At 40.9% G+C, this 53,043-nt stretch overlaps 3 protein-coding genes across 4 annotated transcripts; 2 read left to right on the top strand and 1 right to left on the bottom strand.

Moving 5' to 3' along the window:
- Nucleotides 1-3,641: 3,641 nt before the first annotated feature.
- Nucleotides 3,642-6,366, bottom strand: fbp1b (fructose-1,6-bisphosphatase 1b). The gene is made up of 8 exons (XM_034123297.1): nt 6,118-6,366; nt 5,440-5,602; nt 5,237-5,329; nt 4,752-4,892; nt 4,483-4,620; nt 4,236-4,355; nt 3,913-4,102; nt 3,642-3,812 (listed from the first exon to the last, which is right to left on the bottom strand). Exons 1-7 carry the CDS (start codon nt 6,285-6,287, stop codon nt 3,914-3,916), a joined length of 1,014 nt encoding a protein of 337 aa, XP_033979188.1. The 5' UTR covers nt 6,288-6,366; the 3' UTR covers nt 3,642-3,812; nt 3,913.
- A 17,291-nt stretch (nt 6,367-23,657) lies between these two features.
- On the top strand, nt 23,658-39,129 carry LOC117476711 (KN motif and ankyrin repeat domain-containing protein 1-like). The gene is made up of 12 exons (XM_034123420.1): nt 23,658-23,695; nt 28,659-28,762; nt 29,539-32,121; nt 32,461-32,613; nt 33,074-33,179; nt 33,261-33,437; nt 33,570-33,657; nt 34,084-34,303; nt 35,315-35,457; nt 35,909-36,109; nt 38,483-38,581; nt 38,667-39,129. The coding sequence occupies exons 2-12, from the start codon at nt 28,726-28,728 to the stop codon at nt 38,727-38,729; spliced, it is 3,870 nt and encodes a 1,289-aa protein (XP_033979311.1). The 5' UTR covers nt 23,658-23,695; nt 28,659-28,725; the 3' UTR covers nt 38,730-39,129.
- A 5,246-nt stretch (nt 39,130-44,375) lies between these two features.
- On the top strand, nt 44,376-49,519 carry LOC117476692 (probable global transcription activator SNF2L2). Of its 2 annotated transcripts, none has more exons than XM_034123394.1 (6): nt 44,376-44,597; nt 46,635-46,864; nt 47,327-47,432; nt 48,014-48,115; nt 48,259-48,403; nt 48,570-49,519. In XM_034123394.1, exons 2-6 carry the CDS (start codon nt 46,668-46,670, stop codon nt 48,755-48,757), a joined length of 738 nt encoding a protein of 245 aa, XP_033979285.1. In that variant the 5' UTR covers nt 44,376-44,597; nt 46,635-46,667; the 3' UTR covers nt 48,758-49,519. The 2 variants fall into 2 exon arrangements, with proteins under 2 accessions (XP_033979285.1, XP_033979283.1); XM_034123392.1 differs by having other exon boundaries at nt 44,376-44,793.
- The last annotated feature ends 3,524 nt before the right edge of the window (nt 49,520-53,043 follow it).

Here is a 53,043-nt window from a genome sequence, read left to right as displayed (position 1 = left end):
AGTAACCACATGCTCTGAATCCAAACACACCCACACAACCCTTAAGGTACAGCACCAGCGGTGGTCCGGTTTTATTGTACCAATCACAGTATATATCAAGACAAGAAGGATAGATTGACTTTTCCCCAAGTCTTTTAAATATCATGGTTACTACTGTTCTCGATACATCATAAATAAAACAAGAAATATCTTCTTAGAATATCATTTTGCTCTGTCCATTGCCAGCTATTTTGCTCCGATTCTCTTTTAAGCAGATGCTACAGACATGAGAAAATGGACATTTAATAACATCTGATATCAAAGGTAAACATGAGAGGATTTACTGGTGCAATGCAAGCATTAATGTTGCCTAGTAACATAACTTTGTACAAAACACTTCACTTGCACTACAGTACTGCAGTAATGGTTTCTCCTATCCAACTTGGCTTTATTAGACAGTTTTGGTTACAGTCTTAGACAAGAGTTTTCTCCAAACCGACATTGGAACTATGGGTAACCAGAGACTCTCTCAGATGTCAGTTTGAATTTTATACTTTGGATGTACAAAAATATAATGTTTTCTACGAAGGGAAATTGGACTGTTAACTCCAAAATAACATAATTTCACAGGGTTGACAAGATAGGGAATGCATGAAGTAACAGGTACTAATATGGGTTCTTTCTGGCATTATTTGGATTAGCAGTTAGCTTCAGTCAGGGTGGTCTTGGATACAGAGTTTATGTTTAATTTAAACATGGGCTTTGTGAGTCTGCATACTGTCAGTGTGCTGAGAAAACCCATGCTGATGAGTTAAACAAAAGGTGGGATGCTAAGTCAAATGTGTGGTCTGATGACTGAGGTTATAAAACCTTTTTATGGTAATCAAACTGGCAGACAGAATCTTAAATAGTTGAAGTCTCCGGCTGGATAGATATATAGTTACAGTTAGGAATATTTGTTGCATGTCATGCTCATCTCCATCTCCTCTCACGGCTTTTCAACTCTGTAATATCTGTAGAAAATATTAAAACTAAAATAGAGCCTATACAGCCATAGCTGTTTGGGATAGGCATTTTTCTGCTTTGAGTTAAATGCTAACATCTGCATGCTAACACATCACAAGGACAGTGGTAACAAGCTGATTTTCAACATCTTACATTAGCATTTTAGTATGCTAACTTTAGCTTTTTAGCAATACATTCAAAGTACCACATTTTGAGGTATTTCCCTAAATCCACAGATGCCAACCTTATAGCTTAGCTACAGGAAAAGTCAGAGGATCGAAGTCAGTAAGATTAATCCTCTGGAGACCATGAATGCCTGAACATCCAATAGTTGTTGAAATATTTCAGTTGTGACCAAAGTGATGGATCGACTGACCGCTATAGCTTCAAAGATAATCAACTACTTTATTTTTCCAATATTCTGCATAACCACTAATTGGAGGATATTGTCTTTGTGATCTTTCTTACAATCCAGCTAAATGGAGATGGGCTGCAGAGATGGGGAGGCTGTTGAGTAAGCTGTCAGCTGCACAGACACACCACAGATGCACCACTATAACACTCTTCATCAGAGTGTAAAGTAAACAGAGCCTGTCTGGACATGGACTGGATATCAGACAGACAAGGAAGGGCTACAAAAGAAAACAACAGGTACTGACCTGTCATGGAGCAGAAAGGGAGGACAAAACAGTGGTGCTAAGATCATATTGTATTATATCATGCATTATTCATTTATACTAAGAATAGATCAGTTATCCAATATTATATTATATAATAGGTATGCTTCTACCACTAAAACCATGTTATTTTAATAAGACATTGTTCTGCTTTTGTCTAGGAAAGACTAATTGTCTTGACTGATGCAGCTAGATGTAACAAGTTGCTCTTTGGGGGGGGGGGGGGGCTTAGAATACACTGCAGTAGTAATTTGAAATACTTAAAGGTAGGGTAGGTAAGAATGGAGAAACCAGCTCGAGTGCGCTAGAATTTGAAAGTACGCAGCTGAAAAAAATCTGCCCCTTCCTTCAGACTTCCGAACGCGCACATGACCAATGGGGGCACGAGATAAGTTTGTGCACGAGATGGAAGGCTGACAGGCAGGTAGGCCATCCAGTTATTTTAGCTGGGCCGGCTCAGATGATTGGTCGTGCTTTTTACAGAGCCACGGCTTCCACAGATTACATTTTTTTTATGTATTTATTGTCAAAGCATTTAATATATTCATTGCTATCGGAATGTTAAGAGCATTCCATGGAATATAACAAAAAGTGTTTCTGAAGTGAATGACCTACCCCACCTTTAAATAGTATGATTATTATTCAAACCAAGATATCTCATCTCTTCTAGTTCTCTATATATATGAGCACACACACTAACATACACACTCACATACACAAACCACACACACAGTAGCAAGGGGAAAATAAACAGGCTGGGTTTTGCTTTTCCTGCTAAATCTAAATATTGACTCAGTAACATATAATCATACACGGTCTGAACAAAATCAAAAATAAACAAGTGTGCCTGTAATGTGTAAGTGTTTGTGTGTTTCATGGGCACTGAGGCCCTTGAAAGCTGACACTGACAAACGCACATAAAAAAGTGGACGTGGTTCAGTTTTAACTGGATACCAGACGCTAGGGCTTCTATCCAGCTACATAATGTATTTTTTAATTCTCTTACACAGAAAAAGGTTCTATCGAAAGCACAGAGTTATCCATTTCTGATCTAACATCTGCTATCAATCCTCATGACTCACATGCAATATTCAAGAGGCTTCAGATTGCCAAGACATAAGTACATTTCCATTGTGCTTTCAGAGGAGTTTTTCCCTTCAATGCCAAGTTTCCAAGATAAGCAGCCAGAAATCCACAAAACAGTGTTATTGTGTTGTAATGTGATTAAAAGCTCATAATGTATGTTTTTCCCCCTTTGCTGGAAGCTACAGTACAACATCAGCAGTAATACAGTGAAAACTGACTTCAAATGCATTGTGCTAGAGCCCAAAAAGCCTGTTTTCTTGAATAAGCATGATTGATTGAATGTGGCGTTTGTGTTAGCATACTGTTCAATCTTTTGTTTTCTCAGTGATTCTTTATGGCTCATTAGTGATGTGGTAAAGCTGAAACATTTCTGGCTCTTTTAAAGCCTGGTGCCAGAAATCATGAGAGGCTGACCAAGAAACACAGAGGCAGAGAGAAATAAAAGTTGTTATTGGACTCAGACAAAAAGGACCTTTTCTAACTTGTGTTCTCTCTGGTTAAATAAATACATTTATTTGCTGTCTTGCCAAATTAGAAAACCCATATCCATTCTTATCTGTCCATTTAAAGATAATAAAATGTGCCTGCAGCGGCTCTGTGCTCAATAGATCAGACTGTGTCTTTGGCAGCTTCCAGGTGTGAATGCGTGTAAACATCCTGTTATACCTCAGACCAAAAGTGTTCTATTAGGCCTGTTGCTTCCAAAAGCAATTTGAACAGATGGTCAATTGAATTACACAATCTTTTTTTGGCCTTCAACAGAGGCTGAAAGTGTATGTGGGGGATGTGTGGTGGTGACAAAAAGTCTGATTTGGATGGGAACACAAACTATACACAAGCTTCTAGCGCATTCAAATAAAATAATAAAAATAGTACATAATGATGAACATGAGCATCTTTTCAATCACCTTTATTTAAGAAAATACAGGGTATGGCTAGATAACACTACAGAAGGAGCACAGTGTGAGGCAGGCTCAGTAGGCCCAGTGAGGTGCATTTGTGGAAATGAGTAGAAAGCACCTTACAATGAATATCCTGATGGAGCCGCTTGATTGTGATTGTAGTCTGTCAAAGAAACACAGAGAAAATGATAAATGATACCATACTGTTTGCTTGATAATGCCTGATGTAAAGAATCCTGTGTACATTTGCGTCAGTTGTATACCTCATTTGTTATGCTTCTTACAGATGGAAAGATACTCCTGCACATCATCAGGGGATCCCAGAACCACAGGGACTCGCTCATGGATGCTGGTGGGCTGGATGTCCAGAACATTCATGGACCCTGTGGTGGCCATGCCTCCTGCCTGCTCCATGATGTAGGCCATGGGGTTGCATTCATACAACAGCCTCAGCTGCAAAGAGAGAAGCAAAACATATGAAGGACTTGATATAAAGATTTGTAACAAGTTTGGATTTTTACTTCAACTTCACATGATCTGAAGTTATTCTTTAAAAAACTCCATTACTATCAGCTCCAGTGCTTACCTTGCCCTTTGGATTCTTGGTATTAGCAGGATATAAAAAGATCCCTCCATACACTAAAGTACGATGAACATCAGCTACCATCGAACCAACATATCGACTGCCATATGGAGAAGAACCATCCTAGAAACCAAAGATGTAAAAATGAAAGTCAGCATGTTATCTCATATACAAAATATATTGTTGCAAATTCCACGTTTTATGCCTTTGCAATAATATAGTGTTTCAATGCAACAGTGACTGTCTTTACCTCTGGGAATTTCTTCTTTTGTAGGTACTCTGACACATCCGGATAAAAATACTGAGCATATCCCTCATTCAAACTGTAGATTTTCCCCTTTTTCTTAATCTTCACATCTCGATCCACCAGGATGAACTCACCAATAGACTGTAAAAAAAAAATACAAGAAAATGATTTTGATTTAGAAAATGTCAGAATAAGGACACAGCAAACTGAAATAATGAACATAGAGGAATGATTTGAACACTTTTGATGCCATCTATGACAGTAAAACTTACAGGGTCCAGCATGAAGCAGTTGACTCCCTGCCCGGTGGAGAGGACCATCATGGTGGCGCTGCCGTACAGAGCATAACCAGCTGCCACCAGGTTTCTTCCAGGCTGCAGGGCATCCTTCTCACACGGCTCACCATCAGTGGTCTACCAAGAGGAATTTTGTAAACCAAAAGAGGTGGTTGATATTTTCACAAAATTGAATATCATAACAGTTGCATTGATATCTTACAAAAACGAGTCACTTCAACTGTCTGATAAATGGAGTGGAGTTAAATGTACAATCATCTGCTATTAAGTGTTGTCAAATGGAAACACTCAAGAAAAGTACAGGCATTGAGTAAATTAAATGAGTTGCAACACTAGACACTACTCTCTCTTTTTTTGCAAAACTCTGGGAAAATCCAAATATAATATAACTGAATGCCATATAAAACAATTGGCTGATTATATAACTGTGTTCATCAGCATGCAGTATCGTAGTAAAATACCTTTTTGTAGATGCCGAAAATTGTTCCAATTGAGACAAGACAGTCAATGTTTGAGGAACCATCCAGTGGGTCGAAGCACACAATGTATTTTCCCTGTCAACAAATAATGTCATAAATGTCACAATAATAGGAGGAGAAATTATTTGAATACATAAGGAAACAAGACACATATTTGCAAAGATGAGCATGTCTGGATTGAATACCTGCTTGTCTGGTTCTACAATGATGGCCTTCTCATCTTCCTCTGACACCAGGACACAGGAGGTGAAGGAGGACTTGATCATATTGATGACCATGTCATTGGACAGGATGTCAAGTTTCTTCACCTGGTCCCCTGTCACGTTGGTAGTTCCAGCAATGCCATATCTTCCAAGAGAAGAAAGAGGAAAAGACTGAAGTGATCAAAGCCTAAATACATTTAGATGCCATTTCAAAGCACACAGAACATCTATAGAATCCCGAGTGTCTCTTTAACTTTTTTTTCTCAATACGAGAAAAGTCTGAAAATCACATTATGTGCTTGGCCTCTGCACTTAGGGAATGTAGACAACATGTGTACAGTTCACCTTTGGCTAGGGTTGAAGTTTAAACAGCTTACACATTAAATCATACTGCATTTGACCAAAAACCAACACTAAAGTCAAATATCCACGCAAATCAAATTCAAACTAGAAAAACAAGGCTAATGCAATGGAATGAAAGTCATCACATTCTAATTACCTATATTGAATTACAAATGATAAATAGGGTGCATACTGTACCCCTTCTAGATAATCTGTCCAATGGGAATGGGACAGCCTCATATCTACATTCACATTAGCATGCATGCATTTTCTCTGTGCATTCTTCCCAACATGAAAACAGTAACTTATGCTACTCACAGGTTGGCGATCCCAGCCTTCCTGACAGCAGTTGAAATGGCTTTGACGGCTGTGCAGATGGAGTTCAGCAGGTTGGTCAGCTCACCTGTCCCCTGGGCCTTCTTGCCCTCCTCCAGGACAAACCTGGTGAGGGTCAGCACATTGGTATCGAACGCTCCTTTGTCAGTCATTATGCTGTCAGGTGTGGGACCAAATGCCTCAAGTTAAATAGGTGAGCGTAGACACAAAGTTAAAAAAGTGGACTCTAGAACTGAGATAGGGGAAGGGACGGGGGTGTGCGACTCTTCCAACCAATCACAAGTGTCCTCTCTCACAGTGAGTGGTTGGTTGATCACTTCTGTAACTGTGGGTTTAAAGAGCAAAGTTCAAAGATAGTGATTTGTTTTCAAGTAGCAATGGCCTGAGCCTTATTCAATCACATAGTGTGATTTTAGATAGGTGGATATCAGTCTGCATTGTTCCGTTTGAAGATAATGAGACTAAATATAAATTGTCAGCAACATTTGAATGAACAAAATCACTTTATTTAACCAAAACTGAGGGAATTTACACTTTAAATTATCCCAAGCCTCAACACACTAGGATGATATTATTGGAAAAGCTTTTAACAGAAACACTGTTTATATAATTAATCACCTAGACTATCAACAAAAGCTCCATGCTTTTCATATAATTCCTTGAATGCTATTTTTACAGGTGCCAAGCCAATAACATGATTTATTTAGCTAATTTAACAGACTTTAGCTCAAAATAAAGACACTAACACAACAAAGGTTCCTTGCAAAAACACCTTTTTAGAAAAAGTGGTGCACAGCTTGTACTGGACATGACTAACTCAGCACTCTGAATACACTACCATAGCTTCTCAAAACATTCCTTCCCTGCGTGATTCTGAAGAAGGGTAAAGTTCAAAATCATGGGACTCACTGTCCTTGTCTACCCTACCTGGTTTTATACAACCCCTTTAATACATCATGTGCTGATGAAAATATAGTTAATATAGACAGCCACATTCAGAGGTGGTGGTGGTGCATGTTGTCTCTGTTGCGTCAGTGTGCATGAATATGAGGTGTGATTTGTGCCAAAGAACAGACAACTAAGCTGACTGAGCGGAGAACTAACGTGTCAACGTGCGCCAACGCCTCCATCAATTTTGAATGGGTTGGGTAGAAGACAGGCGACGTCACAACGATGTCAGACGTCAGACGTCACGGCGACGTATCATAGGTGCGCTCAAAGTACGCGCTCAAAGTACGCGCTCACGTGGTGGCGGCGTAGCTTAGAAAGCGCTATCTTAAGGCCCGGACACACCAGTCCGATTTTGGGAGTCAGAGGCCGTCAGAGGCAGTCGGGCATTCACGGCGCCCTACTCAGGTTTGTGTGTCCCGCACCGTTGTCTCTTTACGGCACCTTTTCACACCTCCGGACGCCTCCCGCGGCCGATTCAACGGGAAAGTCATGTACATTTTGCAAGAAGTGGCCATTATTCAGATAGTGTTTCTGTCTGCCCCTCTATTCTTTCTCCCATTATCCTCCACAATCTGCCTAGAAGTATTTTAACGTTGTAGCTGTTCAAGATGGTCATTTTAAAATGTGTTAAAAATATACTGTTAGTAGTTAAACCAATAATAATGTGCGGCTGCTACTGGCAGTTATATAGGCACATTTTTTATTTTTTATTATCGCTGTGTGATTAAAAGAATAAACACAAATAGCAGGATAGGCAATACAAAACTTTATTTCGTACCTTGATACTACAGCCATTGATAACAAAGCATTAGACTACTTGGCAAACTCTTTTTTTTTTTTATTGTATTACACACTATTTTTATCGTATTGTAGTCGATTGTTGACATTGTACAGTTCTTTAGACATATTTGCTATATCTTATCCCACTGAAAAGGCACTGCACCGACACCGTTAAAATATTGGCATAGTTCATCCCTGTGCTGCTTGGCTCGAGCTGGATTATTGGTGGTGTGTGGCCTGCCGTAGTTCAGGGTCTTGTCTCCATCTTCCTGGGACAGTGCCATGTCCCGCCATGTATGCGCTACAGTTCTCTGTGCGCAGGAAGTTGTGCAGACCACAGCAAGCCAAAACAATGGCCTCCACTTTGGCAGTGTCTTGAATGTTTATGGTGGTGAGAAAGACCCGAAAACGGTTGGCTATGCCAAAGGCATTTTCTACCACCCTCCGAGCTCGCGACAGCCTGTAGTTGAAGATGCGTTGCTCTACAGCTAGCCTGCGGTTCGGATAGGGCTTCATCAGGTGCTCCTCAGTTGGACAGAACTGGCAGGTACAGAGGAAACTGTTTCAATAGGCTTTCTATGAAAACACTGAACAAAACCAAAGGAAATGTAATGACAACAGTATAAGCAAGCTATGTTCATGTTCTCTCAATAAGTTACTATAGTTATTGATCACAGTTTAATCCATTTGAGGTCCACCCCCAAATAAAACATATTCACATGGAAAGGTTCCCAAATACATATGCACACTTTTTTTTATAACAATATCCTATGTCCATATGTTTCTATTTAAGTAGTAGATTCAAACTGTAGGGCTATCACTAAGGGCAGCAACGTTGTAAATATTGACGATACATCCAGCAAAACACCCCCAAAAAAACTGGTAGTGGCCTGGCTGGGTGTATAATTCCCGGCCTGACCTATGGTCCCAGTCCGGCCTTGCTGACACATCACACACCCATACAGTACACTACACACATTACTGATTAACTGATATCACAATTGAGTTACTCTCTTTAAATAAATATACTGTAATTGGAAAATAATCATGTGTGGTGTCCTTGTTTTGTCCGTCCTTGAGCCAGGGCTCCCTATTGTTGTATGTAGGTTATTCTTGGTTTTAGAATGAATTCAGTAATGGTGTGTGTAACACAAACATAATAAATCATTGGATAGTGTTATATAATAGAAATAAAGTAATGTATTAAGACTCAGTGCGAGTTATTACTTTCTTCCTTTACTTGGCATTCTTCAAAAATACACAGACATTGCAGCACATCGTTTCACGTCTTCGTACAGCCTTTCTCAGCATTACAGTGCAATGTGTTGGCGAACCTTTGTTTCCTCCTGACAGCTCACTTAAATTCAATTCAATAGCTTTATTAGCATGACCTCAGTTACATATAGTATTGCCAAAGCTCTGTATAGTTGCAACATCTATAAAAGAAATAGAGAGAGAGAGGAGAGAGAGAGAGAGAGAGACTGAGAGAGAGGAGAGAGAGACAGAGACAGAGGACAGAGAGACAGAGAGAGAGAGAGCGAGACAGAGAGACAGAGAGACAGAGAAGAGAGAGAGCGAGACAGGAGAGAGAGAGAGAGAAGAGAGCGAGCGAGACAGAGAGAGAGCGAGAGATGAGAGAGAGAGAGAGAGAGAGAGAGAGAGAGAGACTAGAGAGAGAGAAGAGAGAGAGAGAGAGATAGAGAGAGAGAGAGAGAGGAACGAGAGAGACAAGAGAGAGAGAAGAGAGAGACAAGAGAGAGACAAGAGAGAGAGAGAGACAGGAGAGAGAGAAGAGAGGATGAGAAAAGAGAGCAGAGAGAGACAGAGAGACAGATAGAGGAGACAGATAGAGGACAGAGAGACAGACAGAGATAGAACATGAGACATATATAGATATAGATAGAGATAGAAGAGATAGATAGATATATATAGATAGATAAGATAGATAGATATTATATAGAAGATATATATAATAGAACATATATACATATATATATATATATATATATATATATATATACTCCCCCTTGTGGCCAAAGGGGGACACAACTCTTGTCTTCAGATGTATGCTTGAGTGCAGCAAAATGTAGCACAGTGACTATTTTGTCAACTAAACATCATAAAACAATACATATTTTAGTAAACGGGACATTATAATCTCCGCACATTAACTCTATATTTGTCTCTGCCATGGTGCCAAAATGAAACGAAATAAAATAAACAATATATAGGGGTTGCTTCTTCTCTGAACTTCTATGTATACTGCATTCCCTCCATATAAAATTAACCATAAACAAATACATAAAGTCGTGTTCACTGCAGCGATCTATTTCACACACAAAACTATATGAAAACTTGGTGATATACAGTGGCGTTTTCTCCTGGAGACCAAGGGAAGACAGGCTTCTCCTGTTTTTTCAGCCTTTGTTATCATTTTGATAATTAAAAATATATATTCTTGTCTGTGGTTGTTTTTGCATTCAGGGCATACAAGAGGTGTAACATTATTTTAATACCAAAACTATATTGAAATAGAGTCTAGCTTGAACAGCAACTAAGTAGCTGTAACATTACTGGGTTATTTGGTGATAACTACCAAAGTAAAGTAACTTCAGACGCAGACGTCACGTAGCTTCTCAGACGAGAGGGGTGGCGACGAGAGTGTCATGTTACTTCTCTCGCGGCATAGTTCACGGCATGGTAGGCGACGATCGACACGATTGGCTGCTCAGTTAGTTCTGTCTTTGGCACAAATCACACATGTACAGATGTAGCACTTCATTTCAGACGCCTACCCGTGCGGGTCCGTGATCTGCACGGGGCGGGCCCCTGCTGAAAAGGAAAACCCCCCGCAGGACTTGATACGCCTCCTTGATAAATAAATGTAATTATAGAAAGGCGAAGTCCCGCCCATCTACTTCCGACCCATGGGACCTTATTTCGGAAAAAATATGTATTGAAGTCAATGGAGAGAGAAAGATTATCTTTTTTTGAAAAAAATCCATTTGAATTGTGCCACGAATTACACATGATGTTTGTCAATCTTAACAAATAATTTCCATGTCAAAAAAGTCACAGTTTGTCGTAAAACTGTTGAAATATAAGACTATGAAAAATACGCAACTAGAAAGACTACAAATCCCAGAATCCCGGTCCTGCATGCTGGCTCTTACAGAACTCCCCTTGTGTGTATGTACAGCTCTCAACATGCCCAGACTTGTAGTGATTTTCACCTCTTTTAATACTTTCCGCCTCATTCTGAAAGAAAGAGGTGAAATGTGCCAACGTGACGGCCGTCTTGGTGTGTGGTGCGAGACGGGAGATGTAGTTCATTGAGCGGTTTCACACAAAAAATCAAAAAAGTGTTACTTCACAGTTTTACGACACATTTTTATTTTTTTGACTTGCAAAATTATCTTTTAAATTGACAAACATCATACGTGTAATTCGTGGCACAATTCAAACGGGATCGAAAGATAATCTTTCTCTCCCCATTGACTTCAATACATACTTTTTCCGAAATACGGGCCGTTTCTCAATCGCGAGGATATTGGCTTCCAAGCCAATATTTCAAGGATGCTACGTCATCAAGTGGCGCAGCAGGACCGTTCCAATGTCCAGCATACTTGGAATTCCACCGAGGCCGCGTGCTTGGTTTGGGGGAAATTTCGAGGCTGCACATGGGTAGACTTCGCGTCCTTAAAATCCCCACAATGCTTTGCGCACGGACCAATTTCCCCAAATCTGTGGCGGAAAATGTAAGGCAGGGCCTCTCATATGACGCACACCTGCACACTTGTTAGCCTGTTCCATTCTTCTTCGTTTTCCGAAGCCGTGGTTTGGAAGCATACTTGCTTCGTTTCTGAAGGAAGTGACTTGGAAGTACGCGACTACCAAGCCAGCATCCTCGAGATTGAGAAACGGCCAAGGTCCCATGGAGCTCCCCCGGAAAGGGAGGGACTTCGCCTCTCTATAATAGGCGCGTTCACACCAAGTACTTTGCAGTAATTAGTGCCGGCACTCAGTGCCCCGGCACTTTTTACCCCAGGGCACTAAGTACCAATCGCGTTCACACCGGAGTACTTTTCCCTGAGGGAAGATTACGCAAATGAGCCGCTGACGTCACCTCTTCTTCTTCTGCTTTGGGTTTACTGGCAGGCCACAAACCACTTCACGGCGAGTACAGTAGGTGGCGGTATGCACCTTAAAGTTGTTTGCAATCCGCTACAAAAACAAGAGAAGAAGAAGAAGAAAAACTTCCCGCGTATACTGCGACGCCCACCCACTCGCTGTACATTAGGCGTCTGTTGTTTACCTTCCGACCTCAGACAGCCTACACCCTGCAAAGACGGCTGATGAAACCTTTCCAAGGAAGGCTCACACCCGAGCAACTTGCGTACAATAACTAAACAAGCAGAGCACGAGTGGTGGTGGAGAACGCTTTTGGCAGACTGAAGGGCAGGTGGCGGTGCTTGATGAAAAGAAACGACTGCAAGATGGACAAGATCAAAATCCAAAAGTGATGATGAGTACAGGGACGAATGGACTGCCTTACCGACGACCCAGCTTGATGGGCCAGCGCCAGCCATTGCCGAGGCTGGGGGGCAAGACACGCGCACAGCCCTTATGAGGCATCTGAACAGCGTGTAAATTGTACATTGTAAACATTTTGACAATAAAGCTGATCTTTTGTACAGTGCTTTTGTTTCTCTTTTATTTTCCAGTCAAGACAGGCAACATTACAATAGTGTACAGTGTGGCAATATAATAACAATAAACTGCCAGGTGTGTTGTATGCACAGTAAATAGGCTCAGCAGCAAACCCACCTTTATTATATATATATATATATATATCTTCCTGAGACCCACTGCATCCGTCTGCCATAAACACTATGGAAACCTACATGTTAGTTTTGGCCCATAGTGGACTCCATTTTGTGTTGTGTAAAATAGGGGGGGGAATTAAAAGTTTGCAAATCCCCATGTCCTCCTCAGAGGACAATCATAACAACATTTAGTTTTAGGTCAAATAATATTTAAAATGATATAAATTATCATATTTGTGTATGTGCCCCTGCCATTCCCCCACAAGGTTGCAACATTGATGATAAATAAAGCTTCGCCAGTTTATAACCGGTGAAACATGATGGTATCAGAATAATCACTTACATGTGATGTATAGGATGCTACACAGGTCACTAAAGATAAAGTGTCAGGAGAAATAAGCAAGATACAGGATCTGTTTAATCGCCATGTAGGTTCTCTTTATTGCACTCTCAAGACATAAGAGTAAATAGAACGTTTTTAATGTAAATAAAATAGAAGTTGTACATGTAAGTTAACATTATCAATATAAAATAAAGTGTCAGTTGTATCAAGACTATATAATAACAGTAATAAAATAAACTGTCCCAGGTGTAGGGATAGGCTCAGCAGCATACACACCTTAGTGCAAAGTTGTGTGTCAGTATTAATAAAAACAATACAAAATGAACTGTCCCAGGTGTAGGGATAGGCTCAGCAGCAGACATTGTTACAGTGGCAACTATAGGGAGGAAGACCTGTTGGCTTTCACTAGCTGGGAAAGCACTTCCAGAAACCCATTCTGAAAAGTGGTTTGTCGCTCATCCTGGCGCTCCTGGCGCCGCTCGCGCTGCGCCGACACTTCATCCTGGCGCTCCTGGCGCTGCGCCGACACTTCATCCTGGCGCTCCTGGCGCTGCACCGACACTTTATCCTGGTGCTCCTGGCGCTCCATTTGCCGCTTCAACACTTCAGCCTGGCGCTCCATCATCGTGAGCATCTTGTCCTCCGTTTCCTGGGCCTTGGTTAACAGCACCATCTGATCCCCGTGCATCGACTCTTTCACCACGGCACGCCGGTCCTCCAACGCCTCGACGGTGTCAAAGAAATTCACATCCCGTGCCCGCTTTCCTAAAGGCCCTGACACACCAGGCCGTATTCGGCCGTCTTCGGTTGTCTGGCGACAACGCGTTCCTTGTCGCCCAAAGTCAATTTGGTGTGTCCCGAACCCTCGGCCGTGACACGCCTTATTTGGCCTTTCACGGTCGACACATGGCCGATTCAACATTTTGAATCGGCCAAAATACGGACACAAGCTATCGGGCCAAGAAACCACTCTGATCAGCTGTTCAGCTAGCAAATGAGAAGCGAAACGGAAGTGAGGGACGTAAACAAACGATTTAAAAAGGCACAGGACAACAGCTAAACCCCAGCAGGTGATACTTAAAGACATCAAACATAGCCCTTAAATGTCCTCTCTTACCTCCCACACATAGCAGGGACATCTCTGATATCGGCGGGAGCGTCCCCGGCTGTCCTCTGCTGAGAGCTCCGTGATTTGTTTGGTCAAGTCCGGTTTTTCATCTCATCGGTTTATTTGTCAGTATAAAGTTGCAGGATTAGTCTCAAAGCATCACAGCAAGAAGTGGCCATTATTACATTACTACATTGCTGACTCAATAAACTACACACCCGCCAGAACACTGCGATCATCAGATGCAGGTCTATTAACTGTGATTTTATAGTATGTCTGCACTTTATGTGCTCATTTCATCATTCATGTATTTTTATATTCTAAAACATGGGGTGTTTCTCAATCGCGAGTAAAGCTGCTTCAGAGCCACTATTTCAAGCATACTACGTCATCGAGTGCCGCCGAAGTACTGTTCCAATCTCCAGTATACTTGGAAATCTACCGAGCCCGGCGTACTCCGTTTGGAGAAATATCGAGTCTGCACATGAGTAGACTTCGCGGTCTTAAAATCCCCACAATGCTTTGCGCACGGACCAATTTCCCCAAATCTGTGGCGGAAGATGTAAGGCGGGGCCTCTCATATGACGCACACCTGCACACTTGCTAGCGTGTTCCACACTTCGTTTTCCGAATGCCAGGAAGTATTCTTGACTGAAGCAAGATGCTCGGCAGACATGTGCTACCAAGCAAGCGTACTCGCGATTGAGAAACACCCACGGTTTCGATGGACGAGAGTGAAAATGGAACGCACACGCTATTTGTTTGTTTATATCAGTCTGTTCTTCTTCTCTGTCTTCTGGTTGTTGCCTATTTTGAATGACGAATACACACTACCGCCGCCTGCTGGTAAGGAGAGTTATTGCCACTCACGCATGCGCAGTTCGTACGTGCTCGGCTGAAGTCTTTGCGGTGTGTTCCAGTGCGACACATGGCCAAGACGCAGGAGAACTCGTCGATGGAACTGTCGGTGTCGGCGAGTTCTCTGGTGACTGCCTGGTGTGTCAGGGCCTTAAGAGGGAAAATAAGCAAGATACAAGATCTGTTTAGTCGCCATGTAGTTTTACAACATACTAGGAATGTGTTTACTAGTCAACATTGGACAGGGTGCAGGCCGGGACAAGACAGTGTACACAATGCAGGTGTATAGTAGAAGATAATATAGGATCAAATAGCATAAAATATATATATATATATATATATATATATATACACACACACACTCAGTGCGTGTGTGTGTGTGTGTGTGTGTGTGTGTGTGTGTGTGTGTGTGTGTGTGTGTAGCTGCTGCTCAAAGTGCCCTTATTTATTGTTTTGTATTTTTTAAGAGTGCTTCATGTATGCTTGAACTTTGTTTAATGTTGTTGAGGCAAGTTTTCTTACCGGAAGTCATGTGACCTCTAGCCCGGATGTTTACAATGTTTGTGAGAGAGTAAAAACGGCGCGAAAATTTGTAAACGTCGGTCGGTCTAGGCGAATACGTTTTCACGCTGTTTCATAATTGTAGCAAGAAGGAAATAAACGTGATTGTGAACATCAGTTCGATGCGTAACGTTCTTTCAAGACCAAGTTATAGTGTGTGTACCTTTGCGTTTGGTAGCCGGTAAGGGGGGCGAGCAAGCGCTGTGATCTGGAAGGGAAAGCTCGCTTGTTTCCAATCCTGAGAGTTGTCCAGCCTCGCCTGAAACACACGATTAGTGCCATGAGTTAGTGAAGCAAATTACAGAAACACTGCACAGTTATTCACAAGTCAAAACGTTTTCATAGCGGCCGAGAATATCTAGCTAGCTAGAGGTTATTAGCCAGCTCGGGGCCGGTGTTAGCCAGTTCAGCCTAGCATGGCTAGCTCGATCTACTGAGCAAATAAAAGTACATCTGAGACCATTATTGTGCAGATTAAAACCCCAGTGCATGTAGTTGATTTTACCTTCGTCGTGGTCGTTGGCCACTGAATCCGCCGTTTGAGCGGCCTCCCACACCATCGTGCCCGAATCGAAGGTCGATGCTGCGCCGACACCTCCTCATCACTCCACCGCTTCGATGATTTATTGATGCTTGCCATAACTGCTTTCAAAACAAACTACTCTCCGTTGGTGCGCTGGCCCAGATAGCAAAAGACATTAATTCAACATTGGATTTTGGTTAAATTGGTTATTTTTGGTTGAGGTTGAAAAATCAATGTTGATTCGATGTGTTATTAGATACCATTTCAACGTTTGAAAAAATGTTGTTGAATCAATGAAATATAGATGCCGGTTTTTCAACGTTGAAATTCCCTACATTGAATTTACATTGTTCCAACGTGAGACCAACTCTCCCCTCCCCCTCCCCTATACTTGTATTTAAAACACAGCATAACAAGGATTTTTGAGTTAACCGTTAATACCGTTGCAGTCACAACGGCTGCACGCATGCGCATTGCTTTCGTCTACGGGGTTTCCGCAGGGTCTGAGCAGGGTCCCGTCACTGTCTCTGAGCGGGCGAGTGGCGCTGAGTGAATTTGTCAGACATTTTGCGGACAGAAACATCGACGATGTGGCCGAATTTGGATGTGAAGTTGGGGATTCTTGGGACATTTGTCTACCTCGTTTGCCTAATCAGGTAAGTGTGTGTTTTACCTAACAAGGAATGTTAACAGTAAAGTGCACTGTACTATTTAAACCAAAAGATAGATACAATGAGTTCAACTACCCACCACAGTTAGGTTTGCTAGCTTAGCTACAGATGGCTTTGAATTTATGTTCAAGCACCTGAAGGCGTTTATAATGCATTTAGATGGTGAGACGACCGGTGTTATAGTAAACCGAGCCAGACATATAACGCTATAACTTTACACACAGCATTGATTGGGATATGACAACGTTGCCGCTGTGTTGAAACTTAGCCTTGACTTGTATCTTTACAGGCCAGCCTTGTCCGATGTTGGGTTGAATACATTTTCCCCGTCGAAACATGGCGGCGACGTACAAGCGCATGTAGACCATGGCGGAAATGTATGTGTTATACATTTTCGCTGTGAGCCGTGTTCATACGTTTTATACAGAACTTGTGTGTATGTGTGACGATACACGGAATGGGGGGGGGGGGGGGGGGGGGGGAGGGGGGGCGGCATTGTTGTTCCGCCGTTACAGCGGTTAGTAACGTCTGTTTATTGGGGTAGCCGGCCGCCGGTGACTCTGACATTGTTGTGTTACAGGTCTTGTTGTTTGGTTGAGGGTAAAAAACATCTCAAACTTCGTGACTTTTCCTAAAACGGGTATATTAATCATCGAGTGAATTTTGGGGCTTGGGGAATTAAGAGAGAGAGAAAAAATATATACTTTGCCGCCACACCCCGTTGCCAAGCAACACTTATTGTTTAGGTCACGCAGCTCCGTGCTCACCTGAAGCTCAGCCGCTGTAACGGACCGGTGAGCGGAGCAAAACACACGTTTCAAGTTAGACCAAACACACTTAGCTATTTTATCTACCTCTGGAACTAGCTAAACTAGTTATACATATGTTTATTCTTCACTGTCGGGGTAACTCATTACTAGAGTATCGAGCTGCATGAGATACTGACGGGCTGTCAGGAGAGGGAGAGAGAGGAAAAGAGAGCGCTCCGTTTATTATACCGGTGTTATTATCTAAAGTGAATGTTAATTTTGAATGAAGTAGTTAATATACTATTAGTGGTTTGTTTAAATGTATTAATTGTTTTGTTTTTTGTTTGTAGAAGAATACCATTTATTGATTTATTGTAAAATGAATCCGAACGTTTTGATCTGTTACGATGATAAACTGAAGCAATTTAAAAATTAACCCCATTAACTGAGTTTTAAATCGTTTTTTTTGTTAAGTCCTACTAAGTATATAAGGAAAGGATGAAAACTAACGAATTAAAAGTTTAAAAAATGATATCTTCTGAACTGAATGTCCTATGTTTCTCTTGTGTTTCAGGGGTGGATCACATGCAGTGCAGGCTCCAATCAAGAGACTCTTCTAAAACATTGTCGCCTTTGTCACGGAAAAGATGCGAACTGGCCCTGTATTCACACTAACTGTGTATGTCAGTTAATTGGCAAACTATACTATACCCTGCCCTACCACTCTACTACAGGCCCCTCCAACACACTACGCCCCACTTTCCAATCAGTCCCCAAAATTGTAATACCAGTTTTTTTTTTCAATTCAAAACATCCAAACTATCCCCTTAAGATGGTGCAGACTTTGAACAAGACGGCTACCCAGGAATTTGCTGCACAGAAAAAAACATGACATTGTGGTTACAATCAAATTACATTGTTTTGTAATTTCTGTTTTTCAGATATCTGAAGAATTTCATCGGATCAGCAAAGACCTCCTGGGGACGTTCGGTGCAGCCTTTGACAAACATGTGCCTTGCCTGCTGAAACTGTACCGGGCTAGGAAGGGAGCTTTTGGACAGAAGATGGAAGACTTCTTGGAAAAATTTGATGAACAAGTGAGTGAAGTGTCTCAATCTAAGAGCATGCAAAAGTTGACGGGAAAATGGCCGGAGCCGGGTCCACCAAAGCCCTTTCCCCCCGTTTGAAAATATGAAATGCTCCTTCGCCTAACATTTGTAGGAGCAAAAACGCTTTGATGGAAAGGCTTCAGTAAAAATGGATTGTTAAAAGTCATTGCTTGGTGTTTTTAGTTGGTGGAATTTGAGAACTGTAACAGTATTTTTAATTTGTAGAATTGTCCGCAGGATTGCAGTTTTTGTTTTGTTTTATTTTGACAGTCTTTTACTGAAGCATGTTACTGGGATCTGACCTGTTCTTTATCCTCCTCAGAACGTCGGATGTTGTATAAATTCACTACGGCACTAAACTAATTGATATGTTTGTGTGTTTCCACTGGGTACTCCTTAGACATCCGACATTGTGTCTCACCGAAAGACAGCAGCACTGAGAGGCCTGCCCATTTTTGTCCGAGATGACACAACCAAGTTTCTTCTGGAGTGTTTGGTAAGTAATACTAACTGTAGGAAATAAACTTACAAAATACAATTAATATTGCTTAATGTAGCTTAAACATGTTATGACCTCATAGCTTATGCTAATCATTTTATGCACAATACACTTTGTGTAAGATTTAATTTTGTGCCCAGAGATGCCGTGCTGTTGAGTTGCAATTATAACTTCCACAAGCTGAATGGTAAGACTCAGTAGCTTGGTGCTAAAGTTAGAATCAGTGGATATGTATTTTGTCGTTTAGTTTTCCATAGCACTCATTCATGCATATTTTACTTTTCCTCAGGACACTGACCATGAAGAACACTTGCTCAGAGGTGTGTCTGAGGCCATCCTCACCGTCATTGAAGATGATGATGACGCCATATCGCCAAATGTGCGAGACGTGGCTGTTGTGTTGGAAGGGACCATTGTACTGCATGACCTACCAGACCTCTCTACTGCCTTTGCATACCTCTTTGGCCTACTTTATGCAATGAACATGGATTTTCCAAAGGAGATGAGGTATACCTTTGAAGCCATTCAGACTATCTTTTAAGAGCTTGGCTCTCGACGCTCGCAGCGCATAAGGTCTCGGAAAACAAAGCTTTTGCTGTGAATGTTAATGGGGAAGCCAGACATGACTTTAACCTATGTTTCACCTGTTCTAGTGCATTGTGGTTAGTGCTCATGTAAAACCTCACAGCATTCATTTCATTTTAAGCATATAAGTTATCTTCTGAAATAGAGAATCAAAGAATGTGTGGATGTGTAAGTTGCCATTTCAAAAGAGGGGCATATCCAGTATTTCTACTGTTCAAGTTCATTGTTAGTGATCAGGTAAAACTTCAATGTATGTACTTGCACATGCAGTCGTTTTAAACATGAAGTCCCATTTGCCTGTGAAATTGAAATGTGTGGAATTGTGAGTTGCCAGTTGACAAGAGGCACTGGATTGTAATTGTTATATTTGTTTATTCTTAAATTCTTTGATTGTGATGTGCTGAAGAGGCTGAGGCCTGATATATCACAATGATGCCAGGTGTGTGAATCCTATTTTGACCTGATGGATAAAAGCAGAAGCAGAAACGATCCTCAGAATCTGTGTTCAAAGGCCATCATCATTTTCTGTTTAAAGCAGCTTTGCTAGATGTTTATTATGTCAAGAAATGTCCTTAACTTGTGTTATGTTGCAAAACGTGCATTTTTTCAAATCCATATATTCAGCATGTGAAGAATGCATGTTATCAACGTCTAGCAAAGCTGCTTTAAACAGAACATGATGATAGCATGGGGTCTGCGAGACAGCGAGACACAGAGGAACTCAGCCTGAGCACACACACACAGCCAGGCTGGGCTGGGCGAGTCGGCTGACAGCTTCCATACAGCGCTGCATTGCCTGGCAGCATAGACAGATCTTTTCTGTGTTAGAGTTTTACTCGCTACAGGGTGTACTTTGAGGGTTTGTGACTCTGCAGACCGTTTACAAGCAGAAAAAGCTGCATAACACACAAGGGGATGGGTAATAACCAGAAAAGCATATGATAAGACCTTTAAAAGAGAGAATGTTTTGTGAATGTTTTGTGTGCTAAAGTGGACAAAAAATTTACAAAATGTTCATATAATTGAATTAAATCGTAATAATCAACTGAATAAATAATGGCTCTTTTTTTGTTAGTTCATTTTCAATGTCTGACATCAATGTTGATTGAAATCTTCAGCGTGACAATATCTCAATGTTGATTCAAAGACTTTTTGCTATCTGATAATAACATTGTTTCAATGTATAATGCAACGCATAATATAGTTGAATCAATGTTGTTGCAATTCTACATTCTTTCAATGTTGATCATATCGTAATTGAATCAAGGTTGATTCATTGTTGGGATTGATTGAAAATTCAATGTTCTTTCAATGCTGATCATAGCGAGCACTTTCAATGTTAATTTCAATGTCTGACATCAATGTTGATCACAATCTTCAGCGTGACAATATCTCAATGTTGATTCAATGACTTTTTGCTATCTGGGGGGTTTATGTAGCGAGCAAATACAATGGCGGCTCTACAAAACATTTCAGAGTTTTACGGGGTGTGGTTTGCAATACGCCCAGCCAATCAGAACTGGGGCACTTTTTTCCCCCAGGAAAGTACGATCTCTCAGCAGGCACTAAAAATGGGGGTAAAAGTTCCCGAGATTAAGTGTTCTTTTTGGTGTGAACGCGACATAACTAACGGAACTAAACGCGAAAAGTACGGTGAAAAGTACTGAACGCGGCTAATGAAACCAGCTGCAATGGATCATGGATCCACCAGGGGGTGGCAGTGATTAAAAAGCTGCCACAGTGGAACTCTTGTGAAATAAAAAAGAAACAGCTGATAGATCTACAGTAGAGGTACTGCACGTTGTTTCTGACTGTCTCTGTCTGTATTGTATTCAAATCAAATCAAATCAAATCAGGCTTTATTTATAAAGCACATTTAAAAGCGATTTTTGGTCGAGCCAAAGTGCTGTACATGTAATAAAAACACATTACTACAAAACACAATAAACGACAATAAATTACAACAGATATATCTTAAAAAAACAAAATAAGAATAAAACACACGGAAAAGTCAGGAGTCGTGCTCCGCTCTAACTAGAAAGCCAGAGAGAAGAAATGTGTTTTTAGTTTTGATTTAAAAACCCCTAGGGTCTGGGTCGACCTCACATGGAGGGGCAGAGTGTTCCAGAGCCTAGGGCCAGCTGCTGCAAAGGCTCGGTGCCCTCGGGTTTTGAGCCTGGTCTTGGGCACTACCAGCAGCAGCTGGTCAGCAGACCTTAAAGCTCTGGCTGGGGTGTAGCGCTGGAGCAGTTCAGTTATATAGGCCGGAGCCAGCCCATTTAGGGCTTTAAAAACAAATAAAAGGATTTTAAAATCAATTCTGAACCGAACTGGAAGCCAGTGTAGTGAGGCCAGAATAGGGGTGATGTGGTCGCGCTTTTTGTGACCAGTCAGCAAACGTGCAGCAGCGTTTTGGACTAGCTGTAAGCGTTTGATTGAGGCCTGGTCCATACCCACATACAGAGCGTTACAATAGTCCAGTCTCGAGGTTACAAAGGCGTTAATAACCCTTTCTAAGTCTTTAAAAGATAAATACGACTTGGTTTTGGCCAATAGTCTTATTTTAAAAAAGCAGGATTTTACTACGGTGCTGACCTGCTTGTCGAATTTAAAAGTGCTGGTGAAGGTCACTCCAAGGTTCATGACCGAGGGGAGGATGTTTTTTTTGATAGAGCCCAGAATATCAACCGGAGAGGCTGGAGGTTGCGGTCCAAAAAAGATGACCTCGGTCTTGCTCTCGTTGAGGTTGAGGAAGTTTTTGCTCAGCCATTCACATGTTCCATGCAGTTACTTTACATAAAACATAGGCTTAGATTAAATATACCAGAGAGCTGTTGCAGAACAGAAAGCTACAGTTGAACATTGAACTTAACTTAATACCAGGCATGGTCCTCGCCACAACTATGAGGTCATGAATGACGGAGAATCTCACACCAATCACAGCTCTTTCAGGTAATGATAACCAGTATGTGAGAGCTACAACAATCACACAACAGAAGCTGGTGTAATGAGTCCCACATCCAAAACAGTTCAATAAGAAAGCTATAGTTTGTTGTTTATAACGAAACAGAAGTCACACTACAATGTACTATTTTACTAGTTAAACCCAACACACTTTACAATAAATAATGTGGTAGACTATGAATGGTCTAATGAATGTATTTCTTTACTGTGTCCACATGATGTCGCTGTGCAGCTTACAAGCTGTTGAAGATAAATAAAGACTGGCCAAAGATCCAATTTTAGGGATCAGGCAATTTCCAATCAGTTTTGTAATCCTCTGCAAATAAAGACAGTCACTTTCCACTTCCCCTTAAACTTTTAGCAAAATAGAAGATCTAGGTTTACTACTACTACAGGATGTGAGATTGATCAACTTGATTTCCATTTGTAGTCATACAGTAAGAGGAATGAATCCATGGATAGCTTCAAGAAGGAAAGGTGAACATTATTGGCAAATTATAACATATATCTAAGTAATGATGTTTGATTACGGTAAATGGACAGTAAGAGTGTAAGCATTAGGGTGAGTTTGTGTAAGAACATAATGCATATTCTAAAAAAAATAGAATTATTGATTTAGACTACATTTAGCCAAAACAGAAGCAGCCCTTCTCCTGGAGGGAAGCCTGCAGAACGTTTTAAAAAATATGCCTCAGCGACAATGGAGACAAAATGATAGTGTGTAGCTGTGTAATCGATTCAAAAGAAGGAAAGCCATCATTAATAATTCACTGAGGAGTTTTCATCACCTGACTCCCAGGAGCCTGCTGTGCATGGTGACAGCTCTCCGCACATGCGCAGTAGCTGTCCCACTGCTGCAAACTTATTTAGTTTCACAGCCAAAGCAGAAATAAAGAAGAAAAGAGAAGAACAAATATCCTCGCTTTCGCATTTATGTCTTAAAAATGCTACCCGACTTTTGCAACTGATACTTTGTCACATTATGTTTATCTTCTCTCATCACCCTAACCTGTTGTTACCTTCCCCTGCAAAGGTAAGTGGCATCCCATCACGTTGTTAGCTAGCTAACGTGGGCTAACAGGTGAATGCGTGCTAACTTCCAAAATTAAACAGAAAAACAATAAGAGTATTCCGTTCACCGCAAAGAAAGCATTTAGTAAAATCATGATATAATTGTTAAAGTGTATCTTATCTCACCGTGACCACAAGGCGTCAGGCTTAAGCAATTTTAAGCAATTCAGTGTGGGTAAATGTTGGGTCATTAAGTCATTTTCGACTTAATCAGTGTACTTTATATTTTTTAGGAATAGGCGTACATACCTGTTTCAGCAGGTTCTCTGAGTGTCAAACATTGAGTAAAGCTTTGGTGGATTGAAATTCCCAAGCGAAATGATAATGAAGACATCTTGACCACCTGCAGTGGGGGAGGGGGGGTGATTATTTTTGGAGAGGCGAAGTCCCTCCCCTTCCGGGGACCTCCATGGGACCTTATTTCGGAAAAAGTATGTATTAATAGTCAATGGGGAGAGAAAACTTATCTTTCGATCCCGTTTGAATTGTGCCATGAATTACACATATGATGTTTGTCAATCTTAAAAAAAAGATTTCATGTAAAAAAAGTCACAGGTTGTCGTAAAACTGTTGAAATATAAGACTATGAAAAATACGCAACTAGAAAGACTATAAATCCCAGAATCCCGGTCCCGCATGCTGGCTCTTACGGAACCGACTAACTCCCCTTTTGTGTATGTACAGCTCTCAACATGCCCAGACTTGTAGTGATTTTCACCTCTTTTAATACTTTTCGCCTCATTCTGAAAGAAAGTGAAATGTGCCAACGTGACGGCCGTCTTGGTGTGTGGTGCGAGACGGGAGATGTAGTTCATTGAGCGGTTTCACACAAAAAAAGTGTTACTTCACAGTTTTACGACACATTTTTATTTTTTTGACTTCCAAAATTATCTTTTAAATTGACAAACATCATATGTGTAATTCGTGGCACAATTCAAACGGGATCGAAAGATAATCTTTCTCTCGCCATTGCCTTCAATACATACCTTTTCCGAAATAAGGCCCATGGAGCTCCCCCGGAAAGGGAGGGACTTCGCCTCTCTATTCCGCAAGACCGGAAACGGTCTGTCATGGACTCAACCAATTCTGACGGAGGGAGAGACACTATGGATGCGCTCGTGAACTGTCAACGGGGGGGGGGGGGGGGGTACAGGGGGGGTACACTGTGGACCTCTGTGGGCCTCTGTCGACTGTCAGCGCAATTTGTGGGACGCGGGACAAATGATAAAAATGCTGTGTGTGCAGTCCCGCACAAAGCGGGACACCAGAGGCCTGTACTACGAAGCCGGATTTTTGCTTAGCGAGCTAACTTCAGGGAAAACTCTGGGTTTCCGGTCCTACGATGCTGGTTCACTTCTTAGCGGGCTAGATCTCCATGGTAACTTATGCTGAACGGCTAGCCTGGTCCGGAGCAGGTTAGGTTCCAGGATAAGAGATCAACTCAGTGAAAGCACCGCCTGTTGACCAATCAGAGCTCAGTGTGCGGAGTTTAAAGCGATAAAGTCATATTACAGGAGAAAGGAAATACAGTTTAGACTGCCGTTGCAGGAAAAACGGCCGGCAAAAATCACCGACTGTGTGAACGTGAAAATGAATAGAATATCACCTCCCATCTTCAGAGCAATCTGACTATTATAACATTAGCGTTAAGAAAGCTTACTTAAATATCTGCCACAACATAAGTAACCGGATCAAAGTAACATTACGTACAGTCCGCGGCACTGTGAGTGCAGACGTCGATGTGTCCCATTATAATAATTCCTTACATTTATTATAGCGCCAGATGCTCAAAGCGCTTTACAAATACACATTACACACATATCATATATGTAACGGTCATGTACTGTGGACATTATCATTCATATCACATCATATCACATCATAATGTATCATATATTTCCTTATCTGAGTCAGCTTCTTGAGCCGTATCTGGCCGTGCAACACTTACAGTGTCACATACTGTATGCAGAAGTATTATTTTAAGCAACACATTAAGTTGACGAAACACTCGAGTCAAATGTAATTAAAGTCAGATCCACTCGTGTCTTAGATGGGTCAGTGATATCATAAACCTGTTAATGTACGCATTCAAACACTTTTTCTTTTACCAGCTGTATTCACCCATCTTCATATTTGTCTAATTATAGTTTACTTTTCATTCAGGAAGTATGATGCGCTGCGCTGTCAGTACGCTTGTCCATGTTTGTGATTGGTCGAATGTTCCAAATACCACCCCTTTCATGTGAACACGCACCTAACTAGATAGGGCAAAGCTGGCTTGAGTTAACGAGTTGATAACCAGCGTCGTAGGACAGTTTAGCGAGAGCGCGTTTGTTTTGGATTAGGTAAGCCGGGTAACTAAACATATCCAGGTTAGGTTGAACCAGGTTCGTAGTACAGGCCTCTGGTCACCGACCCTACACACACACACACGGTGATGCCCCTCACACACACACGCTTCAAATGAAGTTGCATAAATGCTTGAGCTACGTTTTTATTATAATTACTGTGAAATTGAAATGTATTATGTTTTCGTCATTATTACAACAAATACACACTTGCAACTGATAACAATGATTTTATATTTATTAGACTTAAAAAAAAATCATCCTTCAAAACATGTGACATTAAAGGTCCCATGTCGTGGCCATTTCTACTGAGCATAATTCCATTGTTGAGGTCTACTAGAATAGATTTATATTGTGCAATTTTCCAAACTCACATTGGTTTCTCATACAGCATCTCTGTATAGTATGTGTATTCACTCTCTGTCCTACACGGCTTGTTGGAGCTCCTGTCCCCCCCCTCCCTGTGAGCCCACTGTGCTCTGATTGGTCAGCTCGCCCACTCTGTTCTGATGAGTCCACCACCGTTACAGCGGAACATCAGTGATTATGTGTTACAATGGCGTTAGCAACCAGAAAATGACACCAGTAATGACAAACAGATGAGAATGCTGCGTGGCGTCTGGGTGCCGTGTTGGCGAGACGTTGCGTGGCTCGCTGCTGCGAGGAGCGGACAGTGTGAGCTGGGTTCATTTCCTGCTTGCCGCGTGGGTTCTGCGAGACAGCGAGACATCGCGAATGGACGCGGGAAGGGGGTGGGGTGCTGAGGGGGCTGCAGCACCCCCATCTGCGAGGCTCCACTAGCACCCGCACCCCCCCACCCGAACCCCCAAACGCGGCGCACCTACAGTGTAAGCGCGCCACAGTTTCGCTGCTGTAACGGCCCGTCCACACAGCAGCGTGCATTGAAGCTTGCCGGCGGGGGGGGGCTGAAACTCGACCAATCACATGAATCTCCCGCCCCGGACACACGGTGTGATTGGCTAGAGCTTGTAGTGGCATATGATTCTGTTGGCTGACGCTTCCGCCGAAGCTTCAAAAGTTGAACATTGCTCAACTTTTGCAGCGAGCAACGCTTTTGAAGCTACGCTTCGCTCCCACAATGCAGTTTGGCGAAACGTGACGTCACCCCATTCAAAGTGAATGGGCAGAAGCGTTGAAGCTTCAACGCATGCCGCTGTGTGGACGGGCCGTGAGGCTCCACTAGCACCCGGAAAAAGCATGACATGGGACCTTTAAGGTTTTTGCAGTCAAACTTCGTGAGGTCTTTGTTATTTCTGCTTGTTTTGGCCGGGACACACTTATTTTTGTTTCTAGTTATTCACAAGACAAAGAAAAGATTGGTTTGAAAAGAATACAGTACCTATTTGCTAAACCCTATTTCGCACTACACTATTTGATTTTAAGTTACTGCATACCAGTGAATGTAACCCAGGTGTGTTTTTATCTTAATTTAAGTTAAGTACTTAATGAGATTTTAGGTTAGTAAATTAATGATGTAATGAGAATTTGGACTCCGAAAGCCTTAAAATATACTTAATGTATTTATTTTTGTGTCTTTCTTTATCTTTCTCATCCACTCATACCTCATCCGTTTGTTCCATGTTCTGTTTTTCCAAGCATTTCTTCTGTCTCTTTAGCTGCAAACTTCAATCTGCTTCCCTACAATGAGTTTTCCCAAGTCACTCTATAACATGAGAGCAGCAGAAATAGTACTTTCGGTCACTGTGGCTGCATCCAAAGAGAGCTTGTTAAACATATTGGATGTATTGCCTGAGGCTTGATGTCATGTGTTCATTCAGGCTTCAGATTAAAATGCCAGTGTGGAGACAGCCTGATTTCCATGTGAAGTGGGAATTTATTTACTGACACATAATATGCATATTCTTAACGTTATATGTCAGTGTTCATGTTTAATTGAAGAAGACTGGTACTGATAACCGGATGAAAAAGCAGGAAGTGAAACCATAGTGATGTTGACAGCAGTGTATTCTAAGATAATTGTATACATTCTTTATATACAGTGACATTCTAGCTCTATTTTTTTTATATTTTATGTTGAATCGTAATGCTTTTGCTGCTGGAACAACCTAATTTATATTTGCCTATCTCATGGTATCTTATTTTCAAAACTACTGTACCTTACTATTCATATTTTGACCGGCATATGTAACTGACTTACTATAAAGGTAATACAAATGTGTACCTTACAAGACACTGACAGGCCTACAGACTATGTGCATTAGTAGCTCTCTTTAAAACCTCAATGTGCTGAGAACTGAAGGTACTGCTTACTGATGAGAAAATGATATGGCATTGTAATGCGGTGAGTCACTGTTGTGCACCAAGGCTTAGCCCTTGTCTCACTGTACTTTTTGCAGAATTAACTATAATGTGTCATGGCCTGGTATTGTATTTCCTATATGTAAGCATTGTAATGGAAGCTGTTATTGACTGCTGGACTCAGGCTGGGAGAGACAGACAGATTGAATGAGGGAAGCAGTAGGACAATACATGTACAGGAAAAGCTAATTATCAAGAAATGAAGCATGCTTAACCTGCTTATTTTGTTTTATACAGATTTATTCAAATTCCAAGCTGGATATAAAAGGATCCCTTCATTTCTGATACTTTGTGAATCACACAAATGGCTCAAGGCAGTTACATTTGGAGAAATGTGTCAGGTAACTATTATTATTAATTTCAAAATAGAATGATTTCTAATGGTCTATGTGAATTTCCTAAGTTTTATGTTATTCGTAATGCACACAACAAATTATTCCTATTATTGAATGAGTTGTATTGGAATTTAAAAATCAAAAAGACACTTTAACACATAGTCCTCTCAACTAGAAAGAAAAAAGATTGTATTGTATATGCATCTTTACCTGTTTCAAGTGCAAAGGATTTCTGTTCATTTTTGTATGTTTACTTGCTGAAATATTTGGAAGATGTCTGTGGTTGAGAAAACCTGCCAAGAGTCTGGTCAGGCTTTTTGAGGGAGAGTTGAATTGTAATTATAGAGCGGGTTCAGTCTATGTAGAGAGACATACCATTTAGAGAGAAATGACTACTGAAAACAGAGCGTCTACAAAATTAGAAGTTCCTCCTCTGTCCCTCCTCTTCTTGTGGGACAGGCTCAGAGAGTTTATATTCAAAAACATCTCGAGGTGATAGAAGGAAGGCTTTAGACTCGCTCGATGGTTGCTTTTGAAAATATAATACTGAGGTAAGTAAAGAAAAAGAAACTAAGGGGAGAAGTATATAGCATTAAGCTTTTTAAATAGTAAGTGTATTTTTAATAAAACGTTGTGTTTCCCAGTATTGGGAGTTAAAACAATTACCAACTTTATTATAAGTAGTTTTCCAGTTGTAAATGCATTGTCTATTTTAAAACTTACTTTAAAAGAAACTAAAGACACAAAGCAGGAAATGTTTTTAACTTATTTTTAAATCACAGGTCAAAGCACTGAAGAGTGTGCTCCTAACTGCCTGGGCATTGACTACAGTTATCATCCAGACTTGGACTACATCAAGTGTGTGGACCATTTCCAAAACAACGCCAACATTAAGCGGCTAAGCCTTAAAAGGAGGCCAAAAGTGGCCATCAACAATGCAGAAAAATCATCCAGCGCTTCATCCAGCCAGTGGTATTCTGCAGAAGCATTGTCATCATCTAGCAGTGATGATACAAGACTACTGGGCATGTCATCTACAACCAGCCGTCGACCTCCTCTTCCTCCACCACATGGTTCCTCATTGGATAACAAACCCTCACGGGGTCAAGGACCCACTACCTCTCAGGTAGAGTCAAAGCCTCAGCCGGCTGCAAGATCTTTTCCTTCACAAAAACAAAGCCCTGTGGTGGGAGATACCATTATGGAAACCTTAAACCACTTGGAACAGGAGGTTAAGACACAGCTTCCACCTCAGCCCCAACCCCGTCGACGACTGGCCAGCTTTGGAGGGGTAAGCTCCCATGGGTCTCTCTCCCCCTTCACTGGCCTGGGTGCATATAACCTGAACATCAATGGGAACAAGCCTACTAGCACAGGAGATGATATGCATGTCCACCTTAGCTCGTCCTTAGGCAGTAGAGGCAGCACAGGATGCCTAAGACAGAGTCCACAGAGCTCTGGCAGAACCACACCAGCGACAGGTCTCGGCCCCATGCACCTGCAGCATGTTCGTGACCAGATGGTGGTAGCTCTGCAGAGGCTGAAGGAGCTGGAGGAGCAGGTGACAATCATCCCTATCCTCCAGGTAAACATCTCAGTCCTCCAGGAGGAGAAGAGGCAACTGGTCTCTCAGCTCAAGAACCAAGGTGACAACGAGGACGTCAATTGTGTGATATGGAAGAGAGCCGATAGCATGGAAAGGTCTGACATTAAGACCACGATTAATACAGAGGAAGAACTTGAGGAATTATTGAGAAATGACCACACCAATTTTAAGGAGTTCAGGCAATTGAATGAAGAGATGCAGGCATTGGAAAGAACCATCAAGGGCAAACATTTGCAAACAATGCATGGAAAAGGCCAAAGCTCTCTACATGACAATGCTATCAAGTCAGTCGCAGCTGTAACTGATAATGATATAGATATCACCCTGTCTAAACCAACTAAAGAAAACAAATATGTGAACACTGATCAGGTACAGACGAGGTCAATTGCAACAGAAGTGACCGAAGAGAATCTTGGACTATACACAGAACGGGAAGCAGAGATTGATGCCCAACAATTTTTAATTGGTGCCTTGAAGGAGAGAATTTGTTACTTGGAAGCAGAGTTGAAGGAATCAGCTCTCGAGACAGAGATGAGTCGTCTGAAACTGGAGCTTCATGCTGCAGGAGCAAGGAACCGAGCTGATAAAGCCTGCTCTGCAAGACCATGCACTGAGAGCAAAAGCATTGAGGCAAGGCCCCACACCACAAGCCAGGGTGTGGGAAATCACACAGAGCTCCAAGATGCCAGCACAGGGAAGGAAACAGAGGTGAAGACTGTGGGAGTATCTTGTTACGGGCCTGAGCTTAAGAGTGTTTGTACAGGACCAGATGAACCCATGAGCCACTGGGAGGTCAGGGAGCGGGTGGAGACCATGGAAAAGGGTGTGGGGATCCACATTTCTACAAACACACAGGGAGTTGGAAATGCGATAAAGTTATGTGATGCAGAAACCAACACTGAGATACTAGTGGAGAATCTGGGTTCTAAGAAAAAACAGATTAAGTATCGTTCAGTGGGTTGTGGGGACTGTTCTGTTGATGTGATAGTCAGTGAGGCAAAGGAAGTTGTGTCTCAAGGTATTTCCACAGATCAAGTCAGAGGAGTAGATCTGGGAGTCATGGCATCACCTCGGACAGCTTGTCAGCGTACCAACACAGAATCCAGTTCAGTGTCTCGCTTTACCAACACCAGCCATGCCTTTAACACGGACTCCAGCACTAATACTGTCTTAAGTACCCAAGACAAGCACACCAACACCACTCAGACTTTTACTAGGACAGTGTCAGTAGGCAACGGGGTCAAAGACATCAAATGTACCCCAGAGACCCGCACTATTGGTGTAGGAACTGAAAATATACAAGGAAGTGCCTTAAACCAAACAACAGGGACTGCCGCCAAGTTAACCCGAGACGCTGGTGTTGGATTTACAAACATTAATGATCATTTCCTGATTGGGCTGAAAACCCGGAATATGGCCTCTGGACCCTCTCATCTACCTGACCCCATTAAGACAAGGAGCATTGGTGTAGGGGAGGGGAGGATACAGGATCTGTCCGTCTCATGCAATGCACCTGGCCAGATGATCCAGAGATCTTCACAGTCTCAGTGGGGCCCCGAGCTGAACCATTACATAGAGAAGATGCAATGGCTTCTCAGGGAGAATGGGGACCTGCTGACTGATGGCCAACCTCAGAGGAGAGAAGGATTTGTCCCACAACCCAGTAGCCAAGGAAGTGCCAACTCCAAGCTGTCCTGCAATAACGAAACTGCAGCACAAGGAGAAACAGAAGTCCATCCATTAGGTCCTCAGCCATCAGGTAACATTGCAGATTTTTTTGCTAATGTATCTGACCAAAAAGCATTGTGCGTATCCTCCTCATTTAATCACATCGTACTGCCAACAGGTCAGTGAAATAGCATTAAACCAAGGCACATCATATAGCTTTCCAAACCTTTGAATTATTGTAATCCTGATCACGAAAGTCTATCACATCCTGTGTACCACCTGATTACAACAGTGTGGCACTACTGGCCAAAAACACCTTTAGTTACTTTGTTTCACTATTTTATAATAACATAAACATTTGTAATGTTTGTATCATTGTGCTGGAACTATTAAAATCAACCATCAACATTACACTTTTTCTCTGTTGCAGTCAGCGGAGAGTTTCAATGTCCATCTCCACTCTTAGATGACTCTTCCAAGTGGGACCAAGCAAACCCAGGATTCTGCCAACAGAGTGGCACTAATTCAGAGGTGAAAAGAATGATACAGATGTTGGAACAACAGGCATCCTCTAATCTGCAAGGTAAACATGCACATGTCTGTGTCTATGTGTTATAAAGGTAATCTACACATGAAGACAGTAAACATTGGTTGGGTAAGCATATGTCTGTGTGAAAGAAGCTCCCAAGGCCCACTCTAAACTTAATTTAGGTTTAGAGGAAGTGGCTGCCTTAGGCGCTGCGTGTTTACTTTTTGAGGTATACTCTTGTAATGTTTGGAATGATGTCTGGTTTTGGAGGGCGTCTCGTACCACATACCAGTCTGTGGCAGTGGGTCTAAAATTGAGTGACATCGTAGGAGCATCTGTTTATAGAGGAAACTTTCCCTTTTTAAAATGAGGCCTTCAGATTGGTAAGAAACTATTAAGCATGATGAATATATCCTAGGCCGGGGATATCTGCGTCTTTGGAGTACTTGATCAAATACAGTGCATATGACACAATACTAATTGTGGTGTATGTAAAGATTTCGATTGTTTCTAGACAGGTCATCTTATCCCGATGTGCGGTCTGTAATGAAGAAACAAAATGGCGACCAGGGTTGTAGCAGCACCAGGAAGAGCATGAAATTCATGAGGGTGACCACAGGGTAATCATCTAATGTCAAAACTGTTGAAGACATAAGTATAACAGCATATTTTATGTATTGACTCCCATGTTTTGCCCTTAGATTGGATCCCATGTCCTCTTACGAATGTTGTGCCAGTGAGCATGCAAACTCTGAGGAAGTGGAAAAGAGGGGAAACAAAAATTCAAGGGAAACCTCTCAAGATGGAACGCAAGGAAGGAAGGGCAAAGGTGGTTCCAACAAGGGGTCAAAAGGGACTCCAACACCACATTCACAGAGGTAATGATTTAAAGCCCAAAAATCTCAGTACAACAATATTGTTCAATATTGTGCACATGTCAGTCAAACCTTTAAGGGTTCTGCTCAGGTCTGAACTCACACTGTGTAACCTTTAGCCTTTATTCCTTTCAGGTGTAAGTTAAGTGAAAATATGTTTTCTGCTTGTCAAGCCTTGAAGATGCACCTGAGTGATGACCCACCATTATCCAGCAGAGAATTGGTATGTTTTGTTCAATATATTCAGCTTGTTGAAGGTCACTCTATGTGCATGTGTGTATGAATGTGTGTGCATGTTGAATTGAATGTCACTGCATGGCTGCGGAGATATGCTAAGGCAGGGTGTGTTCAAGCATACTATTTAAAAAAGAAATGGCTTTTGCATTGGATAGAAAAGGCACAGGTATGTGTCGGCTCTGTCATTTTCCATTTGTCTCGCGCTTGAAAGGAATGACATTTTTGAAAGGAGTAAAAGAGGCTCCTTGCTGCCAGGATAATTTGGTAAACAAATAGAGAGAATGAAGTTCAAAGTTATTTCTCTTACATTCTTGTAAGAAGAAGATTCTCCTTTATCGTCAAAGTACTTTAAATGATGGTGACTTTTATAGTAGCAAATAACACATTCATGTATTTGTTTGTCCTTTTGCAGCATGACTGTCTACAAACAATCGAGCAAGAGTGGTTTTCTGTATCCAGCCAAAAGTCAGCCACTCCTGACTCAATGGATGATTACTTGTCTGCATTTCGGGTCATTTCACCTTCAGTATTGCAACATATAGCTAACATGGCTGACGGCAATGGAAACACAGCTCTGCACTACAGTGTGTCCCACTCCCACTTTGCAATTGTCAAGAAATTGCTTGATGCAGGTACAGCAATGTAGAGGGTGTTATGTGTTCTTACAACATTGTGCATTAGTGCTCTGGTTCTGTGTATCTACAGTATGCTCCCTAATTAGGTTACATTGAGTGAATCAGTGAGTGCATCATATGGGGTTTTTTATACAACAAATGAGTCAAATAAGCTCTAATGTTCACAATAATGACTTAAAATAAGGAAATTGTTTGTATATCTTAATGCTATTGCCTATCCCAGGTGCACTCTTTTCAAACTCCAAAGGGTAATAAGGATAATAGATTTTTGCAAAAACAGGATGAAGGAAATACATTTGGCAGGCTGCTGCATAACCAGCGACAAAATATGTTCGGTTTTACCATTAAATCTGTTTTGAAAATAACAATATTTACGACAGATACGAAGATGTACTTTAGAAATCCACTTCTAATGGAGGGGATATAGCATTTTTACTTATTTTTTATCAACAAGCTTTTCTACATTTTTCAAAAGAGATTGATCCTTCCTCTGTATGGTTGAATGGGAGCATAACAATCAGCAAACTCAAACTAAACACTAACCCACTGTTACAAAATATACAATGTTATTTTTTAACCTTTCAAAAGCATGATTAGAGATTGTTATTATGTTGCATAAAATGAATACTCAAATGACCATGTACTTTGTATGATGGTAACAAAATAACTTGAATTGAACCTCTTCTGAAATTGTTAGTGAAGGTAGTTCTGTGCTTTACAGGATGCACTTCATGTGGCTCGTGTAGGCAAGTTCAAATGTAAACTATGTAGAGAGTGGGCACTTTGAGCAAGGCTAAAATATATGTGTAATGTTGTGGCTGTGCACTTGATGAGTGTGCATTCGATGTCAGAAGATACAATCTAAGTGTTTCAATTTTAAACTTTTTAGTCAATATAAAGGAAAGATTTTGCGAGTAAAGCAATAAATAAATAAAGTTTTCATCCTTACTTATTTTTGCTTTACTCCATGTTTTTTCTACTCTCGCCAATTGACCACCATGGCTGCAGAGGTGTGTAACGTTGATCACCAGAACAAAGCCGGGTACACGCCCATCATGCTGGCTGCACTCGCGGCTGTGGAGAGTCCAGAGGAACTGAGAGTTGTGGAGCAGCTCTTCACAAAAGGAGACGTCAATGCCAAGGCCAGCCAGGTCAGTGTGCTCTCAGGTAGTGGTAGGGGCTGTGGGGCCCTGCTGATTCACTCAATGGACCCTAATGCTGTTCTGGGTACTTCTGAAATAAAGAAACAGCATGTCGTTGACCCGTTAATAATATAAAATTGGATGTGTTTTACTTTTTTAGGTTGTTAGGGTTACTGCAAGTTTCAAAAAGTTAAGTTCAAGAGCAATCTTAGACATAATTAGTACCATGTTACAAAATCAAGGAAATTATATAAGATCAATTTTAGGAAATTGCAGAACCATGCAATAAAGCATTACAATATTTTTGGATGTGTGTATATCTTCAATTAGTGAAGAATGGAGAAAGTGTGAGCTCTATGGTTCCACCACCAAGCTGTGATTCCATATTTGAAATGTCTGACATGTGCCAACTCTGCATCATTAACACTGTTTCCTGTCTGACCCCATGATCTGTGTGCAGGCCGGTCAGACGGCTCTGATGCTGGCTGTGAGTCACGGCAGGACGGACATGGTGCGGGCTCTGCTGGACCGAGGGGCCGACGTCAACCTGCAGGATGACGAGGGCTCCACGGCGCTCATGTGCTCCAGCGAGCACGGACACGCCCACATCGTCAGACTTCTGCTGGCACAAGACCACTGTGATGCCACCCTGAATGACAGTGTATGTGAGTCAGTACCTCGCCTCCGGGCAGCCTCTAAAAATGTGGTGGCTTCAAGCTTTGAAACTAAGGGATTCCCACTTTGTGTTCAATTTCACATCCATGTAGTATTATAAAAGCAGAGTTAACATTCAATATATCAAGGAGACAAAGGCAAATCAATTGTATTTAATGGAATATGTACGAGGCTCAGGGGGAAGAATAGTTGTCTAACAACAGAATGGTTGGTGGTTCCATCACCATCCTCTGCAGGAGGAAGTGTTGAAGTGTTTTTCGGTAAGATACTGAAGCCCAAAAATGTGTCCTGTAAGCATGGCGTAGATCCAATCCAATCCAATCCAACTTCATTTATAAAGCACTTTAAAACCTCCAAACCAAAGTGCTGTACAGAGAGATACATAAAATATAAAATCACACAGCTCGGCTCACAAAACATAAAAATAAGTATAAAATCACATAAAAGATACGAAACACACAAACCAGAATAAACGTAACAATTACAAAATAAAAATAAAAACAAAAACATATAAACAACCATATAGTACAAACAATAGACCACTGAAAGCAAATAAAAGCAACAATCTACTTGGTTCCGAATGCTAAGGAGAAGAGGTGGGTTTTAAGACCGGATTTAAAAACAGACAAGGTTCAAGGTTCTTTATTGTCAATCTGACATAGCTACAGAGTAATTATGCAGTTGAAAATCTTATGTCACAGGCTTCTCCAACAATGCAACATAATAACATAACATAATAACAATAAGAGCATGAGCAATACAAAAATAATAATAGTTATAAAAATGAAATAAAGTTATGATGTGGAATAGTGCAGTATGAGTCTATATACAAGTTATTGGAATGATATATATATATTAGGTATTAGATACATACTACTGAGTAGCAGATGAATGTTTGATGTTGTTTCAACAGTTCAATTTTTTAACAGTCTCACTGCCCGCGGGAAGAAACTGTCTCCGAATCTTCTTGTCCTTGCCAGGATGCTGCGGTAACGTCTGCCAGACGGCAACAGAAAGAACAGTTTGTGGCTGGGGTGATGGGGGTCTTTGATAATCCGTAGTGATTTCTTCCTGAGCCGCTGGGAGTAAAGGTCCTCCATGGATGGCAGCTCCGTCCTGGTGATGTGCTGTGCAGTTTTCACCACCCTCTGTAAAGCCTTACGATCGAGGTCGGTGCAGCTGCCGTACCAGGCAGTCATGCTGCCAGTGAGGATACTCTCTATCGTGCACCTGTAGAAGTTGCAGAGTATCCTGGAATCCATTTTGAACCTCCTCAACCTGCGGAGGAAGAAGAGCCGCTGTCGAGCTTTCTTGGTGATGGTGGTGGTGTGAAGAGACCATGTCAGGTCCTCAGTGATGTGGACCCCAAGGAACCTGAAGCTTTTGACTCTCTCCACCGTAGTCCCATTGATGGCGATGGGGGCGTGTCCCTCTCCCTGCTGCTTCCTGTAATCCACAATCAGCTCCTTTGTTTTGCTGATGTTGAGATGGAGGTTGTTATCCTGGCACCAAGATGTCAGGTTTTCGACCTCCTCTCTGTACGCCGTCTCGTCATCGTCTGTGATCTGGCCGATGACGGTCGTGTCATCAACAAACTTCACGATGGTGTTGGAGCTGTGTGTGGCCACGCAATCGTGGGTGAACAGGACAGTGTGGGAGCCTGTCTGATTAGCAAGGGCAGGTCGTTCCACAGTTTAGGGGCGGCAGCAGAGAAAGCACGGTCCCCTCTGCGCTTAGACTTTGTTTTTGGCACCCTCAGGAGCAACTGATCAGCTGACCTGAGAGTGTGAGTGGGCGTGTAGCTGTGTAACAGCTCAGCGAGGTAGGGCGGGGCCAGGCCATTGAGGGCTTTAAAAGTAAATAGAAGAGTTTTAAACTGAATCCTCGAAAGAACGGGCAGCCAATGGAGTGAAGATAAAATGGGGGAAATGTGCTCGTGTTTGCGTGTGCCAGTTAGTAGCCGTGTTGCTGCATTTTGCACCATCTGCAGGCGAGCAAGGGAGGACGCACTTATCCCAATATATAGTGCATTACAATAATCCAAGCAGGAGGTGACGAAGGCATGGATTACTGTTGCAAAAAGGTCACTATTTATAAAAGGCTTTATTTTGGCTAGCTGCCTGAGGTGGAAGAAGCTGTTTCTAACTACTGCCTTGATCTGGCTGTCCAGCTTGAGTTCAGGGTCCATCTTTATCCCGAGATTTGTGATGGTAGGCCTGTAGGTCGCTTTGAGTTAAATGAAATGTGATGAAACTCATCTGTATTACCAAATAATAGGGCTGCAAAATAGATTGTACATTAAAACCATCAATGAGCAATATACAGCAGAGAACTCATTCATGTATTTGTGTTTTTACAGGATGACAGCACAGCCCTGTCCATTGCCCTGGAGGCGGGACATCATGACATAGCAGTGCTCCTTTATGCACATGCCAACTTCTCCAAAGGACAGACAGGGGTAAGTGGGTTCAAACTAACATTTAAACAAAGTATTTGTGAGTAGTTTCCCCTAAAACGTGTATTGTGTTTATATGTTTTAACAGGCAGCTGCTCGTCACAGCAGCAGGTCTCTGTCCTCCTCTGGTGGCAGAAACATCTTCGAATGAGCTGATGCCCCAAAGGCTGATGCTTTTGGATCTTATTTTTGAGGTGATTCAGTATCATAGCCTTCATAACAGTGGGGCAATTTGAACAGTGTCAGTATCTTACTCAAACTTTTCATTTAAATGACATTATGCTAGTTATTCTCTGAAATGTATTCAATGCATAGTATGTATTAACTCAGCAGGTAACGCATGGCAGAGTTAGTGTTAATCCATCTGAACAAGGGTTAATAATTAATGTTTGTATCCGGCAGTCATCTAATATTTACAATCAATTATTTCTTTAATCATTATAATTGTTATTTAGAAAATTATATTTTATTGTGATATTTTTTAATATATGTATGCAAAATAGTATTATAATATTATACAAAAACATATACAGTACCATCAAACTCATAGACATGTGAGAGTAAATATGCAAATGACTAAACATAGATAATAAATAGCTATAAATTGTTTCCATTTTGTCAATTAAGTAAAACAATTAGGGGGACTTTGGACATCCGTATTTTTTATTTTAGGCTATTGTGTTTTACGATTGAATTGTATTTAAGTTTATACTTTTGCTGTATCTGTACTGCTTCCATAGAATAATCATACAGCATGATATGTTGTAAAAACATGTTTTATTTTGTCATTTTAAAGGCGGTCTTGTTGGTGACATGTACTGTCAGGAATATTTTAACTTTTGGAAATGCAACTTTCTTGCTTGGATGAGAAGATAAATAAAAGTTGATAATAATAAAGGTTTCAGTGTTTGGGATGGACATTTATTTAATTTGCTGTTAATAACTTACTCAATTAGTTGGGGAAAGAATGCCTGTTGAACTTCACTGGGTCATGAACATCTCTTTCCCTCATTTTCACATCTGGCAGACACCAGTTCGATTTACTTTATTTATTTATTTTTGTAATCGTTTATTTGAACCGGGACAGTGCACATCGATAAACACTTTAAAACAAAACAATGCTTACTAGCGTAAATGAGCCGGATTTTAGCTTTAAGCTAATTTCCATCCGCAGTCCCCTCACATACAACATACAAGAATAATATACATGACATGCAGAAAGAGCATGAGGAGCATACAAGCATTTACCACATGGCAGTACAATGTAGCAGCTACGACATATAAAGTGCAAGAGGAGATACCCCTGTATAAAAGTGCATTTAGCGGTGATTACATGTCTGTTTGTTGCTCAACCATTCTTTGAGTTGACCTTTAAAACTATTGAGAGTGGGACAATCCCGTATCTCAGTTGGGAGGCTATTCCACAATGAGCTGCCTTTAATGGAGAGGACATTTTGTCCAAAAGTGGTCCGTCTGCGGTGGACCTCACAGTCTCCTCTGGTTTCTGACCTAGTGCAGAGTCCAGTGTGTTTTCTGTGGATGAATTCCCCTAAGAGGGGGGGGGGCCAGTCCATGTAAACATTTATAAATAAAGCACATACTTTTAAAAGACTTAAAATTGTCAAAACTCAAGAAATGGTGTTTCTCAAGGATGGTACAGTGGTGGTATGAATTTGGCTTTCTGTCAAACACCTTGATAGCTCTCTTGTACAGCTGTTCTATGGGTTTCAGGTTTGTGGCACAAGCAAACGACCAGTTTGTAAAACAGTATTCAATGTGGGATAGAATCATACAGTGGAGGTATGACTTTGCAGCATTGACAGTTTTGAAAGGTCTAATTTGTTTAAAATGTTGCAAGTTGAATTTAATGGTATTGGATACTTTCTTAATATGTTTCTTAAAAGTCAAGTTCGAGTCCATTATGACTCCAAGATACTTGAAGTGGGAGACTAGTTCTATTTCTGCTCCGTTTAAAAACACATTGGATCCTTCGATTTTGACTGGTCGTTTACTGAACATCATGCATACCTACCTCCCTGTTCTTTCTCTTAACACCTCCATTCGCCACTCGTTTCCTTTCACCTCCCTTGGTTCTAGTTGTTATGATCTTTTCATAAGGATAGGGCCTGACAATGCTTTAAACATATGTTCAGATGACCAATAGAAACGACTAGCTTATTCTTTACTGGCTTTGGCCTGATCAAAGAATGCTTGGCACTCTCCGTGTTCACACCTCCTCAAATTAAAACTGAATTTCAGTTTTTAATAAGCTATTAGGAATGAATAAAACATTCGGAATAACCTGCTCCCTGGTACTCCATAAGACCTAGCTAGAGAAGAGAGAGTTTGTACGGCCATGTTGGTATTAAATGTACAAACAAATTATATTCTGAATTATCCATGCACCACATGTCACTATTTAATTGTAATAGGAACACTGATAGAGGATAAATATGTAAACAGGTATAAATTAAATAACAATAAATTACAATAAATCATAAAATACTATAGCCCTTTTTTAAAGTGTGAATCTCTCTGTATTTATTCTAAAGAATATAGAAATCAATCATTAATACATTGTTGACATTAGTGGAGCATGCAGGACACAGTGGGTTGTATATCCATCCTTTCACTTTAGTTATTTACGACAAAAAAAAATGCATTTCCCTTATGCATAGGTTTTAAAGTTGGACGTGATAGGCAGGGGATGATGTCTGCATGATGTTGTCATTCCCTCTCGTTTCTGCCACCTTACTGAGAGCTTTTGCAAGTGTGACTGAGAGCACTTTCCAGCTACAGCAATAAAATACCATGATCAACTGTAGGAGGTCTACCATCAAAATGTGCCGTTGCCATGGCAACAGTCAGCGGTTTTGAGCAAGTGGTTATGGGAACCTAATGACATGATACCTCTCTTTGATCCTTGTTAGCTGACCCAGTCACTTTACATTAACACACTGAATAGAAACATCACACCTCATTAGAATAGAAGCAAAAATAACAATGATAAGGGCTACCTTCTTTTTCATTTTGTGAAACAAAAATATTAAATGTCAAATGAAACTGGCAAGCAATGAATATCCACTGTGTATATAAAAAACACAATAAAAAATAAGTGCTTTTTCAGTGTGTTTAGGTCTTCTGTTCACAAGAGCATACAGTATGTTGCATGTGTTTGACTTTGGCTGGCTTATGATTCATTTGCTGCCTTTGATTTATTATTTCAAGCCTGCAAGTGGTGCATATGTTAAGGTTCTTGCAGTTAAATGATGGTCTAATTCCTCTGCTTCACAACATGTGTCTCTTTAAGAAAATAAGACTCAATGCAACCTCTTTTCTTAGAGATTAAACCTGTAAATGATAGTCCAGCTTCTATTAAACTGCAGCTATCGTCTGCTCCAGCATACATATATGCCCTCTGAATCTCATGTGTCTTCTCCTCTAAGATAAAGTCACAAACCAAAGGGGACACATTTATATTGCACGCCCCATCTGCATTAATTTACCAAAACCCCATCAGCTCTCCATGGATGGAAGTGCTCTGCTGACGTCAGTGAGCGGCTCGACAACTCATTATCTTGTCAGCTGAAGCAGGCTAAACTGCATGTTATCCAACACGTGTGTCACTTCTGTCCGTTCAGATGCCTGTTTTTACTCGTCAATACTTCTACTAATACGATTATTTGTAAGCTACAGGACAAGCTTGTTTACCTTGACTGCCAGCTGCTGCCTCTTCAGCGGCTGATAGGAAAAGGAGTATTTCTGATATTTCCCCACAATCTCCACTTGTTATAATAGAACACATTAGACCTTGACCTTATTTTTGAATGTGAAAAGTATTCTTGCATACTGTAGTACACATTCAAATACAGAATGGTCGAGAAATAAAATGTTTTTCATGGTGACTGAAGGGAATAAATTCCATTTACATTTTTATCTAAGAATATAACAACACTGAATGCAATGTCCTTCATATTAATCTAATAAAGAAATACATGAGATTTAAAGTAACTTTTAAGAGAATTTGATAGAAAAAAATGCATTTTGTTATACAGACTTCTAGGAGGCTAAGAGTATGAAAAAGACTGTGCTAATATCAACCAAGACATCCAACAGTGAGTGCCTAAACTAGCTGTTGATTCAGAGGTGGTATATTTGTGGTTCTATTCTAAGGCCTTTCTTTGGAAAGCATGAATGTAATGTAAAAATACACCCTGCAGGGTTAAGAATGACAAAAGGCCTTGGCCAGCTGCTAGAAGAGGAATAGGACCCTTTACTGGTCCCCTAGAGGAAATTCAGTTCAGAACTTCACTGTGTGGCATGGTCTGTGCTGTTTTCCTGTGATGCGAATTCTGACATAGTTTGCTGTTTTGCTGCAGCATTTTGTGCACACGCTTGGAAAAAACAACAATTGATTCACAGAAACCAGATGTTTTTAATATCGGTCCAAACTAGAAAAGCATGGCTCTTTTGTTACAGCTCAGTAGATTAGTGTTATGGAGATATTTTCCCTTTGTGTCTTGGCACAGAAATGACATCTAATCTGAGTCCAATTGAATGCATTAGTCACCATGCCGGAATGCTCTGGCTGTATACAAACAAGGGAGACATCTTCAGTTAGACTTTGGGCTGGGGGGGCAGATGAGGGCATATGTAACATAAGGAAGCTGTGAAACTTAACAAGACATAAATTAGCACTTAATTTACATATTCTAAGGTTACAGTAAAATGCATATATGAATTAATAATGTTACGAATAAATGATTAATGGTGAATGCTCTTGATTTGGCAAATGAAGCCGCCCAGAATCAGAAGGTCTTTATGGTTTCGTAATCCAGAAGTAACCAATCGATTCACTGGTCAGCCTGTCTGTTTTAATCCAGATGTTGCACAGGCCAGACACACAGTCCGTAGAACTAGTTTTGTTTTATAGAAACTATCAAACGATGTTCTTTAAACCATCAGCTACATGTTAGATGTTCACAGAACAAGCAATTAGGACCAGAGGTGAAAAAAGTACTCAGATCTTGTACTTAAGTAAAAGTAGAAGTATCAGAGTGTAGGAATACTCTGTTTGAAGTAAAAGTCCTGTACACTGAACAAATTTCAAATTGACTTTAATAAAATGTCAACAGATTTAACATAACTGTATATACCTAATATATTTTGATTTAAACTTAATATTACTGCTTTCAACTAAACTAATACATTATGTGTAATTTGTTGACATAATACATTTAATTAAAGTCAACGTTTCAGTTTTTTCAGTGTATTATTCAAAATGTACTCAAGTAAGTACAAAAGTATTGAGATCATAGATTTGAATAATTATCTATAACTGAAAAGTAAATAAAAGGTAGTACACAGATTTAGTGGAGTAAAATATTTACCTCTGAATTGTAGAGGAGAATAAGTATAAAGTAGCATACAATTAAAATACTCGATTAAAGTACAGTACCTCAACATTCTAACAAGTACAGTAGTACTTAGTTACTTAACACCACTGCTTAGGACCATGCACCAGAGATAGTTTCAGACCAGTGGCCACCCAGGTGCGTTTTTGTCCAACCACACAACAAATGTAAACATTTATAAATAATAAAGAAAATGAAATAAAAAGATTGAGTGCAACTTCTTTTAAAAAGTAAGGATTTAGGGTGACATATTTTCTTTTGCAGCATTTGTTTTCGTGTTTGGTCATTACACAAATCACAAGGGGCTCTGACCCTGTGTTCCCTTGGCGATTACGCGCTCCAAAACGTGCACACCATGATCTAAGTGTGTCCTATGTGTCTGAAGGCTGGACTCATGTTCCTCAGATCCCTGCACTAGCTGACACGTTCCCACTGAAATGCAAAATTGAAAAAAAAAAAATGGAGCCGATAACTTTAACAGCAGGGTAGGAAGAGGGGAAAAAACCGTCTGGCATCAGTCGATATTAAAAACATGCAGAGGGAGACAAGCTCGGGGCCTTCCAGAGTCAGGAAAAAGACTTCGGAGAGCTGCAGACAGGAGATGGGTATGGCATTTCTATTTTCCCCCAGCCCATTGATTTGTATATGAAAACATAGCGCTTTTATTCTCCCCCCTTCTGGGCTCTGCTTCTGAGTGATCAGCTGATGAAGAGACTAGCAGCTCGCCGCTATGCTGGCTTGCTAATTCTCTCCCCAACAGCTGCAGCCGATCCTGGTAGCCAGCCTGCACATTGCACTCAGGTAAATATGCTCCTCCATGTCTTTCCTCTCAAGATTCAGCCAGGCTACATCGCATGGGAAAGAGAGGAAGAGATGGATGAAATGTGTGTTTGAATGTGTGTGTGTGTGTGTGTGCGCGCGCTCGCTTGGGAAAGGAGAGCGGGTGCGAGTTTATTCCTGTCTGTCTTTCTGTCTGTCTGTGTGTGAGTGAGAGCAGGGGGAGAGAGGGGGTGTGTAGGTGTGTGTTGTAACAGATGAGAGGGAATCTTTGCCAGATAAGTCTGGAAAGAGGCAGGCTTGTTATAGGAGATAGCATGGAGCAGCACATGCACACACACTGACAGCCTCACACACACACATGCACAGTCAATGAGGCGGCTCAGCTGTGTTACACATCTTTTAGGATTACCCTCCATCCCTCCAGTGTTCCTGTGAACGACTGCAGCCCCTCAGAGGGAGCAGCGGGGCTTTTAAAGCATTCATTTGAGCCGAGCGATGATGAACAGGATTTCTATTGTTACTCAATCCTCTGCCATGTATTTTTGGTCAGGATGTGCATCATGCGTTTTGTCACCATCAGTTCGATTGTTTGAAGCTGTTGTAATTATTATAGTTCTGTACAGTGCTGCTCCTCTGTGCAAAATACAATCTTCCAGCATGCTTTAATCTTTGTCCTTGAGAAAATGATTTCCTCCAAGTGCATGCTTTATTATAGGATGTAAATGCTGGTGTGCTTGTACTGTAGGAGGCTGTATGATTGATGCATCAATGTGCTGTTTGGATTGGACAGCATGCCTTCTCTAATTCCTCCTCCTCTGCTCTCCAGCCGGGCTGCTGCTGAGCTGCTGCATGCATACTCATGTTTCGGGTCTCTAATTACCTTTGTGAAAAATACAGTGGTTGCAGCAGATATTTTGAAAAGGAGTGATGAAATGGTTGAAAACAACTCGGCATGCAGCAGACATCAAAAGGCACACCGAACATTTTGTTTCTATTTCATATTTTGATATTTTGTGAAGAACCAGGAAAAATGTTATTTATTTACTGCATTTTTACTATTTGTGGTGACATAACATGGCTCCTTATAATGTATTCACATCTGATGTGCATAAAAGAAAATACTGCCTTCCCTCGATAATCATCTGACATCAAAGCCTCCAGATAAAATAATCTGTCCTACATTTGCAGAGACAGCACAGCAGTTGGGTCGCCCCAGTCCATGCACATTTGTGTGCTATTGTGTTAAATAAATTAAACGCTCTTTAATTTGAATACAAATTCACTTCTGGATGCTTGAACTCCAGTACTGCTTATTTGCCGGAGAATGTTAGCTATGCCTCCTCAGTCGATTTGTTGACTAGTTGGTTTTTGTCTTAGTTGCTCGACATTTCTTGAGTTGATATGTTTTTTTTATATGCTGAATAACTTTACGAGTATGTCTCTGGTTAACTTGAGATTAATGTAATTGTGGAGAAACTCAGTTGTACAGATGTGTTCAAGTCAACAAAATGGTATAAGGGACTTAAATTCTATAGATTGCTGTCTAAAGTGCTTCAGTCTTTCTAAAAGATCAATTTCTTTTCAAAACATAAATACAGTGTTTAGCAGTTTCTGAGCATCCCAACTGTCACATGAAAATCACAGGTAGAGTTAAACTGAATGGGAATGGTACAGCTTTGAATGGAAATCAATCACAATTCTCCCTTTTCATCTTTTCATTGTTCATGTAATGTTAGGTGCAACCTGATTAACAAACGGAGCACATATAGGCTTTGTGTGTACAACATAAACAGTAGCATTTGCCTTACTCTCCCGCTATAAGTTTGTCTGAGTGTGTTGGATGTGGCTTCCTCTCCCTGCAGCCTGAGGCAGCAGAGAACGGTTCCCTGGAGGCGATGGAAGAGGACATCAGTCTAAAGAAGCGTAAAAGTGATCATCATGGGGAGACAGACGTGCAGGCCGGGCAGGAAACAGGGGAAAAGGTCAAAAGGAAGCGAGGACGCCCACCTGCTGAGAAACTACCTCCGAACCCTCCTGAACTCACCAGAACTCTGAGCACTCTGGTAGACATGGTCATCAACTACAAGGACGGGTGAGGGCGCTCAGTTATTTACGGACTCTGTCATGACACTGTGATGCAACTACATGTAAGTCCAAACGCATCAACTGTCCCTGAAATCCTCAAACCCAGGGCCTGATCGTTTTGACCAGGTGTGAACACAACATCATGACCCATACATTCATTTATTCATTTCAATATAAACATGAATTTATTATTTATTCATCCCAAAATGCTAAAGAAAAGCTTCTGTTTTTTTATATTTACATATCTTTTTTAAATCAGATTTATTTTACTTGCCTGTAAGATGGACTATAGCAATAAGATGCAATAATTGCCATGAAACACTGTTAGGCCGCTTAAGGCAAAGTAGTGCTTTGAGCTAACCTTAGCAGGTTAGCATGCTAGCATTTGCTAATTCCATACATTTCAATCAAACACTGACAAGAGAATCAGATAAATGAAATGAAGTGAACTGTCACATTGTGCTTCCAGCTTGGGTCGACAGATCAGCAAAGGCTTTGTGCAGCTCCCCTCTAAGAAGGAGGTCCCAGAGTACTACGAGCTGATCCGGAAGCCCGTGGACTTCAGGAGGATCAGGGTAGGTGTCCCTGAACGCCTCACAACTCACACACAGACATCCCTGCTATCTTATCTTCTGACAGAAACTCACATAAAGGGAGATGAAACTCGAGCAGATATATAATGCATCAACAGACAGGTGTGTGCATGGCATATTCAAACACTTCTTCAGTAAATACTGATTGAGAGAATGATTTCAAAAGTTGTAAGGGATAGTGTGATGCCAATACATTCTGAATCGTGTTTCAATTTGAAGAAAAACTTTACAGTAGTTTGCACTGAAACTTTTATGAATTTATTATATTTCACATCTATATTAAATACCCATTGGGTTATCCAAATAGGTATCCTCTGAGTTAAAATATGAATACCAACATTACATTTTTAAATTGTAGGCTTGACTAAATTGTTGGATGGACCAAGAAACAAACCTTGCAACACTGAAAACAACTGTTCTGATCTTATCAATTATCTCTTGGTAAAAAACAATTTAAGCTACTTGCTTGAGGAAAATACCATCTCGTCAAATGCTTATTAAAGGCTTGATTGAACAGTTGAAGCTGAAAAGTGATTTCTTGTTTTGATGCCTCTGCCTCACAGGAACGTGTGCGTAATCACAAGTACAGAAGTGTGGTGGATTTGGAGAAGGACGTCTTCCTCCTGTGTCACAATGCTCAGACCTATAACCTGGAGGGGTCTCAGGTGATCCCAATAGAAACATTTTTATTTGAATGCAACACATTTATTTTTCTCAGTCTCCATTCTGTTATTATTCTAATAGATGGCTTTGGATCCTGTGAAGAACCACCCACGCTGTTTATGTGTGTCTCTGTTTACCACTGCAGATCTATGAGGATTCCATTGTCATTAAGTCTGTTTTCGAGAGTGCGAGACAGCGAATTGTCACAGACGAGGAACAGAAAGTGACGGTTAGCGCCAGTCACAGCGATAATGGCGGCGGAGCTGAAGACCAATTTGTTCCATCAGCAGGTTAGAGTTAAAAGACAATCATCAGGAGGGGTGCTTAGGTTTCTTAGAAGTGACTAAATGGAAGAAAACGAAAGATGAGGTCATTCATTTTCTGGTTAAAAAAGGGAATAATTGTAATTAATTCACGTTAAAAAAATACTGATCCTGTTTTTGTTTTTTGAACCAGTGAAACCATTTCCAGTCCAGCTGAAGAAGGGGAATAATCCAGTCCATCTGAAGAAGGGGAATAATCCAGTCCAGCTGAAGAAGGGGAATAAAGAGGAAAGACGCAGAAACGACATGGCCAAGAGGCTTCACAGTGATTTAGACAGCGATGAGGATCTAGAGGATAGCACCACAAAAGATGAAGGTTGAACTGAAAGACCCTCCATTTTTTTGTATTCTTGTTCATATTTATTCCCTACCACGTCCTTTTCATTGGTTTCTTCATTATCTGAGACAGAAAAGGAAATGATATAGCAGAAAGGACCACTCAAAGAGAGCCACTTATGGAACAATGCCACTCAACCATGTCTTGCTGCAAATAGTGCTGTTCTTTTCAGTTAGCTGGCCTTGTACTACACTTCCCCTTTGATCTGCCTTATGTCTCTGTGTTTGCTTCTGAAAATATTATGTAAGATACCCATTTTCTCTGACTGTTTTTAATCAATATATTTGATTGTATGAAATGCCTTCATATGTCTTGGAGCATGGTTTGTATATCTCTCCTGAAGAGGACTCCTGCAGAGTGGCACCGCTGATGACAATGCTGACGTGTTCAAGGCTTGGGAGTTGAAGCACATGGAAAGGTGTTTTTAAAGAAAAACAACAAAAAATGAACACTGTAAAATCTCTGAATGTGATTTTAGAGAAAATACATCTTTGATAAAATGTAAAAAAATGAAAGAGACTACAAATAGGTCTATTCAAGGGTACTCAAGTCGAACATTTGTATCCCTTGTGCTACAATTTATTCACATATTGTACAGTTTGTGTGAAAATTAAGTTAAAAGAAACAACGTTCATTTACTCCTGGTTGTTGGGGGAGGGGGGGGGATAGCGGAAGATACAATTGTTAAGACAATTCCTGGAAATATGTCACTTAAACATCTGCGAAATAAATTTGACCAAAAGCCCCTCTGGTTGGCTATCAATATCATTACTATTATTACATTTCCTTTTAGCTGAAGCTTTTATAAGTCTAGTCATTATAGCATTTGTGTATAATCAATCCAGCACAGGAAGTAGTGATAAAAGCATGAAAGAGACATGGTTAAAGGCTATTATTTAATCAAATACAGCATTCCACCTCCACATTAAAGCAGGATGTACAGGTAAGTATATTACCTATTGTGTGTGATGTGTTTTGACAATGGTCCAATAGGTGGTGCAAGAGAACTGTTTGGTTGTACCTGTATTTGTTCCATATTTTCCTTAAATACATTCATATTTAACAATTCAACCTTTTATTTCTGTATTTACCCATCCTCTGAACTTAATTTTCTATATGTTAGCTGCAGTAATTGACAAAAGTTCAATATTTTTTGTAGAGCATTTGCAGGTACAAAAAAGTCATACCTAACCCTAAACCAGAAAATGTGTGGCACAAATGATACACAAGTATCCCCCCTGTATCAGAACATTACCTAACCGGAACTAAATTGGCATAGCATGTTATTTTAATTTGATTATCACCCCCACTGATGGTATGACCATCTGTGTTCTACCCAGCCTGTTATTAAATGGTTCCATCTTTCTAATAACAGGAGGACTTTTCTCTACACTAATCCTGACATGGAGGAAAGACATGAACATCAATACATTTCATAAGCTGCTAGAACCCTTGCAAATTGTGCTCCAGCACTCGAATTGTTAATTCATGTTTAGTCGCTCTCATGACAGCGTGTTATTTCATGTCACAAGTGAAATCTCAATGCGTGCCCTACCACCCCTTAATGGTTTTTACCTCAAAACAACAACAATGAGCTGTAACTTGCATGTAAAATTGAAAACCTGTCTGCAGGTCAATTTATATGCGAAAAGGTGTGTAGCTGTACTGATAAGCAATTTAATACAAGTAATCCCACGCTTTCCTCCTTATTTTTATTTTCAATACAAGGAAAATTTAAAATCCTAATTCTTGAATTATTATTAGGGGATAGGGGTATATGCTTATCAGGGAAATCTAATTCAAACCGTAAGAACTGCCAATTTACACACCCAGCGGACACATTGGAGTCATCTTTCTGGCTCCAATGTTCACAGAGTAGAGGTGGCATGCAATCACCTTTTCTGAGCGTGTTTGTGAGCGGCGTCCCACAGTTTTACATTAACTCGCAGATTTTCAGCCACACCAAAAATCTGAAAATCTGCACAGAGCTGCGGTCTGAGCTGGTTCTCTGTGGGATTCTCAGTTAATGCCAACCTTTTACACTTCAGGGAGTGATTTCAGTCAGTGTTAATATCAGAAATATCCCTCACTGGAGCTTCAAACTGCTGTTGATTCAGTTGTTGCTAAGTTGCTGAGCCCATACTGTAGCTGTGGCGAATATTCGTACATTTTCCTCCCTATACTTACCTGCGATTTGTACTTTATTCTTCGGCAGTAATAATGAAAATGTGTGCTAATGCTGAAAAAGTGTTCTTGTGAATATTGTTATATGGGTATCAGTAATCGTTTTGAGAACCCCACATCCATTTGCAGTCAAATATCATAATATGCAGTCAAATATCAGTATGCAGGCACAGTGGAGGGCATCTGTAAACAAGGGTGAGTTGCAACATGGTGTGATTGCATTCAAATTCAGAGTCATTCTGCCTCTAGCATATGAATTCATTTCAGTGGTAGGATATGACTTTATCAAATACAATAAGCCATAGAGGCACAAGAACACAGTGATTTACAGCAGTATGTTTTTTTGTTGATTTATGTAGATATGATAGCGTGTCTGAACTCACAAAATGGCATTTTGTTAACATGAGAGGAGTTTGTCAAGCTTAAGACTACACTGAAAAAACTGAAACGTTGACTTTAATTAAATGTATTATGGCAAGATGTTCCACATAATTGTATTAGGTCAGTTGAAAGCAATACTATTACGTTTGAATAAAGAATATTTGGGTCAACTTAATATTAGTGCTTTCAACTATATCATAATACAAGTATGTGGAATCTGTTGACATAATGTATTTAATTAAAGTCAACGTTTTAGTTATTTCAGTGTAGGTGTGAATACAAGTCAAATATAATCAAGTATTCTGAATCTCACAAATTGCTTTTTCACCTAAAAGAAATTGCACTATTTTTCGCAGAACGTTCAGTGTGAAATAGTTAGAAAACCTTACAAAGATGGCAAGTAACTGCAGTGATCCCTTATCATCTAATGCTAGCATTGTAGAATGATCGAGGGTCGAGTATCTTTCACGACTCAGGTTTATTGTACAGTAAGTCAAGACATTACAGAAGGCAGCAACATGACAACTTGCTTACTCTCAAGTAAAGCAGTACTTCGCATGCCATAAAGCATGTCGCAACACTGCCGTAACAGCCTTAACTCAGTATGCATTGTATGCATATGTGACATCTCCCCTTTTTTCCTAGTTATATAATTTTAAATAACTGTAAAGAGTTTTGACCGATTAGTCACATCATCATCCTGTAATAGTAAACAACAGTCAAACTGTGATAACAAATGTTCATTCAGTCGTACTGACCAACCAAAAGTGTCCTATGAATACAGTTTAACTTCACAGATTATGTTAATCAAGATGGGTAACCAATACCTTCAGTAGTGCTGTAACAAAATAAAATTCAAGATGCAAGTTTTCTTTTCTAAACATTGCAGCAGTAATATCACATTTGTACATAACATTCACAATAAACAGAACTCAAAATTCAGCAGACTCAGAGTCCATCTGTGTTTCCCTATTCATTTTCTCCCCCCAAAGGCCATAGGTGTTTGTTTTTTTCTATTCACCCCCAGAGGTCATTGTGAAACACCCAAAACACTCCTGTCTACAAGTCCAACCTAGTGGCCGGCTTACTGACACGGCCAGACCTGGTCTGAACCCGTCCTGGTGTTGTTGTATGGGTTGTCACCTCACTTGGTTTCAGGGTAACAGTCTCTGGTGTGTTGGCGCTTACAGGCTGGGAAATCGCCACAGCACTCTCTGCTGGTGTTAGTGGGATGTGCTGTGCAGGTCGGGAAGTTGGTTCTGCCCGGAGATGAAGTCGGTTTCGCCGCAGCACTGCACCTCCATGTGTGTTAATGAGGTAAGACCTCGGAGTAACACACTCTTTTGAGACGATTGCTGGTGTCTTCCAGGACTTCTCGTTGTCGAGCTTGGTGTAGACTGTGTCTCCTGGCTGTAGAGCTGGTAGATGCCTGGCACCATGTCGTCGGTTGTAATAAAAGGCTTGTTTTGCTTTCTCACTCGTGTCCTTTTGTTTGACAATCTGTCTGTTAGGCCATTTAGGCCGTAGATTTTTCTCGAATGTCGGGAGCGTCGTTCTGATCTTTCTCCCCATTAGCAGTTCTGCTGGACTGACTCCTGTGGTAGTACAGGGAGTGGATCTATAGCACATAAGGGCTATCAGCGGATCTTCCTGACGAAGGATTCTCTTAGCGGTCTGTACTGCTCTTTCGGCATGACCGTTTCCT

The sequence above is a fragment of the Trematomus bernacchii genome, unplaced genomic scaffold, assembly GCF_902827165.1.
Source record: "Trematomus bernacchii unplaced genomic scaffold, fTreBer1.1, whole genome shotgun sequence".
Classification (NCBI taxonomy): Eukaryota; Metazoa; Chordata; class Actinopteri; order Perciformes; family Nototheniidae; genus Trematomus; species Trematomus bernacchii.
This window is presented reverse-complemented; position numbering and strand designations above follow the sequence as displayed.

Bases quoted from the DNA above. Each gene is read 5' to 3' on its own strand.
- fbp1b (XM_034123297.1), bottom strand. From the start codon at position 6,287: ATGACTGACAAAGGAGCGTTCGATACCAATGTGCTGACCCTCACCAGG. The intron at 5,330-5,439 runs GTATTCAATCCA...ATTTGTTGACAG, and splicing joins TTGTAGAACCAGACAAGCAG to GGAAAATACATTGTGTGCTT. The intron at 4,356-4,482 runs GTAAAGACAGTC...TTTGGTTTCTAG, and splicing joins AAAAGAAGAAATTCCCAGAG to GATGGTTCTTCTCCATATGG.
- LOC117476711 (XM_034123420.1), top strand. From the start codon at position 28,726: ATGGCTCAAGGCAGTTACATTTGGAGAAATGTGTCAG. The intron at 35,458-35,908 runs GTCAGTGTGCTC...ATCTGTGTGCAG, and splicing joins TCAATGCCAAGGCCAGCCAG to GCCGGTCAGACGGCTCTGAT. The intron at 36,110-38,482 runs GTATGTGAGTCA...GTGTTTTTACAG, and splicing joins ATGCCACCCTGAATGACAGT to GATGACAGCACAGCCCTGTC.
- LOC117476692 (XM_034123392.1), top strand. From the start codon at position 44,698: ATGAAGAGACTAGCAGCTCGCCGCTATGCTGGCTTGCTAATTCTCTCC. The intron at 44,794-46,634 runs GTAAATATGCTC...CTCTCCCTGCAG, and splicing joins AGCCTGCACATTGCACTCAG to CCTGAGGCAGCAGAGAACGG. The intron at 48,404-48,569 runs GTTAGAGTTAAA...TTTTTGAACCAG, and splicing joins CCAATTTGTTCCATCAGCAG to TGAAACCATTTCCAGTCCAG.